The sequence below is a fragment of the Cryptomeria japonica genome, chromosome 7 (assembly GCF_030272615.1).
Source record: "Cryptomeria japonica chromosome 7, Sugi_1.0, whole genome shotgun sequence".
NCBI classification, from domain to species: Eukaryota; Viridiplantae; Streptophyta; class Pinopsida; order Cupressales; family Cupressaceae; genus Cryptomeria; species Cryptomeria japonica.
Window position 1 is genome coordinate 231,715,846 of NC_081411.1, and position 72,089 is coordinate 231,787,934.

The following is a 72,089-nucleotide window of genomic DNA, read 5'->3' on the forward strand; positions in this document are numbered from 1 at the left end:
ATGTTGTGTAAGTCAGTGAGACTTTTGTTCAGCAATGAGCTCTACACGGTGAGCCTGATTTCATGGTGTTGGTTCTCTATGTGTTGTTTGGTTTATGCACTTTAATTTTATTTTTTGTTAATGGGTTCATAAGCAATAAGCTCAAAAATTCATTTACCAGTGATTCACCCCCCCTCTCAGTGGTCTTGGATTCCAACAATTGTTATACGAGCCTATTTCCTTAGAAGAAGTCTAACAACTTGAGGAAGATCCAGAACTTGGAATCAATGGAAACTAATTTGCAACAACAACTTCAACTAGCTCTTGAGGATCTTCATAATGAGCAAGTGGAAAACAATAAACTGAAGAATTAACTAATGCAAGCCAAAGAACACATCATTTCATTGCAAGGAAAGCTATTAGATGTTCAAGCCAAGAGGAAGGAACTCTGTGATCAACTGCAAAATCATAGTAATGAGGAAGATGCCTTAAAATATTTGTTTCAGAATATCACTTAGGGGAATACTACCTTGAAGAATGAGATGCAAGCCCTAACTATGAGAATGTAAAAGGATATTTAATATAGAAAGAAGAATGAAGAAAACCTAGCTCAAGCATTGAAGGACAGATCTGAGGAATGCAATACATTGACCCGTGAGAATGACATGTTGAAACTTGATTTGATTTAGTCTTAGAATAATGACCAGGAACTTGAGAGACAGATCATAATCATGAGAGATGAATTAGCCACCGCAAATGAGTACAAAGACAAGTTCAAAGCTAGCTCAGCAAGACTTGATGAACTGCTAAAGAGACAAAGAGATGCTAATAACAGGAGAGGTCTTGGATATGAAGTAGGAGAAAGCTTCAATGTTGCACAACAAGATCAGTCATCTGGTCAGAAGAAGAACCATGCCAACAATCAGAACAAGAAATCACTGGTAAGATAGCCTAATGCTCACAAATTAAATGGTACATGTTTTGTTTTCAATAAATATAGTCATATAGCAAGTCAATAAAGAAATAGGAATAATCAGAAAAATGTATCATTCACTAGTCTTGGAAATGTCAGATGTCATGCATGTAGTAGATTTGGACATATGGCTAACCAATGCAGATCAAAAGGAAATCAAAGAAATCAGGGGTACAACAAAGCAATTCAGAAGAATAATATTGTCTATTATGCATGCAAAAAGATTGGACATATTGCAGAAGAAAGAATCCACCAGTAGCTGATGGAATGTAGATGAGAAGGTAAAGGAAAAGGTTGAAGATATCAGAAAGAAGCATGAGAGAAGATAGGTTAGGAAGTCAAATACTCCATCGATAGATCAATTGGTAGAGCCATCAGGTCTTGTACCCGAAGAAAGAACTTCATTCGGTAACTAAAGCACTATGCCTTAGGGGTAGGCAAATCATTGAAGATCATGCAAACACCTTGGATTAGATTTGAAGTCAAGGAATTCTAATTGCGAATGGATACTTAGGCAATTTCAAGTGTTTAGCAGAACCTATATGTAAATTATGTGATCCGGCCAAATTCTTTGGTAGCATTTATGACAGTGGAAAACTAGGGCTAATGGTGATAAAAGGGAGAAAGATAAGTCATTTCTTTACATAGAGATTGATCATTTTGAAGAATGATTTTGAGAGCATTTCAAGAGTCCATAGGCAATTTGTGCGAGCATCTAAATTCGAAGAGCATTTCACCATCCGGCAAGAGCTTGAGGTGTTTACCATTTGCTAAAACCCTAGATATATATCATGGCTTCATCATCGAATGTTGATACTCATTTGGTGGTGGAAATTAAGAACTGCTATCATCCAGAATTCAAGAAGCATCTTTTTAAGTCTCTTTTGGATGAGTCATTGGGAACATTTTTGAGTGTTTGCCATGGTGTTCTTCATACCAAAGATATTGGGGCATATATCCACTGTGATATTGATGAAATTGGGAGCCACAAAATGTCATGTTTTTTCACTAAAAATCTGATCACCGACAATCAGCTAAAGCCAGAATATGCACATTTAAAGAGGAAGGGATTTACCCAGTTTATGGATTTTTTGAGGTTTGACGAAGATGAATGGGTCAGATATATTCTTAGTTGCATTCATGGGGAGTTCATATGGTTGGACTGGCCATACAAAAACAACGATGAAGTCATCAAGAACATTACATGCCTTCATAAGGTCAAAGGTTTACCAAGCCCTAGGTCAAAACATTCTAACACTTAACTGTGCAAACTCACCAGTGCCACCTTCGATGGTAGATCAATGAGAGTAGATGATATTAGAGATATTGATGTAAAATTTGTAGCAATGGTAATCGGTTACAAAGTCTATCAGTCAAACCGGCTGAACTCCGTCGTCAGTAACAACATTCTTAGTGCACATCAAATGGTGAAGGAGGATGCACACTATGACTTGTGCAGTGTGATGTTGAAGGAATTAATGACTAATCTTCAGAAGATAAAGCAAGATAAGAAGACAACATTCCAGTATTGTTCTTTTGTCATATGCTTGGAATTTTACTTTTTGAATATGATTCTCGGTTATGGTAAAATATAATGGCCTTTTGATATACCGGTAGCCACCCAAATATTAGATATAATATTGTCAAGGTGATAAATAACATAAGGCCAATCTATGGGTATTTTTCAAAACATTCCAAGAAGAAATGAAGAACAGGGCTACAATTCCTAAAGAAATTGTAGAAAAATAAAAAGATACTATTTGTTTTATAATCAACAAAGATGAATGCATGATGGAGGTAGTCAATCCTAGAATAGAATGGATCATAACTATGGGTTATGAAGTGGATTAGGCCACACTGGACGCTTATACACAACATTTATTGAAAGCTCTAGTTGATGAAAAAGAAGAAAAATTTAGCACAACTCAAGAGAAAGGTTCATCAAGAACAAGTTGCACCCACCATAACAAAGAAAATGACAAGGGTTGTAGTTGACACATTAATTAGTGAGGGTAATGACAGGGCTGAAATTGAAGGAAAAGTTAAAATCCTTGAACCTTGGAGAAAAGATGAGATGAAACAGAAGAGGGAGGAGGAGAGAGAACCGAAGAAGGTATCTTAGGACACTCCTAATGTGGTCTTAGTTTCTACTGAGTCATCAAAACAACTAGAAGCACCATGTGGAGAGCCTACTAGCCCCAAGCTGAAGGAATTAGTGAAGAAGAAGAAAGCGGCTAGGTAATACATGGTTGTATCTTTAGAGGAGACTAAATCTAATGAAGAGATTAAATAAGATCCAAATAAGAAAGGTGTTTTTGTAAGGATTGTGAGGGAAAAGAAAGAAGAACAAAAGAAACAACCTAAGAACAAGCCTCCCCGAAAGACTCCCAAAATCACAATTGTACATAAGTGGAAGCCTAAGGTAGATGAGCCATCTAAACTAGAAATAAAGAGGAGAATCGGTAAGCTGAAGAAATTAAGTGCTCAAGAAATTATTGATCAAAATATTAATGATGATAATTTGAACAATATTTCTATGTATTCTTTGATGATTTTGATTATAAAGACAAGAAGTAGTTAGAATAAGTAATTGTTTTACATCTTGACTTTTTTAGTAGAACTTTGATTGAGTTAGAGAAACTTTTTCCCAAGGAGTTGTATGATAAGTTAGAGGTCGGGAAATTACATGTGCAAACTTTTGCTCGGAAAATAAAGGAAACAAAATTAGTTAATCTTTGTCCATCAATAACTCCACCGAAGATTGCATATTTAATCAATAAGATAGGTTCTACATAATTCAATCCTAAACACTAAATTAATAACTTAATGTTAGAAAATTTGAAGAGATCCAGAAGGAGACTATAGATATATGGGTGAGAATTCTTTTAAGTCATGGATATGAGCTGATTCCTAGTTTTGTACAGTCACAAAATATTCAATTACTAGGGGACAAGGAACCGATTAAATCTGATGAGAAGAATGTAAATACCGATCCACCAGTTACTACTCAACCGACTAGTGAGTCTAATTTTTAAATTGGGAATACTCAGAATCCTTCGGTAGAAAATGTACAGGATTTAGAGGCATATATTGTAAAGGATAAAGATTCAGAGGATAAGATTTTAGACGATACACCAAAAGTGAGTGAGACACCAAGTGACAAAGCCACCGATGCACATGAGGTAAAGGCTATAGAGGGTAAGTCGCTGACTAGCATAGGAAACACATGAATTGACTCAAGAGGAGTCTAATAGAGAATTGATTCAAAGCACTTGAGGTTTTGAACCAGTCAGTACCATAATTGTAGGCAAAGGAAAGTTTAACCTCATCAGGTAAATTGCAAGAGATTATTGATTTTATTCCTAAGCATTATGATTCTTTGGCTAATATTTTAATAACTAAGGCTAAGAATAAATTTTTTGAGGCCCGAAAGCAGATATTTTTGTAGATGATTGAATTTGAGAAGGCTAATTTTCAAACTTATTTACAATCTATAGATGCAACATTAGATGAAGGTGGAAAGGTTTACAAGAGTTGTCTAGATTTTTCAAAGCTCACAACTTCTATAGACAAACAAATTTTGAATTGTAAAGATAACTTGATTCATATTTCTAATTCTTATAATTCGGTAGCTAATTTGACAAGTTCTTTTGATGGTCCAATTTTGGCGATTATGGATCAAATTTTGAGATTAAAGATAGAAAGGGACAACATAATAAATAGAGCTATAGAGATCAGAAATTTTATTGGTCCCTGACTTAATAACTTACTATTCCACAAGATAAAGTGTATATCTAACATGCAAAAGTAGGATCCCATAGAATATAAGGTAATTAAATATTATGCCAGTCTCTTGAATGGATTCACCTCCATTCTTGATTCTCCTAAGTAGTGTTGGGACACATATTTTTCATTTGGTACACATATGCTGACATTTTAAATGTGTATAGGAGCCAGTATGCATATGTTTGTACAACATTTTTATTGGAGCTGAGAAAATACAACACCACAAGAGACCAAATGAACTCTGCAAGCTGAAAAACCTATTACAAGGAGAAGCAAGGAAGCATATCATAGAAGAAAGAAATACACAGAAAATATACTCAAAAAGAGAGAGCTCAATATTCACAAAATGTGTAATGTAATAATCCTTCTTCTTACGATGAAAATAATGAACTTAACCTTTAATAGGTCAAGAAACTCTAAAAAGGAAAACCTAGGTTTGCACATAATAATTAATAAAAGAAATTATTATTATGCACCTAAAGTTAGCTTAAGTGTAAAAGAGATAAAGGGAACTTAAATAATTGAACAAATATTGTTTAATTAATCAAGTAAATACCTGAATACTCTAACACCCCCCCCTTAAGCTAGACTTAGGGAGAAGCTAAAACCTAGAACAACTACTGAAAGTAGGAAAGATGGGTCCTGACAACAAGGCCTGATCAGGTATCCAAATACAATGAAATCTCTATGAACTGGAGAAATAGAGAAAATCATGTGGGAAAAAACTCTACTCCAAAAAGAGATGGAAAAGAACACCACTGAAGCATAAAGAACCTACAAACTCTATCAAAGAATAATTGCTGATTTGAAGAACCTCCAGTGAAATAGAACATGACCAGGTAGAGAAGACTTTAATCTGTATGAGTGCCCTCGAATGACACTACTCAAATTAGAAGGCAAACAAGGAAAACAACTAAAATCAAAGATACAGATAGCATGAAAACACCAAAGCTTGAAGAGCTGATCAGTTGAACCACAAAAGCATTAGAAGCAATAGGAAAAACCTCCCCATAATGCTGAAGAGGGAGAGGGATAGGTACACTGAAAAGAACAGCCAACAAGAACTGCACGATGAAGAACCAGGAACATCAAGGGTGCAGAGAAAGTACATAGTGTCGTAAAAGGAACACTCACTTAACACTCATCATGAGGAAAATTTCATGGAAGGAACACTCACTGGACAATAGTAGATGGAAAACAAGGCAAACATCAACCCCCTCATGGCACTTTATAAGTAGTGCATGTACAATAAGCCACAAGATATTCAAGATCCCAAGTAAACAATGCATGACGGCACTTTATCTCAGTGCATTTGCATAAATACAATGCTACAATGATAAGAAGACTGGAAATAAAAAGGAGAACCAAAGTAGAGACACCCTACTCAGAGAAGAGATCCCAGGACTTGAAACAACCAAGATATCCACTAGAGTGCTAAAAAGAAAAAAATTGAATAAAATATTCATGTAGCAGAATCTAGAAATAAAACTCATATGGCTGGAAATTACACAGCACACGCTTTCCAAAAATATAAACTTTTTGAAAAATAGAGTTTAGATGCTCATTCTACTGCTCCCAGAATGCAAAAAAGAGACCTCACTTTGACTAAAAAAAACATAGTCAAACAGAAAAATTGGAAAGAAATACCATCATGAAAAGGTTCATCTCAAAACCAGCTTTACAACGCCTATTTGTTTTCGAAAAAATGACTTTGTATGCCCAAGATATGGCCAAAAAACCAAACCCCACTTCAAAACAAGAGGAAGGGGTAGTCTGGTCGCTGGAGGGGGAAATGTTGGCTAGTGAGAGGTTCAGGGGTGGCACTCCGGTGGCCACTGGGTGGAGATCCAGTTGTCGGGTGGCTATGTCCAGGTGGAGGTGGGCCCGACGGCGTTTTCCAGCGGGAGGCACGACCGGCGAAGCCAGGGTGGCTGATGGGCTGCAGGTAGTGGGAGCAGTGGTGGCTGGCGGGAGCAGTAGCAGTGGGGGCCAAACTCAGTGGGGGCCAATGTGGCAGGGAGCTGGTGCATGGTGGGGCTGAGGAGTCGCAGGGAGGCGGAGGCCGGGGGGTCGGGAAGTCGAGTCGCTGGAAGGCAGGGGCTGGAGGACGCCCTATGGGGCCCACTCTGTTAGCAGCGGTAGGCCTGCATGGTCGTACGGGGCCCCACGATACCCTACATACCATGGGAAACCCCCCCAAAAAAGAAAACTTTTTGCCAAAAAAAAATTATTTTTTTGAAAACCTTGCTTTTTTCTGCCTTTTTTTTTGCTTTTGATTTTTTTTTGAAGATTTTTTGATAAAAAATCAAAATCTGGCCTGCATGCCGTAAAAAGGTAAAAATATTTTTCTTTTGAAATTTTTTTTTTCTCGATTTGTTTGCTAAGGCCGTACGACCTAGATCTGGAGAAAAAACACTCCCAGAGGCTCAGGAACCAAAACAAGGCAAATTTTATATGACTATAGGGGTTTTTGGGCCTTCTGAGCATGATGGTGAGCTAGATTTAGGCCCAAAGTTCTTAGAAAAAAAGTCTATCCCTACGTGCATAAAAAACTTTCTAAAACCCCAGATCTGCTTCCAATGCAAAAATTCTCAACACAAGAACAGATAGCTGCATATTTGAAACTCTGATACCATATTGGAGTTGAGAAAATACAACACCACAGGAGCCCAAATGATCTCTGCAAGCTGAAAAACCTGTTACAAGGAGAAGCAAGGAAGCAAATCACGGAAGAAAGAAATACACAAAAAAATGCTCAAAAAGAGAGAGCTCAATATTCACAAAATGTGTAATGTAATAATCCTTCTTCTTACAATGAAAAGAATGAACTTAACCTTTAATAGTTCAAGAAACCCTAAAAAGGAAAACCTAGGTTTGCACATAATAATTAATAAAAGAATTAATTATTATTCACCTAAATTTAGCTTAAGTGTAAAAGAGATAAAAGAAACTTAAATAATTAAAGAAATATTGTTTAATTAATCAAGTAAATACCCAAATACTAACAATTTTTGGTGGACACTCTCTTTGTTATTAATGTCAAAGGGGGAGGTGTACAGTGAAAAATAGATGTAATCACAGGGGGAGTACAATAGATGTATATAACTGCATGGATGTACAGGTAAGGGAGAGCAGATTTCGAGATGATATCATTGTTTACATGAGTGTTGCCATCAATGCCAAGGGGGGATATTTTTGGTGATTGACACTTATCCAGTTAGGTGAATTGCATTTAGGGTTGTCATTGATGGCAACTCATCTTCAGGTTTTGATATTTCTCATTCATTTTCATTGTCTTATCATTTTGCATAGATTCGGCCAACTGGTATACACTATACACAACCAGTATACACACACTTTTCTTTATTCTTGTTAACCAGTTAGCCTTGATATTGGTAATGTGTATTTGGGACCTAGTTAAGTGTAGGACCCAGTTAAGGTATTTTGGGACCTCGGTAAAATCACTTGTAAAATTTATGGTAACGTTTGAAGGCTTGTATTAATTATGATCATCAGGATAATGCATATCATGCTTTGTGATCCGACAGCCGACAAGTTTATTTTCTTCATTAAGGCCATGGTGAAAAGATAAAGGGTATTTAAGAGAGAACACTTATCGATGGATTTTATGTTAATGGCTATGCAACTTTGGATGTGAATCAATTAGAGATTGATGGTATGCGATTTGGTCAATGAGTGGAAGCTTTGTGCGCAGATTCACGTGCACAGTCTCAACCGGTAGCAAAAGAGAGCAAAATAGAGCAAATTAGAGTATCAGTAAACCGGTTAAGAGGAGGTTGACAAAACTTAAACTGGAACTTATCCAGCATAGTCAGATGCACTTTATAAATTTTATTTTATATGAAATCATTATGTAGTGTTGTGTAAGTTAGTAAGACTTTTGTTGAGCAGTGAACTCTAGGCGGTGAGCCTGATTGCATGTGCAATCCCCTCTATGTAATATTTGTATACCTTGATCAATTATAGAGATATTGTTGATATCAACCCCACCATGTTTTTTCCCTTTATAGGGTTTTCCACGTATAAATCTTGGTGTTATGGTGTTGCTTCTCTATGTGTTGTTTGGTTTATGCGCTTTAATTTTATTTTTTATTAACCGATTCATAAGCAATAAGTTCAGAAATTCATTTATCGATAGAACACTGATTCACCATCCCCCCTCTCAATGTTCTTCGATTCAAAAATATACATGGTATTAGTTTAAAAAATCCCCAAAGGAATAATTATAGACATTTAAAAGCATCTCACAAATCCTTATTTTCACTAAGAAAAACTTTCATCAAATACAAAAACTAGGTCCATATCTTGGGGAAAAATAATTACCTCAACAAAGATAATTTGATAGGTATACATAACATGAAAGCTCAAAACATAGCCTTAGATGTTAAATTAACAAGGAAACTGAATTCTAGTTTCAAGCATTTATATATGATCCAAACGAGAAGATAATTTATTTATAATAGACAATCCACCTAGAGGACAATATATGAGTGGCTACAAACCCCTCATTTTGGATCATTCTCTAGAAAAAAATTAGGCACTACCCAATCAAACATGAGGTTTAAGAGTTAAATAGGTCTCCAATCTTAAATTCCTTCTCTCAATTAAAAATTAAATATAAATAAATGGATTGCCTTACCATTTTTTAAAATACAAAAGCCTAGATTACCAAAATAACCTAATAAGTGACAGATTCTATTTTCAAAAAAATAAGAAGAAGATGAACTAAAATCAATTGCTTTCTCATGATAGATAGAGAACCTTACATTTAAAAACCTCTTAAAATCCTTGGCCTCCATATCTTTATTTGAGTTCTACTATTATTTCAAATGTGGTATTCCTTCCTTGGATAGTCCTCAACAATTACATTTTAACAAGGTCTAGATTCAATAAACTAGGATACCTCCTATTTTTTCTCGTGCCTTATGCAATTTTGTGTATGAATACACAAACCATATCTTACTACCTTGCACTTTATCTACTAAGAATTAGAATCATCTAGAGTCTTAATTAATTTGATCATTTTAGTTGCTCAACTCCTTTCTTTCACACATATAAAGTTGTCCCTATCCTCGTAAGGATTCCACCTATGGTGAACTAACTAGTAGAAGTATTCCCCTCAATCCTAAAATTAAAAATATGGCTAGATATAAACAACTTTATATACAACAAATTAATTTATAGATTCTTAGAAAGTTAACAACATACAAATCATTACTTATGAAAATATCATATCTTATATTAACAAATCTACTTTTAAAAAAATAAAAATATACCTCTTGCAATCACTTCATTAAAAATAATTGCCTATTATTAAGTCCTCCTACTTGCTTCTACTCAATACTTAAAATGAAACTAAACAAGAAATTGATTCTATAGAGAGCTCCACTTGAAAACATAGTAAAGCTAAATTTTGGTGATGTATTGATGGGGAACCCTATAAGATTAGGTTTAAATGGAGCTACTTAAATAGACCATTAAATTCAAATCATAGTTGTTACATCAAAATAATCCTCAATGGTTCAAATAACTTTGTATAAGGAAATTACCCTCTATTAGGCTAAGACTGGTTATTAGCAAAAACATTCGAAACCTCCAAATTGAAGCTAGTTTAAAAATGATAATTTACCTTTACCCAATCAAAGTATACCAAATGGGATTTGCATATCTTTTAATTCAATTCAAGATTCTTCAATTTTAAAATAATATGAATTTTCTCATTGCTACATGGAACCAAATATGGTCATAGGTAAATTACAGATTTTTGCAATAAATAGTGTCTACTAGTATTTGGGAATAGATAGGTTTGTGATAATAGATTCGATATGCGCTTCGGTTGGAATATGAATATTAGAAAATTTTCAAAAAATAATTGAGGACAAAATTATCTTGGTTTGAATGTTTCCATCCAAATAGCCATTTCATAATCATTCATAAAGCCTTTCTCTTAGAAAACAATTCTTCTAAGATTGGCCTTGTATCCTTTACAAATTCAATTGATATTTTGATTCTTTTTATGGTTGAGATTCTCTTCGCCATGGGGAAAGAATAAATTACTATAATATTTCTAATTTCTCTATTAATCAACATATTTCACTTCTTTATAAATAGATTATTTTTACTATTGGTTTATTACTTTACTTAATATCTAAGTGAAAGCTAATAATTTGCATTGGTAGTGTCTCATCTATAAGTGTTTCTCCATGAATGGGGTATTCCCCCTTGTGTTCATGCCAAATGTTGCCAATCTCTCTCCTCCTCTTAGGGCTTCTTTCCTTCTTGTGAGTGTAATGAGGATACATTATTTATACTCATGGAATTCGGGATCCTCATCCATAATCTTCTCCTCTAAAAGCCAAAGGGAATCATGGACGATGGGGTTGATTGTAGTCTACTCATCAATGTTTTATTTAGTTACCTCCCATGTGGGGAATTTTTCATGGCCTTCAAGTGGAGCTTTACCTAGTTCAACTCCAACTGATTTCCTCAGTTTGCCCTTGCTATTTCACTAGTTCATGCGAGTAAAGAAGATAGAGGTAAAGATGAAGTTGAGAAGGGATTGAATCCTCTGATGGATACTTAATACCCTATTAATAAATGGGGCAAAAAAATGTGACTAAGCCCAACCTCCTCTCCTTTTTTCTATTGTTGTTACAACATAGTACCTTTTTTTTAATATGTTTTCTAATTTGGAGGTTAGCCCTACTTTAACTTTAGGAGTGTGATTTTTTATCCACCTACAAATTTTTTTTCTAAATATCCATTATATTGTTTTACAAATGATAAATCACACTAATTGATTAAAAATGACAACCTAAAATAATATAAAATATGTGGATTTCTATTCTAGAAAATTATTTATATTTTTTTATTATATTTTCTCATACCTTAAAATAAAAATATTATAAATATATTTAATAAATTACTATAAGATTTCCAGCAATGATGTATTTATTGGCACTAACTATGAAGCCTAGATTGTTATAGGGATATTTGATTTTTGATAAATACATTTTTTCTTTTAGTAGGTAGCAAGTTAAATGAAAAATTTGAGAATTTTTGCTCCTATGTCTCTAGAGTAAAGTTAATATCAAAATAGATGACCTCAATGAAGTCTTAATCAATCACTCTTATCAACATCATCTAGATATCATAAGTGTTTGGTGGACTATTCATGTTAATGAGAAATAGTTAATCATTAACCATGATTGAATTGGAATAGTACTTAGATGGGTGACTTCCTAAAAAATCGCAAACCTTGACTTCTATTTACACGATACATATACAATCATGACTAAATACACCATTCACAATCATGAAAAAAGTGTTATATAAACAAACAATTCATAAAATATAAATTAATAAATTTGACAAAAAGCATACAATCAAATCTTAATATAATATAATAAAAAAAACTAAAAAATCCTTAATTCTAGTAATTACACGTAGATTTACTTTTTCCCAATTGATAAGAAAATTTATTATCATTTGTCTGTGAGTGAGAGCAGTGTGGATATATTCATTTAATGCATGATGACGAGAAAAAAGTGTAGCAATAGTAAGCCAAGATTTCATTGCTGCAGTACGAAATAGGAAACCGTGGAATAAACTGATTTTTGGGGCCGTCTAAACATGGAAAAAGCGAATTTTTCGGAAGCCAAGATTTCATTGCTACAGTACGAAATAGTTGACTTGCGAAAGTTTAGCAAATGCAAAAACCCTTGATTAAGTGGACAATACATTTTTAAGTATAATCCACCTACACAGAGAGTGGAGAATCTAATGCCATATGCTGAATCTAATGCCATTTGCTGAATCTAATGCTCATTATGTTACAAAAAAATCTCTTATGTTATTTTTACTTACCATGTGATAATATGTTACAGTAACATTGCCCCTTTACTATATTGTTCTTTTTACTTATCATTAAAACTTCAAATTTCATCTTGCTAAGAGACTTTCTCTTAAAAGGGTAACATAACATAAACAAAAGATGGTCATTACACAAAATAAATATACATTTTTTTAGAAGAATTTTCTGTGAAGAAATAAAGCTTGAATTAGGTGGAACTCCATCAAGTTTTCATGTATCCCTCAAAAGGGTGTGTCTACAAGATGAATTCTTGACTACCATCTCCTCAAGGTCTTGAATCAAAGATCCCTCAAGTTATTGTAGAACAATCCATGTTGAACTACACTCATCTAGATCCATCAAGATTTCTCGTGATGTTTGAAAAGGTTTAATTATTGATCATAAACTCATGAAATAGCTAGACAACAGTCCATATTGAGTTCAACAAGTCCATTATCTATCATTAAAAATAAATCTTTGCATTATATAAATTCTTCAAAACCATCAACATAAAAGGAGAAAGAAAAAAACAAAGTTGAAACATATGCCTCTCACGCAAAACACCATCTCATGAAGGAAGCTAACTTGAGATGATGGAAAGTTCTCCAACCTCTAGTTCCACTAGTCTCCAATAACATGACAACAACTGGAATCAACAATTTACCTTGGCAAAAGGTTTAATCTCATCTACAAGATACTAAAAAATTGCATTAATATTTTTCGATGCACATTTTGAGCCACTAGTAAGAAGATAGATTGTTTGATTAGCACATCAAAAGGAAGATATATCAATTACTTGATATCTTGCAATACTCATAAAACTAATCTGAGTTATAGCTTCTCTTGTAGATTAAATTTCTTCCAAGTTACCACTAATAGAATATGCATGTAAATAAATATGTAGCCATTGATGAGTCCTCATATGTTGCAAATGAATGATTGTCCTAATCTTGATTGTATCATCTAGTAGATCCTCATCCTTTTAATTTTCATGTTTTAAAAAGAGATGGTACTAAACAATATTGGTCTCAAGACAACATTCTTTGATGATTGGCACACTCAATGAATTTTCAGTGTGAGTTGATATTTGAGTACTTATTGTAACAACCACATTGGGTTACCAAAAATAATGTAATGTCACACACTTTTAAAACTTTGTCCTAGAGTGATAGAGTAAGGTTCCTTAACATGCCTATTGGCATTCAATGATTCTTCTTGTAGGTTATGACTGGAAAAAGATAGTGATGTATAAGTTATCTAAAATATTTTGTATTTATATAGTGTGGGTAGAGAATTAAACAAGTTACAACATTATGTACTCAATCTAGGCATTATTCAATACTACAATTTTCTTGGTTATTACTTTAAGAAATATATTTGGCTATAAAAATTTGTATTATCAGCCATTTGATATAGATTTTGAAGTTCTCAATCGCTTGCTCCAAGAAGCAATGGATTCCTAAATTTTTATAGGTTGGAACAAATGGCCTCCATGCTCACTATACCATATATAGACCTTGTTGCTTCATCATGATTGAATGTATATCTCACATCTTAGAATAAGAAAAGGTCTTGGTTTCAAAATGTCATCAAATTTTAGAGGAAATAAAATGGGAAAACATACTCTCTCACATGCGTTCTAATGACATCATCATTTTCATTTATCTAGAGCCTTGTCATTTCAAGATTTCCATTTACTAGGAGGCATCATCATATAGCCCTACAATCAGTTTGAGGCATTTGAAGTCTTGGAGGGGAGAGTGTCAATGGAAGGGATCCGAAATCCCATAACACATTTCTTAGGATCATGAAGGCACTTTGACACTAACATGAGGAGAAAGGTGAATATATCATGTTTTATTTGAATATTAGAATATGATTTATACATAGATTGTTACCTCTCAACTTCAGAAAACTACAAGCTTCTTCTTCATTTCTACATTCTCTACTCTATTAACACTACCTATGAAGCGAATCTTTAAATAATACCTCTACATGTGGGAGCCTCTTTGTAAAAGTTGCTAATAGATAGCTCTTTAAAACATACAAAAATAAAGTCTTTGAATAAGATCATTGCCAATGAACTCTCTAACTCTTCTAACCCTTCAAAATGACCAAACACACAACCTAAGGATGATATCTATTGTCCATGAAGATGATCCTTCCATCTACAAATGTTGCAGCTAATCAATCAAGTAGAATAGTAAGTATTTTTGAAGAAGAACTAATACTAAGGTTAAGAGTCGATTAATGAAAACTTTTAATCATTACCATAAAACATTACCATACACAAAAAAAAAAAGAAAGACCAACAAAGATAAACCCTGCCGCATGCAATAATAATAGTCCACTTAATACTAGGAATGGATACTTAAATATATAATTCCTAAAGTTGAAATCCAATATCTTCCTGTAACTAAACATAGTATTTATTTTAAGAAAATAAAATACAATAAGACAAAGTCGCCCTATATTAGTTGTTTTTAAGCAATTCAAATTAAACCTCTTGAAAACAACTTATACACTCATTAAAAAATGGACATTTAACACCATAATTTAATACTTTACAGACAATTCAATAGACATTTTGCATTAATACAACTACATGTATAATTTTCATGAACTAAATCTAGAAACAAAACTGAAAATGAAAACTAAATATTTTTTAGAAACGTGGGATTGCTTCTAAAGCCCAGACGCTCTTTCATCATTTGAGCATATCATTTACAAAAGATAAAGATTCTTAATATTAGATTGTAATTGAACATACCTACGTAGTTGTAGATAAAAGTTACCCCCCGAGATTAATCTGTGTTTACAGATTTATTTTTTATGACCATACACATATGCTGTATCAACAACTATCAAATTAATAAATCATAACACAACCATTTTCTATAATACAGTACCATTCCACTAACAATTCTATTACTTATCAATTTCTTATATATACAGGACAGGCATATTAATTTCCATTCAGAACAGTATTATCTATTCAATATTGTGCGCTTGTCCTTCCCACTGCAGTATGACCTAATCTGCTAGCCAAACAGCCTCCACCAACCGACAAATATCTACTTACCCACAGGAATTCATAAGACTTGCTTGAAAAAGATAGGAAAGTAGTGGGTCCTAGTGTTAATTTTTTTTTTTTGTGTTAGAGGAATGCAGTGTTCAGATAAATCAATGAATTCATCAAGTCGATTTATGGAAGAGGATCCAATAGTCATGCACCTTAACTTTGCACTTCTCAAAATCTTAGGTGAAAATTTTAAATTTCCCAATTTTTTAGAGTAGCTTACTTGGCAAGTCCCCTTCTTATAACTAAAGTTTTAGGGCCACATCATCAAGTATGGTGCCACATCAGCATGCTTTTTGCCAAGGTGTCCAAAACAACCCAAAAACAAAAGTGAGATCAATATACATGCAAAAGAGGCCCCAATACTTGTGCACCTGATGTGGCATCACATGGTTGGCTACTTTTCAAACTATTGGTACATTTCCTAACAATAACAACTTTAAAGTCACAACTATTGGTGCATAAACACACAAAAATTGATATTTTATGTTTCAAACAATAGTTTTTATTTGTACTATTATTAGAACAAAAGTATCAACAACGCTTTTCCAACACCAAAATCTAATCCCAAATCTTTCTTAGACATTCATTTATGTCTCACATTAATCTAAAGGTAGCGTATGAGTTGTGTAGAGCCCTAGGGCTCACTGTTAAAGCTACCAAGCACAGGGAAGGTAGAGAGGCAAGGAGAGAAAAGTTTCAAATAACTTATAAAGTATATTTTGTTTAAATGATACTTGTTAGTTTATTATATAGTTTGGCCAGCGATCATTTTCTATTTTATATTGAGCATATTTGGTTTGTTGGGCATAGGCCATTTTCTATTCTATATTGAACATATTTGGTTTGTTGGGCATAGGCCATAGGCCATAACAAAACAAAACAAATTCTATCGATTTTTCTTAGTATAAATATGTGTGCATTCAAAGGAATTCATCATGGTAATATATGAATAGGATGATGTTTTTATTGTGACAAATTTTGAGGAAGAAATGTGTATGCATGTTTAGTTTGGTGTAGAACAAAGTTTGTGTTTCATCATCCAATGACAAGGAGGCAGGGCCCACTGCTTGAGTTATCTGGTGACTTTTTCCAATTAGTATAGTTTGGTGTGTGATTTAATTTCTTACAATATTTTTTTTTCATAAATATAGGTTTGATTGTAATTTGGTTTAAAGTTGATTTTCTTCAGTTACATGTTTATTAGTTTATTCAAAATATAAGATGGGAATTGAAACTCTGATTTAATAAAAAAGGAAATATATTACTTTAGTAAATAACTCAAGGCATTTTCTATAACAAAGATTTCTTTATTTTTGTCACTACACTTCCTATTACAATTTATGTCACAACACTTCTTATCATACTTCCTGGCATAGTTCTTGTCACAGAACAAAAACAAGAATATTAAACTAGATTTATGATTAGGCAATCATTGTGTGTATTAGCTAAATTGCATTCCCACTTAACTTGTTATCTTTAACCCTTAGGCAAACAACCCCAATACCTTTCTAAAGCTTACAAACTCTTGGATTGACAGAAGAAACAAACTTGAGTAAGCCATCAAGACTAGTTATTATAGCCATCAAGACTAGTTATTATCTCCAAATCTTATATCCTAGCTTGTGTCCCATCATTTTGGTGTTGTTATATAGGGGAAAGGTGTTAAAGGCCTAAAATTGTAGTGAGTTGAGTTAGGACCAGTGCACCAAGGCGAAAGTCCATGCAACTATTGACATTGCCTAGGTGATTAACCTTGGTTTGCTCTGTTTTAGATTTTGTAGATGCAGGAATCATAATAGAGATAGTAAAGGAAGATCCATTAAGAAATATGTAGCAAGTAGTTCCAAACAAGAGAAACCAAAACTAGAAAAAAGGCAATTGGTATAGAAAATGGTAGTTGAGCCTGATCTGGAAAAGCATGTTGTAGAGCCTTCTATTATTTCTTGACCTAGCATATCACACATAATTTCTGAGTTACCTTGAGAGCCACTAATTACTCTAGAGTTGTTAGAAAATTTGCTAATTCCTTTGAGCTACATAGTGGAAAGTATGTTGAAAAACCATATTCAAACATTTAAACTCCTTGGGCATTTGAAGCCAATATGGGTGACAACATTAATAATAACAACAACAACAATAGGAGGATACTTGCACCTAACAATCTTGTAACTTTTGAGTTTCCTATTGTCCACCCTACTAAAGATGCTCCCATGAAAATATCCTTCACTCTGCCTTACAAATATTTAGGGGACTGGCCATGAAAGATCCTGATAAGTTTTTATTTTTATTTGAAGTTTTCTGTAACAGTTATGACTATCTGAATGATGCACAAAAAGTTAAATTGTTTCCAACTGCCTTCAAGGACGTAGCCCTCGTATGGTTTATGAGTTTAGGATCGTAGTCAATTCATACTTAGAAGAATATGAAGGAGAAGTTCCATGCTAAGTACCATGAATATTTCAAAACAAAGGAGGTATGGGATGGAATCTTTTGTATATGGAATTCAGAAAGATTGCATGGAAATATTGAATATTATGGGCGGGGGGTGATATTTGTAAAGTACATTTTGAAGATATTTGTAAAGCAGGTAGGAATTATTCACGATCCACATAGACAATGCAAGGATATGTGGGAAGGAGCAACTTGGCAGGAGGAGGTACATCAAGTGTCACTAAAAGAGAACTAGGTATGTTACTTGAAAACCTTAAAATATATTTATCAAGTCATAGGGGTAAACAAATTGACACATTATATACACATAAGAAACAAGAAGAGGCTGAAAAAGGCTTAGCTATGTTTTGTCAAATTTGCCAAAAAAAACACAATAGCAAGGAATGTCACTACAACAAAACCAAGATTTAATCTTTCGAGGATGCCAGTAGGAACACCACCTTGAATCTCTTCCTATAGATATGACTAATATAGAGTATATCGAAGAACCTATTTATTTCATGGCCCTGCGAATGTGCTGGCCACCATGAGCAATATATCCAGGTATGACAAGTGATTATCTTGTACCTAGAGCTAGTCAACCTAATCCCTTTTCAAATAAATTTGGATATTATGGAGGATGAAAACAATCTCCACCCTATTTCTAGCAATGGCCAAACCAATATGCTTCATATCCCTGGTAATAGGCATGGAGGCCACAAAAACCACAATATTCGTAATAATATCCATTTTATCCACCACCACCAATAATTAATCTATATCACCCACCACAACAAATCCTTCCACCTATATCACAAGCATCAAATAATCAATTTCCAAACACACCACAACAACCAAAGGCAACTCCTATGCCTGCACAACCATCACCAAATCCAAATAATAAGGTGACACAATTAGTATATAATAATGAGGTTGTTGGATAACTCACTTATCCCGTTAATATAGTGGAAATAGATGGAGTCCAATTAAGATCATGAAAAGCCCTTCAAGGACTAACTATTACTAAAATTGATGTTTCACCTAATAAATTTGAAGAGACCCAAGTCAAAACACCTCCATTCCCTAATCAATTCCATTCTAAGCAAGCTCCAAAGGAGATTTCTCCACACAAATTTGATTTATTAATGAATTAAGGAATGTTAACATTAAGATTCCTCTTTTGTACGCTATAAAAGACATTCTTATCTATACAAAAAAAGTTCAAGAATTATGTACTCGAAGGAAAAAGAAGAAAGATGATCCTAAAATTGTCGAAGTTATTGGGCAACTTGCTGACCTCATGTTGGGAAGCTCGATGATCTTGAGGTACGTATTGGTAATATTGTGATTCATAATACACTTTTTGATCTAGGAGCTACTATAAATGTAATGACAAATGAAACTAAGGAAAAATCGGCTCTCCAAGTACTTAGGCCCACACCAATAGTCCTTTAAATGTCTAATCATTTCTTGGTCAAGCCTAAACGTATGATAGAGGATATAGTTATTTTTATTTATTCTTGGGAGTATCCTATAGACTTTGTAATCTCACAAACTACAATTAATATAGGGGGACACCCCTTGATTTTTTGAAGATTGTGATTGGCTACTATTGATGCCTTTATTAATTGCAAGTCTAGAAACATGGTCATCTCCAATGGCAAAGAGATGAAACAACTAATGCCATATCCACTAGCACAACCTTTAAAGAGATTGAAGATCCTCTGTGGGTTGATAGTAAATTGGATGAGTGGCTACCAATTTTCATAATCGATTAAAGTCGAGATATCGCAAGGCAATCGGAAGAAACATTCTGATGAACTTTCTTGAAAATAATTATTCATTTAATAGTATTTTATAAAAATTGGTCACTTTATTTAATAATGATGGTCCATTTGAAAATTTTCCTTTAGTAAATGATAGATGCTCACTTCATCATTGCTTCACATTGCGTCAGTTGTTGCCACATGATTGTCTATATAGCTATGTTCTTGATTTCTAAAAATTTCAATCCTTCCCTGGTTGCTACACAAATGTTTGCCATAAGTTCACATGTACAATCACAAGCCATGGAAGTATTATATGTTAATACACTCAACATAAATCCAAGGCTAACTGCCTCACAATTAGATGACCTCATTTCTATGTTATGCTCCCATAATGATGCTTTTGCATGGTTATATCAAGATATGAGAGGCATACATCCTGCTACTTTTACACATCATATATATATTTAGGAAGGTACTCAACCAATAAGACAATCAAAATGGAGATTAAATCCAATCTTGAAAGAAATTGTTAAAGAAGAGATTTAGAAGCTACTTAATGTAGCATTTATCTTCCCCATCTCTGATAGTCAATGGGTTTCACCTCTTGTGGGATTTCCCAAAAATAATGGGAAGTGGTGAATCTATGTTTACTATAGCGCCCTTAATAAGGCCACAAAAAAAGACCATTTTCCCACACCATTGATTGATCAAGTTCTATATACTCTTGTTGGGAAGAGATTTCTCTATTTCCTTGATAGACTTAGCAGATATAATCAAATCCATATAGCCCTAGAAGACCAAGATAAAACAACATTTAACTTTCCTTGAGGGAAATTTTCTTATAATGTTTTCCCTTTTGGGTTATGCAATTCTCCCACTACATTTCAAAGAGCAGCTTTGAATACTTTCAACTAACCTAATTCATGATTGTGTAGAAGTTTACATGGATGTTTTCACTATTTATGGTAACACGTATGAGGAAGCCAAAGAGAATCTTGATAAGGTTCTTTAGCAATTCATTGAAACCAATATGTCTTTGAGTCATGAAAACTATGACATTCTTATGACAAAAGGTATATTACCTGGTCAATATATTTTCCCAAATGTCACTCAAGTGGATCCCATGAAGGTACAAATAATTTAGGCTTTACCTACTCTAGCCAATCAAAATGATGTTCGTAGCATTTTAGGACATGCTAGATATTATTTTCTATTTATTCAAAATTTTAGTAAAATTGCTTGACCTCTTTTTGTCTTGTTAGGTAAAGATGTTGCTTTTTCATGGACAAATTAGTGTCAGCAAGCCTTCAAGTAAATCAAAAGAAATCTCACTTCAGCAACAGTGTTACATGGACCAAATTGGGAGTTACCATTTCATATCCACATGGATGCCTCAGACAATTCAATGGGGGCAGTTTTTCGACAAAAGGAGGATTCACTCGTTTACTCAATTTATTATATGAGTAAGAATTACATTGGTAATGAGGTAAACTATACTGTGACTAATAAATAATTTTTTTTTGTAGTATATGCAGTGAATAAATTTTCATTACATTATTGGTTAATATAAGATTTTTATTCATATTGATCACTCTCAAATAAGATTCTTAATGGATAAACTAGGAGTAATAGGAAAAGTGATTAGATGGTTATTATTGTTGCAAGAGTTTGATATAACTATACTTAAGAAGAGTAGTTGAGAAAATGTGGTTGCGGACTTTTATTTAGGTTGTATCAATGAGATGAACCTGTACTAGTTGATGAAGCTTTCCCAGATGAACATCTCTTTTCTATTTCAACTTAAAGAGTCTGTGGTTTGCAGACATTGCAAACTATTTATTCGCATGCTAATTTCCTCCACACTTTTCACCAAGGGAACGTCGCAAGCTCATTGGCCTCAGTGACCAATACATGTTGATCAATGGGATTCTCTTTTGTACCAACATTTATAGTGTCATGCGACAATGTGTAGCTAAGGATGATGTCTTTGATATACTTTGTGCATGCCACTCTGAATCTTGCGGGGGTCATTTTGCAACCCAGAGGAGTGCCCACAAAATCTTTACTACAGGATATTATTGACCTACAATCTACAAAGATTGCAAGAGATGTTCAGCATTGCGACAAGTGTCAATGCATTGGCTGTCCCACGCGTTTAGATGAAATGCCTCTACATCCTGAGTTATCCATTGAGCCCTTTGAAAAATGGGATCTCAATTTTGTGGGACCAATTAATACCCTCTCTAGGAACAAAAAATATATCTTGATTCATACATATTATGTAACCAAATGGGTAGAAGTTGTTGAACTAAAACATGCTTGAGATACTAAAGTTGCTGACTTTCTGTATTTTGAGATTTTCACTAGGTTTGGTGTTCTACGAGATATTGTTACAGATCAGAGACCATAATTCACATTAGAACTCATCTCTACTTTAGTGCATGAATATGAGATCCGACAATGTATTTTTTAGTGGCAAATTTTCATCAATTGACGAATAACCGACCAACCATAAATAGGAAACTAGTAGGTCTAACTACAGAAAATTTTAAAACGTACATCTTCTACAGGTCCACCAAGGCCTACATGTCAAAACAGGTAAACCTTCCCGTCAATCACCTATCTATCAGAGGCCATCGGTTGGAAATCTTTTTGGAACGTTTATTACTCTTTTCACCTAAATCATATTAACAGTAGTTGAATGGTTTTGACAATGAAGTTAGGTAAGTTTGAATGGTTTAGTATTGTCTGCAGTAACATGTTCGTTGAATCTAGGCAAAATAGAGGATAGAAGAATGAGTAGTGCAACACTAGGCAGATAAAGACGAAGACAGATGTTAGTGTATAGCATCGGATAGTTTTACAAGTTTGAGATTGGCTACAACTAAAGATAGCTGTAGATGATTAGTTTGTAATCCTTTTGTAATGTGAGTTTGAATTTTTTTCATAAATATCTTTTTATGATTAATTCAAAATATTTTATTTTGTCTCAACGATCTCTGTGTTTTGTTTTGTGCGCATTGCCAGTTACTTAGCAAATAGAACATCAGTCTTGGTCATTTGTGCTTTCTTAGAATTTAATCTCATCATATCCGTAGGAACTTGTCTTGTAGTTTTCTTATTCAAGAGTACTTGGCTTGAGTTTGGTCATTGCTCAAATGAGATTACAAATGCTACCAAATCTTTTTGATCACAAGGTCAAGAATCAACTGAGCAAAAGACCAAAAATAATAATTGCATTACAATAGCCTTATAGCCTTATAGACTTTGAACAAAATAAGAATGACTAAAAATTAGAAAAACGCATATGCATATTCATGCACAAATACAGTTAACTGCTTCGTACAGATTCTTCCAACAAGTGGAAGAAATTGTCATACCAACAAGAATGGAGCTCATTTTCTTACTGAAATATGATTTGCTTATATTAAGAAAAACAATTAAAATAAACAAAATAAATTCAACAGTAGCAGGGAAAAGCAAAATATACCTTTATACAAGTACATACTCATTCTAAGAAGAGTTTATTTATTTAGTTAATCCGAGAAATATTACAATGTATCGATATATCCCAACCATCGATCTAGAATTTATCAGGGAAAAATCTATGGTAGCACAATCTATTGACATCTGCTATACAAAGGATGCAAGTTTTGTTTCTGGTGGGTTTGAATTGCAGATGTCCAGAAATTCGTCAATGCTTGTAAACTTATATTCTGGATAAAGTTTAGTAACCTCCAGATCTTCGGTTGTCAACTCGTAGTTGGTTTGATCACCTTTAACAAAAATACTGTGCAAAATTGAAACGGGGATGTTATCTGGATCAGGCAAAGCTGCATTGATACACATTAGAGTTAGAATCTTTAATTTGGATTATAGATATGTACAAATAATGAAAAGTATGTACCAAATAATTTCATCTTACTTTCAGAGAGCTTCACCATCTCAGCTTCAGGCAAATAGACCTTTTTAAGAATCCGTCCCGTTTTCTTCTCCCACAGTAAAACAATCTCGCTCTGGCTAATCACATTGATTGGAGGCTTGTAAATCACTAGCTTGTTTAGTGTTCTGGGATCATTGACTACCATTATGTTTAGAGTGGCGATGTCATCTTCTAAATTCATGACAGCTGAACAACAACGTGAAGAAACATTCAATATTCTTTAAGTAAAACTAAATATCGCATAAATGATCTAAAATCACAATAGAATTCGATAATAGGTGTTGTTCAACCCTCATTCTCTAACTAAAGTTTGAAGTACTGCGTATACCTTTAGTAAAACCATCTCCATATATAACAACTTCCTGTGGTGATTTCTGTCGTGGATGAAGAAAATAGTCGACGAAATAAGCAGCATAAGAATTGGCAGAAACAAAAGTGTATGGAATCCCTGCCTCTTCAGTTGCCCTACGAATGGTCTTCCTAATATCATTTATTCTCTGAAAGGGAGCCAACGTTTTGATTCTGTCCACTTCATTGCCAAATTCTGATGGCAAGAACCTCTGTTTGAACAAAAAGAATACATAAAATGTTATGAATGCCATAATAAATTATAAGTTTATTGAACATCATAAGTGTAATTTTTTTTGGATCCTCCGCTTACACTATAGGTCACCTTTTCGGTTATTAGATGATTCACTATACTGACTGTAAGAAAATTAACAAATGTAGAAAATTGTTGAGAAGAACAATAGCACATAACATAAAAATATACTAGTAAAAATTACCGGCAAATATCTTTCGTATTGACAACTGATTTGCAGAGTTCTAATTGAAGACAACTTACTAAATATAATAAGTTTGCTGGCATGTATTTCGAAATTACTATTTATAGTAAGTCTCCTAACAAAACTTGCTATTTATAATAAGTCTCAAAAACTTTTGCCACAATTCATGATGACTCAACCACATCAAGATGAGAATCCAGAATGACTCTACCACATCTAGATGAAAATCCAATTTGAAATAGAGGATGCCTTATTACTCACAATTTGGTTATGTGAGACAGAAATTCAGAAGCCATTTATTATCTTTATATTTCCTGCTTCCTTGATAGCCTTTATAATATTGAGCTGATCCACTTGCTGGGGAATGGCAACTGTAGATATTACTATATCCACTTGCTTGATTGCATTGACAAGGCTGTTATGGTCATCTAAAGATCCCTGCTCCCATCAACAAAAGTGCTAAATGGATTCTTCTGGTTAAAGGCATAAGATCAAAACCAATATGAATATCATTGTGAGATTCGAATCACTGACCTGAAGAATGACAATACCATCATCTCTGAATTGTTGGAGTAATTGTGATTTGGAGGAATGAGGAGCTGCAGTGGAAGGACGCACAAAAGCAAATGTTGGGTAGCCAAGTGAGACACTGGCTTTCGCCATATATTTACCAATGTACCCAGTTGCTCCAATTATCAATATTCTATTCATCTTGGCAACCTCCCCTTCAATAAAATTAATTCACTGCAAAATCATAACTGACTGTGTAAGAAACGTATCAGACAACTTAAAATGAAAACTCAAGACAGTCTAAATAAACACAGCGAGTTATCTATATCTCTTGATGAAACAAAAGTATAACCAGTTTGTTCAGTGTACGCCTTGATGAGCTGTTGATTTTAACTTTTCGTTATATGGAGGATATATTTATAGGAGGAGATTGAGAATAAATATCATGATCAACGTTATTATTTGTTTGATGAATGGGTAATGGCTTCCGAATGTTTTACAATATCTCTAATTTTTCGGAGTTCACTACAAGTTTCTTTGTTTACAGCTGGACTGCTTGTTTACTCTGAGCGTTTTGGGCCCTACAAGTCTTTGCACCAGTAATCGAACGACAGGGAATTAAATAATCTGTCTGTCAAACGTGAAGTCAACAATTTCATTTTTTCAATAACACATTCTAAAAAGCTTTCCGGATAATTAGGTGAAGTGATTACTTTTAATGATAATTGAAGAAATCTTACTTTCGAATCAGCTTTAGAAAACGTTTATCAATTGCCGCCCAATACTCACAGTTCAAAACGTACGAATAAAAGGTCGATGAGGGCCCAATTGCCGTCCTTGTATCATGTCCTGCACGTCTAATCTTACAATTTTTTTCTTAATATTTATTTAAAGATTTGGTACATTTTTATTTAAGACTCTGGCCGTCCAAGCTGCATTTGGTATGCCCTACAGTCATGGGACGTGTTCCATAAAAATGACGCCTTTACCCATGGTTGCATTGAAATACGCAAACCCTAGAATAGATAAAATATTAACGCGAGTAAAATTACGGAGTAAAATTAGCCATTCATAATTAGAAAATTGTTTCAAGAAAGGACAAATTCACTACAGATGATGTATTTGCACGGCTGCAGCTAAATTGGTTTCAAGAAGTCTCCCACTACATTGCTACATGGCGAATAATCTTCCTGTTATACACAGGGAAAGCCGCAACAGTGTTTTGTCAAATCTACAGTCATTTCGAGTCTATTCTGCAATTTTTCTGTGGAGGTTTTGCATCGTTTAGAACCAGTTTAGCTGCCTTCAATTTGCATTGGATTGATGCTGGAAAACACATAACAACTTTTTATATTAGAATTAAAACTAAATTTTATTTTGGTTAGATTAACTTTTGTGGTAGTCAGCATTGAATAACATATATTTTTAATTTGGGATAGGCATATAAGTTAAGATTATTATTTTTATTTTTACTTTAATTTTATATATGCTATGGTTTTTAATATTTAAAATTAATGTTTAGTTTAATTATGTTAATAAATATTTATATAAAAAAATAATAAAATTAAATATATTAGAAATAAATATTTATTATCATTCATATGAAATAATAATGCAAGATTTAAGTGATTTAAAAAAAAGCATATATTTAAATTTTATCTTTTGTATTCATCTTCAAAAATCTAATTGGCAAGATTTTAAGATATTTTTAAATAGAATTTATTTGTATATTTATGTGTTTTTTTTTACTTATCTTGAAAAAAAAATTATACAAGTTTTTCATATATTATAAAAAATTATCAATTTCATATTTTCTTTGTTTAATATAAATTGTTTTTACTATTTTCTTTACTAATAATGTAAAGTAGATTTTATACAAATAATGTCTAAGTAGAGTAGTAAATGCTTATTTATTTTAAAATAAAATGTTCTATCTATGGAATTTAAAACTTGCTTAAAACAAAAATGTTTAAAAAAAAAAATACACATTCACTTAAACTTATAAATATTTAATGTTTTAAAGTGATAAATATTAAAGTTATAAAAGAAATTATATAGAATATAAAATAATATATATTTAAATATTTTAATTATATATTAAATTATAATTGTATATTGATTCTATCTAATTTATTTAGTTTTTAAATTAAATAATATAAGATTATATACATAAAATTTAATATAACAAAATATATTATTAATAGAGAATATTAGAAATATAATATAATTTACTGTGGGTTAAAATAAAATAGTAATATAATATAATTTAATTTACTTAATAGTTTGAGCACAATGTAATATAAAAATTATAATAAAAAATATAATATTATTTCATATTAATATCATTATGCTAATATGTTTTTAATTAGGAAAAGGAAAAGTCACTCAATTATATGTTTTATAATATTAATATTTGAATTGTCCTATTATTTAATTTTTCATGAATAATAATTTAGATTATTACCTTCCTAATCTAAACTTCACAAAATTAAGTTTAAAATGTAAATATTTAAAAAAATACCCTTAAAAAATAAATATTAATAATAGTTGTACTTCTTGAAGAAAATATTGTTGAATGTTAGAACACATATAGCTCAATATAAGCACATACATTAACTAATTGCTACGAGATTTTCACCTATAGGCTCAATCAGGTAGAGCCACTAAAGTTTCCAAGCTAATGGTGCATTTTTGTTTAACCTTCTAGGTTACTTTCAGTCATTCAAATGAAAATAGCTTACTAACAAATTACAAAAGCATAACAACATTCCATTCATGTAGGTGAATGAAATATAAAGATTGTTTAAACCTTTTCCAAAAAATGTAATCTTTATTGAGTGATATAAATACATGTGTCTCACACAAAAAGTTGTGAGACTAACTTTGCTCATATGATACAAATAGAGGCTAAATTATGCACAAATGAGTAAATGTGAACAAAGAGCATGTAATGAGAGCCAACCAGTCATTGCTTGAATGACAGGTACTGTTGGTTTGATTTTGTTCCCGGTTTCTTTGCCTTTTTTCGGTAGCTTCTTGATCCTTAGGTGTTCTCTAGTTTCCTACACGAAGTAAGGACAATGAATTAGAACAACCATTCAGAGCAATGAATGATTACATCCCACACATGTACATTTACACATGCATACATATGCTAGCTCCTAGATGCATCAGTATAAAAAACAAACTCAAGATCATCATAGCTGAAAGGGCAGTGGGAATTTTATTGCTAACATATTTGTGTCATGTGCCGATGCAGGTGATCATGATCAGTATAAGCATGTGGGGTAAATGCAGCTCCCACAAGGGTTGATCCCAGCATGCAAGTAAAACGTATAGTTATTGCATCTTCCCCTAAGGTCATTTAAGCCCAGAGTTCTGTTGAATGAATAATCAGAAAAAATATGCTGGTGTTGATCTTTGTATCTATCACCAAAAGATTCATACGATAGAAACTCTGGACTTAAAGAGTCTCAGAGTATTCATGCTAATTAGTGAAAAATATTAAGCTATTAAAGGGACATGATATTATTTGTCATGAAACCTTAAGCTCATTCACCTCATACTAAGGGAAGAGCAACTAATGAGTGGCATCGCATAGGTAAGATGCAATAATCAATAGTGTAAGGTCATTTACAGCTAATGCTAGTTGAGGAACCCAGAAAAGATTTTCTTGCAGCAGTAGGTCTAAGATAAGATATTGGTAGGCAATGGACAATCCATAGCGAATGATGAGCATAATGACAGTAGATGCACAATAAACGATGACATATAAAAGAGTAAAGATTTGTCAATACAAAGATACTCCTCATAAGGCCAAAAAGGCCAACACAACAATGAGAAGTTTTGGGTCTAGTTTCATAATAGGGAAAGCATGAAAATAGAGTTTTTGACAGTCATACACCAATCCAAAATGCAAGAACAATTTACATACCAGTATGTAGAAATAGTGATGCCAAAATTACTCATATAGAAAGATTGTCAATGCTAGCCTAGAAGCAAGGTAACATAGAAAGGTACAGTCATCCACATGAGTAGCCCAAAATAAAGAAGGTCTTGGCAACAAGTAACAGTCCTAACCAATGTCATGAAGTGAAAGGGTCTTTCAATGATCCAACATAAACCATTAAATGCAAATTAGAGGTTATGTTCTTAGCAACTATAACAGAGCAAATACACTGAATAAGCAGTTTAAAAGAATCCACTCATAGGCATTAAAATGCAGTTACAAAACCACTAATATGAAAGATAGTAGTCACAGATGAAAGCATAGGTTCAGAGTCAAAAAACCAACAAGAAAGTCACTCATCAACCACAGAAAGATGCATTTTGAAGTCAAAAGTATGGAGTCTCGGGTAAGATCCCTGTCATAACGCCAACAGTGATATGTAACATTCAAGCAAGAGAGATCAATGTACTGCTACAAGAGGACCCAAGAAGAAAGATTAGTTGCAGCCTTTAGAACCTAATGATCAAAGAAGAACAAACGAGGAATGAACTAGTAGTGAGAAGGGTATTATTGCAATATCAAGCACAACTAGTAAATAGCCATAGATGCTCAATAATAACAATTATTCAATAACATTCATCGAGCTTACAGTTAGCCCATACAATAAATAGTGAGTCTATATCAGATCTCTAACTTGATCATTCTCACAAAGGAATAGTCTTCCAAATGCATTCAATCAAAGCATCATATACCATGAATTGACCTAGGGATAGTCATATGAGAAGTCAAAGAACACAGGGTTGTAGCGTTTGGAGCATCTACAACCATATTTCTATCACAGAGCCTCTGAAAGACAACTAGAATATTCATAGAATGACAGATTTGGAGTAGAAAAGGGCTTACCTCATCTTTTTGTTTAGTGTTTTTCATCAAGAAGAGAAATCTCTCTGCAAAATCATCATAATAGAGCTATAGGAGATCCCCATCCAGAAGCCTTCATGGTGGCGACCCGTAATAGAGAAGACAGTTGCAAGATGGATAGTGTTTCCTCATGGCGGTCGTGTGCACAGAGATAGCTAGGGTTCCAAACCCTTTGTGGCCTGTAGCTTCCTCAAGAAGCTTCAACATGAAAATGAAAATAAAATCTTCATCGCTTCTTTGTTTAGGGTTTCCTTTACCCTAAGTTAACTGTGGGGTATTTTATGGCATTGTTCTATTAAAAAAAAATTGAACTAATCAAAATCTGTGGTCTTATTTCTCCTGAATATGCTAAGTGTTGCCACTTGTATGTGGTTGACAAAGGGAGTTCATGCATATGTGTTTTTTATTTCCTTGTGATTGACATAAAAGCTTTCAAACATGAGTCATGTGCCATATCACCTCATTTTAAGGAATCATTCTTGGACGATTAAGGCCACTTTGCACGCATATGGAGCAAATGAAGGAGGATTTATGAGACTTTATGAAATATGCCCTGACTTTGTCTAAGTCTCATGTCGACTTATGAAGGCTTTATTTTTTCTATTTTACATTTAGTTGGTATGTGAGATAAGTGGGATTAAGGTATAATTGTAAACCTTATCCCATTTTGTTATATTTTTAATGCAAAATAGTGACTTAGTCAATCTAGGAGAGGTTTTAGGATTGTTTGTGAGTTGTCATCATTTGGAGACAGTTTTTAGCACATGTCGACTTAGTTGGAGCACATTTCTTGGAAATTATGTTTGGATAGGCTCAAGATGGACTTCTTCACTCATTTGGAAGCTTTATGAAGAGAATATGGGCCCTAGATTTAAGGTTTTTTAGATACATCTGACCCCATTTTGTTGGAGGTTCCTATTCTTAGGGATTTTTGGAGGGAGTGAAAAGGGATATATTCCTAATTGTAACTCAATTTGGAGTTAGTTCTGGATATTGGATGCAAACTTGAGAGACTTAGTGACTATTTTGCATTCCTTAGCTCAGTTTGATATACTTTTGTTTTGTAACTCATATTATGGTATACATAGATTGCCTTGGAGATCTTTTATGACAGCATTATTATATTCTTGTTATTTGTAGGGTTGTGTAATTGTGTGATTGATCAAATTTGTTAGTGAAATCCCTTTGTTTTCCTCTGAGATTTTGTCTCATCATTTTTCATACCTTCCCTATGATAAGTGTAATGTCTAGGTTGCAGGTAGTGTCAAGTGGATATTGTAAGCTCCTAATTGTGAAAATTTCCCGTTCCTGTATTGGAGCAAGCAAGTATTTGGACCTTCCTTTGAAATATTGATGCATGTGCATGATTAAAACAAGTTGTGTGAATTTAATGATCTATCTTTTGGTGTCCAAGTGTTATTATTTTTTGAGTATCATGTTATTTTCAATAGGTGTATCACCCAGTTAGTGTTAATGTTAGAGATTAGTTGTAAAATTTTTATGTTTCGGTTTACCTCTTTCCCTTTTCCTTGAAAAATTAGTAGTTTTAGAATGATAACCAGCTAGGTGTTGGCCTCATCCGAAGGTTTATTCCAGTTATAGATCACCCACAACCTTGGAGTAATCCCATGTTTCTCAAGTTTGTCTAAATTTGTTATAACTTAGAGTGGGTGCAAAATTTAGAAATAATAGTTTTTGGCATGCACGGTGGGACTGTCGATACAAGACAGTAAAGATATTTTTTAAGTTTTTTTGGTTTCGATGTGCAAGCAGCATATTTTAAGCCTTCAAGAGGTGATTAAAGCACATTTGGCAACTCTAATTTTTGTGAGCAGATTTAGTGCATTTTATAGCTTATCAGAAGAGTGAAAATAAGAAGCAGCTCTTCATCATTTGATTATCTGCAACTTTCACCTCCTCAAAGAATAGGAAGGACTACAAAAATAACTCCTGAGTAGTCCAAAATAGTGCAGTCAACACCACCCAGCTTCAAGCTAATGCATCCTTTTGTCTTATCAGTTGTCTTACCTATTTTTCCAGCTTAGGTTAACCCACCTCCAATTGTTCTTATGGCTAGACAATTTCCTTTTGTGGCATTTAATGGAGGCAACCCTTTGAATCTTACACAACACGATGATATTCTCATGGCTGCACTAAAGAGTCTACCATTCTTTACAGGGTAGGATCAGACCACTCCCATAGTGCATATCAGAGATATTGCCTCTCATTGTGGAGTACATCATGTCACTCAGGAAAATGTAGCCCTGAGATTACTTGCAACTTATTTTAAGGGTAAGGCTTTGCAATGGTTTAGGGGCCTGGTAGTTGGCTCAGTTGCAACATGGGATGATTTAGGGAAGAAGCTAAACAATCGGTTTAAGGACAAGTCTGAGCATTTGTCCCTTGTTGAGAAACTTACAACTATTAAGAGGGCTCCTCAAGAATAGATGTTTGACTTTAATTTTTCATTTCCAAATTACTTGGGATAGAGTTCCTGCCACTATTAAGCCATCTGCTGAATACACTTCTCTCTACTACTTAAGAGCCCTTAACAGTGATATAGCGGTGATGATTTAATCAATGGGAGGAGTTTTGCTGCCTGATGCATATGAGACAACCATTAAGGCAGAGAATAGCTTAATTCAGATCGGTAAGATTGCTCCTAGAACTCCCATGCCCATATTTTTGGACATTCAACCCAACATGCCTTTGCAAATTTTATCAGTTGTGCATTTGCCAGTGATGCCAACATTACCAGTAGCTTCTCAGACTATTGTTGTTGGCTTGATGATGATTGTGATGAATTCATCATATATTGTCATTGATGAAACACATACACACACACATATATTCATATTGTCTACTAGTGTAACTCCAAAGTTGTTTATACTACAACCAGTATAATAGAGGTTTATTTCTAACCGGTACTTGGTGACAACTGGTATATGCATAGGAGACAACCAGTGCATCAACATAACTCAATAGCATATGGAGATCCAATAGAGATTATCACATGAGCATCAAGGATAACAGTTTATATATTTAACTCCAACCGGTATTAATTGTTCCAACTGGTATTTGTTGATTATGTGATGAGTTATCACAAGCCGTGATGAGTTGTCCTCACCGACAAGATTTGGCAGTATTTTTTGTGATGAGTTGTGATCACTTGACCAGATACACTACACCTAGGTAGTTGTGTTATGATTTCTAGAGGCTAACATGAAATATAAAATGTCTATATATTGGCATCATGGTGAATTATTGTTGTAGGAGAGAAAGTGATATCCTATGTGTAAAGGCAAAAGTGTTAAGTCGCAGAGTATGTTGGTAAAGAGGAGTTAAGTGCACAGAAGAGGATCTATACAAGCAATTTGTGCTATCACTAGATCACATCACCTGTTGTTTTCCAATCACTATAACAGTCAAATCCCCTAGCCGAGTAAGCTCTAACAAGCTTCATTGTTCAAATCCTCTAACCGGGTGATCCATTAGTTTGGATTTAGAAATCCTACATCGAGGTTAATCCATTAGTTTGGATTTAGAAATCCTACACCAAGGTTAATCCTTACAAATTATTACCTTTTACAGGGTATAGTTTTTAACTAAGCTTTGGGATCTTTAACAGGATTCGCTCCTAGCAGAGCATTTGTAGACCCTAACCGATCAGTTATCTATTACTACAAATAGTTAACTTGTGAGTCCCATCTCACCATGGTTTTTACTTATTTGGGTTTTCCACATATAAACACTTGTGTTATGGTGGATGTTTTACTTATTGTGGATGTTGTTATATCATTTTTGATTGCATGCATATTGTTTAACAAACTTGTTAAGTTTATCTATCAGTCAGTGTTCAAAGTTGTACTATTTTTGGTGTCACTGATTCACCCCCCCCCCCCCACTCTTAGTGCTTTACAAGTCCATCAATTGGTATCAAAGCCTAACTTCCTTAAAGCCTAATCACTTGGAAGAAAACCCTAAAGCTATCATGGGGGATAGGAGCTACTTTGAGATGGCTAGAGAGCTTGAGGCTAGTAGGAATGAGCTTGAAACCCTAAGGGTCAAACTGAAAGCTTCTCATGTCAAAAGAAGAGAGCTAACTGAACAAATGTTAAAAATATCCTATAATAGTTCTTTAGATGAGGCCAATATTGATGCTTTAGTTGAGGAAGTTGAAAAACTAAACAATGAAAAGCTAAATCTCAGGAGAGAGCTAGAAGGTCTTACTATCAGCCTGAGTCAGGAACTAGAAGCCAGGAGAACTGTTGAAGATCTTACAAAAGAGAGAGATCATGAGATCACCAAGATCAAGTGAGAGAATGCTACCTTGCATGAGCATTTGAATGCAAAAAGAGAAGAAAAAGAGAACCTACAGCTAGATCTTGAATTAGCATCATCTCTGAGAGAGAACCTGCCAAAACATAATGAAGATCTCACCAGACAGCTCATTGAAGCAAATGGGGAATTGGAGAAGTTCAACAGAAGCTCTATCTTGCTGGAAGAACAAATTCAATCACAAAGGATGAATGGTGATACCTCTGGACTTGGTTTTCACAGATCTGAAAAAGGTGAATCCTCTGGTACCAAGAGCAACACTCTTAACAATAAATCTACTCTTGAGGTCAAGAAGCCTACCGATAAGAGGGTCTTTAAACCTATTTTTTTTATTTTCCATAAACCTAGTCATGCTACAAATGTTTGTAGAGAAAAACCTAATAAAAATGCAAGCTACAATACTAATGCTAGGTATGTGTCCAAGAAATTTGAAGGTCATTGCTTCACATGTAGAATGTTTGGACATAGATCGGTTGAATGCAGATATGGAGAGAATAATTATGTACCACATATGCATTCAAGACCAAATGGAAACTAGATGAGAAATTTTGACAACTGGGTCAACATGAACTGGCAAAGACCCTACGGCAACCGATTTAGTCCATTTGAGATGGAAAAGGTAACAAATGTCATTTACACCATCTATAATAACTTTGGTCATGTGGCTATGAATTGCAGAAGAAGAACTGGGAGTGGTAGTGTAGGACCTTGGAAATCATCTGGTATGGCCTGCTATCAATGTCACAAACCGGTATACTTGGCAAAATTCTATAGATCCAAAAAGAGCAAACTGGTCAGCCCTTCTAAAGATCAGAAAGGAAAGCAAAAAGTTATTGTTGAAGAAAATAGAGAAGAAATGAATTGAATATGGAAGAAGAAGAGCGATGAATCACCTAGAGAAGAAATTGTTCCTTCACCAAATGTGGAAAATCCTACACTGGTGAATTAAGCCTTTTAATATGGCTAAGGTGAACTTAATGGTAAATCCACCTCCGGACCCCTGAAAATGAATGAGCAATAAAGAGAATTTGTATGCATGAAATTTTGATAAATTTTTTATTAGTTATCAATCGGTTTTACATCTATGTATCATTAAGCAGTGTAATTAGGGTTTATAACCCTAATGAGTCAGAATTTAATGCAGTAGGTAAAAAGGATAAAAGCGAGTTTTCACTTTTTTATTTTTACCCTAACGCATTCGAGAAAGAAAATTTGAGTGCTTGCAGAGCTAAGAAAAGATTGTTGGCTGATATTTGTCGAAGCTGCATTGTGATTTGAGTAATCAAGTAAATTTGAAGGTTGAAGAAGACTAAACTGGTGTGTACTTGAGCATTCAACCAGTTAAAGAGTCAGTGTGCTTGAAATAAGGTTTTTTTTTTTTAAATCCTTCTTTGAATCTAGTTTATCTGGAATGGCATCATCTTCTAAACCAATAGAGAGATTAATGATTACATCTGAACCTATGGAAGTTGTTGAAGTAGAACAAATTATGTCTTATAATGCTTTATCACAAGTTCCGAGTGGTGTTGTAGTGAAAGGAGATTTGTCTAGCTACATTGACTACAAGATTGAGGATTTAAGATCATTGTCGATATATTCTCAGTTAAAATCCCTTTGCAATGAGAATGGGAAGATTCAAACAAAATATATTAGGGTTTATGAAAAAGGTTTTCATAATGCAGCTTACTTTCTTGAAGATTTTGAAGAAGAACATATCCGAATTATTTTGAGTTGATTTCATGGAGATAACATGTATTTAGAAAGGACTCATACTATAACCAAAGAAGCTATTTCAAGTTGTAACTAGTTTTTACGCAACTGGTGAAGTACCTGTGCTGAGGCGTATTTCAAAAGAGACAATATACACTCTAACTGGATCAACATCTGATAAGCGTTCTTTTTCTGTCAATAACATCAGGGATCCAGCGGTAAAGTTGGCAGCTATGGTTATAGGCTACCCGATATTTTATTCTAGTAGATTAAATAGTGTTCCATCAACAACGATGCATACTGCTTACAAGATGATAACTGAAAATGTTGATTATGACCTATGTGAGGCCATAAGGAGCCAATTAATGTTAAATCTTCAGTCTATCAAGAAGGACAGTAGTCTAAATTTTAAATTTGGATAGTTATTCATTGGTCTATTCTTTTATTTCAAGAATTTCCTACCAGTAATAGGTGATCTTGAATGGTCTAAGGGTCTACTGGTATCTTCCTAGATTAAGAACAGTATCAAGGCTATTAAGAACACCTTTTCTACTGCAATGAACAAATACTTCAATGAGTTTCAAAAGAAAATGAGCATGAGATTAAGACTGCCTGAGGATGTGGTAAAATATTTTGCTAAGGACATTGTTTTTATAGTTACCACTAATTTCTATTTAATGGAGGCAATTGAGTCTAGAGAAGAAGAAATGGAAGATATGAGTTATGAGGTCAACTATGACTTATTGATTGGTTATGCTAATAACTTGTTAGCATCTCCAAGGATAAAAAGAAGGCACGATTGAATGTTATTGAAGATTAGACTGTACAAGCCAGAACCAGTATTGTTCCTACCATGAGTGGTAAAGGTAAGAAAAAGAAGGTTGTGTAAGCATCTCCGGTGATGAAAAATACAAGAGTGACATGAAGTGTCCAAACCAAAAAGGAACCGGCACCTAATGTTTATGCAAAGAAGGAGAATGCATCTAAGAAAAGAGGTCGGAAACTAATCCTCCAAGAAGAATCTAAAGGCACTGACACTGAGGAAGAACCCAAGAAGATGAAAGCTACTGGTAGAGTAGCAAATCAAATGAAGGAAGTGCCGAAGGAAACTGTGCCTTTTGATATTTCAACTTACAAGCCTGAAACTACCTTTGAGAGGACATTAAAAACATTAGGGAGAAATAGATTTGACAATGTCAGAGAATATTTTGATTCTTTCACTAAACAATAAAAGGAGTAAACCATTCAATAAGTAATCAATCATTTGTGTCATTACAGTAGATTACCACATGATCTTGAAAAAGACATCTCTAATTCCTTGTATACTATTATTTTAAATAAATGGGAGGAAGCAATAAAGAAAGAAAAAGGAATCATAGATGATGTTTTTGTACAATATTTTCCTAAATTGTCAAAGGATGAGTTGAATGAGTTGGTTGATAAGTATAAAGTTCATTTTCCTTACAAATCAAGAAGATTGAAGTTGATCAATGGAAAAGTGCAAACTATTGAGATTGAGACTCATCAGATTGCTTGTAGTATCAAACATTCAGAAGATCTTATACATTCTTCTAAGGATGAACAAGATACTATTGATAGACCTGAAATGGATGAAGAAGAAATTGTGAAATCTGATGTGGTCTATCCTATCAAGAAGAAGGATGACACTATCATCCAAGTTGTTGATGATATTCAGGATATAATTGACCTATCTGGAGACATCATTGTACTAGATATGCAGCCACCTGAAATCACTATTTTACAAGTTACTTCAGTTGAGAAACCAACAACTCAACCAAGAGTGGATGTTCCACCTGCAAAGGAACAACTTGAGAAACCCCAATCCTCATCGGTTTCACAAAATATTCAGAAGGAATCTAATAAAAATGTTGACACATAGACTTCTAAACAAGAAATGGAGAAAGGACAAGAGAAAGAAATTGTTAAGGTAACATCTTCTGAACTGGTAAAAGCATTAGTCATTCAATAGACTAATGAAGATGATGATGACTCATTAGGCATATTAGGGGCTATAATTGTTGATAATATGAGTGCATCCAAAATGATGAAGATTGCAATTGTCATGCAATCTAGAGCTCACAAGAAGAGACTCAAAGAGAAAAGAATGGAAGATGAAACAATTCAGAATGCAGTAGATATTTTATCAAGTCTACTACCGAAAACTTCTACAGGACATCTGTCAGCCCCTATTAGAAAACTTGGTCAATTGGTTGGCTTTATGATGATTGTAATGAATTCATCATATGTTGTCATTGATGAAACACATGCATACACACACACATATATTCATATTTTCTACAGGTGTAACTCCAAACTTGTTTATACTACAACCAGTATACTAGAGGTTTATTTCTAACCAGTACTTGGTGACAACTAGTATATGCATATGAGACAACTAGTGGATCAACATAACTCGGCAGCACATGGAGATCCAACGGAGATTATCATAGGAGCATCAAGGATAATGGTTTATGTAGCATCGGAATTAGGAATCATCAAAGCAATATATAAAAGGACATATTATTCATTATTAGCTCAATCACAAACACACATTGCAATGATCTAATCCTAAGCACACTCAATAGAGATATGAAAACAAAGCATTCAAAATGAAAGATTATGCAAACCAAATGCAGAATTGAATGCTCCTTCCATGCGGCTCCATTGTTCTTCTTTCCTCTTCAATGGATTTGTGGATCTCATCTACAAGTGCACATACAATTGAAAGCAAGATTGATGAAAAGCTCAAGAGTACTAGAAGCGTAAGTTCGATAGTTTGATTAAGAATTCGGGATTAGCTTTGATTGAAAATCATCCAATTTATAGAGAAATTGGAGAAATGAACAAATTAGCATGATAGTGATTTGAATGGAAATTCAAATCAAGAATAGCAAAATTATGACATATCTATGACAAATTGCTATGCAAGGCTTATGACAATTCTATGACAAATTTCTATGTCAAGAATTTATGACAATTTATGACAAATTCTATGACAAATTTCTATAAATTTAGGAGAGAAATAGGAAGAAATTGAATCTAACAATTAAGAAATTAGAAAAATAGGGAAAAGAGGAATTAAGAAATTAGAAATTAAGTAAATTAATTAATAATCTTTCATTTATTAATTAATTCACAAAAGAGGAATAATTAGCCAATTAAATGAATATTTAATTGTGATGAGAATATTTAGGATAAATAAGTAATTTATTAATCCTAAAGGAAGAAAATGATAAGCAAGGTTAAATGACTAAAGCATGAAACCCTAGAAGGCGAATTAGGTCTTGATGAAAGATAATTGACTTGATCATGATTTGATTTTGGATTGATAAATGACCAATGTGATAAATGATTTGACTGATAAATGCGCCAATTGATGAGGAACAATGACAAATTGATCCAAATTGACAAAATTGAGACAGATAACAATCGATTACAAATCGGTCACAAAATGACAAGATTGACAAAAGAAAAGACAAGAATCGATGACAAATAGATCGCAAGACAACAGGATTGAAAATGACCACGATCGATGATAAATCGATCGCAAATGAAAAGATCGAACATGACAACGATCGATGATAAATCGATCGTAAAATGACAAGATTGATAAACCGATCGCTAGATGATAAGATTGAAAAGAGGACAAAACCCTAATTAGGATTGACGATGTCCAAAATGATAAGATTGATGATAAGATTGATAAGAGAGAAATGATTGATGACAAATTGATCGCAAGATTGACAGGAGGACAAAACCCTAATTAGGATTGACGATGTCCAAAATGATGACAAATTAGCACGCACATTGATGCAATAGGATAAAATTGATCAAAATCATGACTAGATAGTGTTGTCGACAAGACCAAATTTGAGGACGAGATGACTGAAGAATGTAGAAGAATGACTCGATGCTCGCAAATGATAAAGATCAAGTACGAATCATAGGAGAAATGTTAATGCGACGCAAAAACCCTAAAATGAGGCAATACGCAAATGTTAAAGTATGACCTCGCAAGCGTTGACCATTTTTAGGTGTCTACAGTTTATATTAATTGTTCCAACTAGTATTTGTTGATTATGTGATGAGTTATCACAAGTGGTGATGACTTATCCTCACCGACAAGATTTGGCGGTATTTTTTGTGATGAGTTATGATCACTTGACTAGATACACCGCACCTAGCTAATTGTGTTATGATTTCTAGAGGCCGACATGAAATCTAAAATGTCTATATATTGACATCACAATGAATTATTGTTGTATGAATGAAAGTGATATGCTATGTGTAAAGGCAGAAGTGTTAAGTCACAGAGTATGTTGGTAAAGAGGAGTTAAGTGCGCAGAAGAGGATCTATACAAGCAATTTGTGCTATCACTAGATCACATCACCTATGGTTTTCTAATCATTGCAATAGTCAAATCCCCTAAGCGTGTAAGCTCTAACAAGCTTTATTGTTCAAATCCTCTATCCAGGTGATCCATTAGTTTGGATTTAGAAATCCTTTACCGAGGTTACTCCTTACAGGGTACTACCATTTACAAGGTATAGCTTTTAACTAAGCTTTGGGATCTTTAATAGGATTCGCTCCTAGCAGAGCAATTGTAGACCCTAATCGGTTGGTTATCTATTACTGCAGATAGTTAACTTATGAGTCCCATCTCACCGTGGTTTTTATCTATTTGGGTTTTCCACGTATAAACACTTGTGTTATGGTGGATGTTTTACTTATTGTGGATGTTGTTATATCATTTTTGATTGCATGCAGATTGTTTAACAAACTTGTTAAGTATATCTACCGGTCAATGTTTAAAGTTGTACTATTTTTGGTGTCACCGATTCACCCCCCCCCCCCCCTCCCTCTCAGTGCTTTACAAGTCCATAAACTACAACTCAGGAAGTTGTTGTTCTAGGCTCATCCCAAGAGTTACAAGAGATCAAAAGCCTACTTCAGACTTTTGGTATCAAGTTGGTGAACTTAGAAAAGAAGCAGTCTCATAATAGACCTCGTTACCAACAGCAAAATCATGCTTCAAATCAGCCTTTTCAAGGTCTACAACAACAGTACCAGGGCAATAGGCCTTTCTTTCAAGGAAATTATCAATGTCCAAGGTAGAATGTGAATCAAAGGCCTTTTCAAACATATAATCTAGCACCTATCAGTGCAGTAAAAGACCTTGTACCTATTCAAAATAATCTTGTTATTGATTATGAATGGTTTTTTCCTTGTGGTTAGCCTCATGACCAAGTCACATGTTCAAATGGTGTCATCAATTAGGCTTTAATGGTGCAGAATGCTACAAATATTTTAAGTGCTGCAAGTTCAAAGTGTAACCTGCCTAATGTGGAGCTTCATATCAGCAAGAGCAACCTACACATAACGCCACTCTGCTAAATTAGAAGGGAGAGGAGTTATGCAGAATGAATGTAGATGATACTCCAATTGCTACTAACACTAGATTAAAAAAAAAAGAGCTTTTGAACTTGAACAAGCATCTGATAAAGCAAAAGAAGAAGCTACAGGACCATCTTGATAAACTTATAAGGCACTAAGAGGGGGGGTAAATCAGTGCAAGCAAAAACAACAACACAAATCTAATCACCACTTTTATCAATTTGAAACTTAACAAGCATGCAAGGAAAATAACCACATAAGCCAACACACAATAAAGCATGCAACTCATAACATAATGTTTCTCACGTGGAAACCCAAATGGGAAAAAACATAGTTTTTGAATTAGTACACACAAGATCAACTATCTACAGAATAGGGATATGACTGGTTAAGGTCTTATAATTTCTCTATTAGGAGTGTCTCAGCTTGATTAGGAGCTATTACAATAAGGCTTGTTAGGACCAGCCTTGTTAGGAGCTACCCAGCAATGGGATTTAAACAACACAAGTTAATGTGTGACCCTATTAAGGGATTTAACCTTTATACCAGTGAGAATCCTACTGCACCCTATTAGGAGTGACCTTGTTAGAGGATTTTATCTTGCTGCAACTATTAGGGAACAAGAAGTGACTGATCTATTGTTACAACCTCTGTGCCTAATTAGATCCACTTCAGATCTACTTTTAACACTAACTAAACATCAATACAAATCTTCACCTTTCACCTCATAATCAAATTCACACTATAGATCTCATATCTCATTAATCATCACACAATATACTCCTTTTTATAAACAACTCTGGTAAGTTGGCTAAGAACCCTTGGAACAATTTCCTAGGTTTAATGCATCTACTCAATCTTACACATTACACTTTACTCATGTCAGCCACATAATTCATAACTCAAAAATAAATTATTAAGTCTACCAATTTACTATTTAACTGCTTCCTCTACTAGTTAGGCTTTATCAATTGGACTAAATGACTTAGATGACTGACAAAACATGGTAGCCTTCAATAACAACACAATACAAGTCATCAATCAACCTCTTACAATAAAATCATCATCAAGCCAACAATATCCCCCTTTGGCATTGATGGCAACACTTCAGAAAATTTTTGTCTTAGTGTCACATTATAGAAATTATGACTAACTCAAATACATACAAAACTCTCCCTTAGCAATTACATGCTATTACAAAATTTTAACTGACCAATACCAATACTACCCCCCCTTTGACAACAATGACAAAGGTAAGCAAATACATTTAAAACAAAATGAATACAATAGACCAAAATTTGTATTACCGGTGCAAAGAGTATAAGAGTCAATAGGTTACATATTACACTTTTAAAAAAAATGTCATCAAAATTAATCTTCAAAGCCTGCAAGTCATTATCCCATGTTGCCGGAAGAGTGGATCTGATCTTAGTGTATGTCTAGATTTGGTATGTAAGTTCCTCCATGGCATCTAGAATTCTCATCTTTGGTGTCAGCAAGATTGCCTCTATTTCCTTGTAGCCTCTGCAAAATTTCTAACTTGGGAACTATATGTGTCTGTAACTCCTGTAGAGTTGTAGTCCTCTTAACCTTTTTTGCCTCATATGACTTAAATTTATGTTGTACACTTACAATAGAATGACCAAAAAATGTAGCTAAATCATTTAAAGGATCAAATGATTCACTCATAACCTTTATTTCATGTTCTACCTTGATCTTCTTCTCTATATCATCAAGAAATAATAAAAAATTACAAATTGTAGACAATATTTTACCTCTGGTCTTGAGTGCACCTTTTATCTGTTCCATATTATCACTAAGACCTACCCTATCTCTGTCAATTTCCTTGATCAAAATTGCAATCCTTCTCTTCTCATATTCCTTCTTAGCATTCTTGATTACAACTTCTTCCAGGCTCTTCATCTTCTCACCTGCTGATGTAGCCAAATGTTCTAGTTTGTCAATAGGTGTAGGAAGACTGTCAACATCAGTCTCTGGTAATATACTAGAAAGTATATCTATTGCACTTTGAATATTTTCTGCTTCTTTTCTCTGAGCCTTCATAATCTTCTTTTGTGCCTTAGATTTCATGGCAGATGTAATCTCCATCAGCTCAGTAGGACTGCACATATCCATGTTTACTGGTCCTTGTATGCTCACAGTGTCATCTTCCTCCTCCTCATCAATTATCTTCTTTGATGTAAGTGACTGAGGAGTCACTTTCTGTTCTTGCTCTTCCTTTTGTTTTCCTTCCTCCTTCTATTTCTCTGCATCCTTCTCATGCTCCTCTTCTTTCTCTTCATATTTCTCCTCTTCATTCTCCTTGTCCTTCACCAGTGGTGCAGTGGTTTGCACATCTTTTGTTTGTGTAACTGCCGGTGGCTCTTGTGCTTCTGTCTTGTTTGGTTGCTCAGTGGGTTGTACATTTTCTAGTTGCTCATTCACTGGTTGCTTTGTCATTTCTTCATCTGTCTTTTCTGCTTATGTTCTCTCTTCACCTATACTAGTTGAATTAGCTCTCAGTAATAAATTCTTGTCATCAGGAATAATGATTATTTCTTGTTCAATTTGTATATCAACTATTGTGTTAGAAAACAATCTCATCCGGTATGATTTCATCAATATTCACATTGTCAGGGAGATCTTCTCCCTTTAATCTCTCTGGTTCCTCTTCTTCAAGAATAAGTCCTAAAAAGTTCTTCAAGATCTCCTCAGTCTCATTTTGTACCGACTGGGATTCTCCAACAAGTAATCTTGTAAGCCTTTTCTTTGATCTAAAGAATGGTTTTGAATTCAAAAAGATATTTTTCAATTCCTCCTTTGAGGCTTTCGGTTGTAAACTTACAAGAACAAATTCAATAATTTTCCTGTCTTGTTTTATTGCAGCTTGTCGTCTTGCATCTAATTTACTATACAAAGAATTTGGTATTTTCCCTTGCAATTCAATTAGAGCTTTACTAAACTTATTCATTAACAAAACTACTACATCTTCAATTTTCCTTTTCTCTTCTTCACTAAATTTGTCATAAATTATATTCAAACCAGCTAATATACCATATTCCTTAATGTGTAACACTAATTTTTCAAAGGGAGTAAGTTTAGTTACTAGTTTCTTAGCTGATTTTATAGTAGATGCTCCAACAACATTTGATTTCTTATCACTATCTCTCATCTCTTTCTTCTCTCCTTTAGACTCTATTTCTTCTTCATCTGCAACTGTATTTTCGTGCTCTTTCTTCCTCTTACCGGTGACTACTAGTGCTTTAGGTGCAGGGGACTTGATTTCTTTCCCCTTTCTCTTAAATTGAATTTTAGAAAGTTTCTCCTTAGCAGTTGTGCTTCTTGTTTCTCTACCAGTACTGGTACCGGTTGGGGCACTAGAGGATTCAGCATCCTTCTTTGCTTCAAACTTATCTCTAGCCTAAACAATTGTCTCTTTAGTAAATCCCTATGAAACAACAAATTCTTCCACCTCTTTTCTGACTTTCTTTGCAATGACTGGTCTGACAAGCTCATAATGCACCTCAATATATTTCTCCTTATATATGTTCCAAACCTTGTTGCAATTGGATCTACCGATGTAGATAGCAAATGATCAACATAAGCAATCACAAGATAAACTTCTAGTTCATAACCCATCGGCATGACCCATGATGTCCTAGGGTTTGTTGCCTCCATCTAACAAGTGTCAGTATCAACCATGAAATAAATAGAATCTTCATACCTTTTAATAACCTATAATGGTATCCTTTCTCTTTCATGGATCCTCTTCTGAAAATCTTTGAAATATCCCCAAATTACCTTTGTAAACTCATCACCAATCATTCTGATGTTGTTCTTGATTTGTAACATTGCCGGTGTACCTTTTGACCATTGTATATCACTGGTACTAGGAAAGGAGTTCTGGAAATAGAAAAAAAAACCTATGATCAACTGTCCAAATTTAAGTTTTTGCCTTTTATCCTTCTTGATAGATTCCAGATTTAATATCAACTGGGTTCTCAAGGCTTCAACAAAATCATAGTTACATTTTCTTTAATCATCCGGTAGGCAGTATGAATCGCAGCTCTGGGAATACTGTTTGCTCTGCTTGAATGATAAACCCTATATCCAATGATCGTAGATGCAAATTTTACCTTAGGGTCTTCAATCTCATTTATTTTCATTGCTCAATCATCCCATTTAGACTTTGTTAATCGAGCGACTTCATCCTTCAGGATTGATCTCAGCACGGGAACTTCACTGGTTGCCCACAATCCGGTTACAACATGAATAGATTCCTTTGTAATCTTATGCAGTCAACCAAGCCACATAAACTGATCATGTATTCTGTTAAAGACATATTTGATATGGTCTTCTTCGAATTCATCAAGAAAGTTCAGTGCATGGTGAAAAAATTTATCGGTAATCCTTTGGAATTGATCTTTTATGACTCCTTTCTTATCACACAAATTTTGATACTGATTAAAGATAGCAAGGGTTCCCAAATCTTCTTGTTTGCAATGAATATAGGATCAAACATCTTCCATATGTAATACACCATAGAGTACACTGGATAGGACTCCAACTGGATCGGTTTCCTTCGACTTATGTGGATTCCTCCTGAATTCTAGTTGAGGCCTTTCAGGAACATCTACAAAGTGTGGTGTATCCATTGTAAGATATCAAACATAGAGTCAGATTCTAGAAAAATACCTTTTCAACTCCTTTGCTGCTAGGGTTTCTGCACTTTAGTGATTCACTTCTCAACAAATCTCTTCAATCCATTGTCAATATACACTAATGCAAATCACAGGCTCTATCTCTGCTTCATTTGTTCTCCAAATTCTCTCAAGAATGCAAAGGTAACAAATGAAACTTGTAAAACACTTTTTATTTACCTTTTACAAACTGCATTAAATGCTATACCCGGTTGAACAAACCCTAAACACCGTTCAACCCTTAAACATGCTATCAGTTCTCATAACACATCCAACTTACCAGTTTCAATTCAAAATCATTACTCATCATTAAATTACATTTGAATATGCAGATTTAACTTACCGCATAATCCTTCAGGGGGTCCAAAAATGGATTTGAGAATAAGCTCCCCCTAAGCTTTATAACTAGCTTAGTTTACCGATGAGGGCTTCTCGACGCTAGGTGAAGAATTAGAATCTTCTGATGGTTTCTCCTCACTTTTCTTTCTCCGGATCTTGTTCATCTCTTCTCTCATTTCCTCCACATCAACCTTCTTCTTACCTTTTTGGTCAGCAGACTGATTAACTAGTTGGTTCATTCTTGCTCTACAAAACTTTGCAAGGTGTCCTAGTTTGTGACAATGAAAACAAGCCATTCTAGATGTTCTCTGGGGTCAAGTATTGCCTCTACCAGTTCTTCTCCGACAGTTCATAGCAACATGTCCAAAGTTGTGACAAATTGAACAAGTCACATTCTATCTATAGTCCATCTCATAAGGACTAGACCGGTTCACATAGGGTCTTTGCCAAGTAAAAGATCTCTCCCATTCATGATTAGTTCTCTGATTCATGTAAGGTCTCTGAATGTTTTCTCCAGACCTACACTCAACAACTGTATGCCCATACTTGTTGCAAGTGTAACAATAGCCATCAAATGTTCTATGCTTATATCCTTCATAAGTATTAGACCTATAACCATCAAAACAACTAGATTTGCTTCTACAAACATTAGCAATATTGTTAGAGACAATGTACCACTAAGAGGGGGAGGGGGTGAATCATTGGTTCTCAAAAAGTTTCACTTCATCTCTCCTTTATGAGCACATCAGTTTGTGAATCAAACACAATGCAGGCTAACTCAAATACAAACACACACAAGGAGACATCACATAAAACACCAACATTTGTGAGGAAAACCCAAGATTGGAAAAACCTCGGTGAGAAATGTTGTTGGAGTATACTGCTCCAATCCAACCTCACAGTAAAACATAGTTACAAAGTTTAGGGCACCAACCCCTGACTGTAGGGAACTAACCCAAGGAGCTACAACTCCTGCACTGAGCTACAACTCAGTGTTCACAATGTAAACATCAAATACATAAGTGGTTATCTTGTTACAAGTGGATCTTGCAACCATTATATATCTCTTGTTCTATCGGTGAGATAACTTCTCTGCTTCACTGACTCACTTCTCTGCTGCTCTTCACCTACTGCTTCTCTGCTGGTAAGCGCTACCAGTTTATTTCTCTTCAGCCTCCTTCACTTCTACTCTACTAGTATGAGCACTACTAGTTATTCTCTCCAACCGGTTGAATGCTTCAACCCGATTCTCTCTCACTTCCACTCTCTTCAAAGATGCTCATTGAGCACTTGGCTGATTTGTTCTTGCTTGCAGAAGTCTTCAACTTCACAATCACACAATATTCTTCTATTCAACAGCACTAAATATTCTCTTCGGCCACACACTTATAGTCCGGTTTTCCCTCCAAAAACCAATTCAAAATATAGTCGGTCAGGGTTTCCTCACCATCCTTGAGGAAAACCTAATCCAATCAGATCTTGCACGATCTGATCTTTCTAACATCCGATTGCACAACTCTGCCATATTATAAATAGTAGTGTGTGTTTTTCATGGGAGTGTATTTCTTTTCTTAGTATTTATAACTCTCATAAGCTAGAGAAAGTACTTCAAATTTGACTATGTAAAGTTAAGGAATGAAAATCCTTAGGTTAGTATTACATTGTTGAACACACCTTAGGACTAAGAGAGGGTGATGAGTTATTTAAGACTTTAAAACATTTAACCTTAAACTTTATATTTCTAAAATAAAATCGGCTTATCCTTTAATTTAGTAGCAACAATGAAGAGTAAATAAAATAAACATAATGCACAAGAGAACACTAGATTTATGTGAAAACCTCAATGATGAAAAATCCATGATGAGAGTCAAATCACTATATATAAAATGATTAAAAATTCATTTTAGGCACACTGCCACCTAAAAGACTTGTAGGCTAAGGTGCAATATCCCAAGGAAACAATATATAAGGACTTGCATGTTGAAGCTCACTACTATAGGGCAAGATACAAAAGGGATTGTAGGTTGAAAATCACTTCTTCAAGGAAAGATACAATACCACAACAAGTCAACTAGGAGGATTTTTTTTTTCAAAAATGAAGTGGCACTTAAACCACTATCACAAGTAGCTAACTCCAACAATAATCACTACCACGCTATCACTATCTTCACATCACACAATTCTCCAAGTGATATGATCATGAAAGAACATTTGCACATACTCTAATTTACTCACTCACATCACAACACCCACTCATGACAACTCAAAAATGATCCTTTAGATATACCATCTTATTCAATATAAACATCAATTACGTTAACTAAAATAAAGGATAAACATAGGCCCTATTAAGTCATCTATCAAACATAATTATGGTGAATATAGTTCAATTTGTGAGATAGAGAGGATCTAAAATGTATCAATTACACTTCACTAAGTAGCTCTAAATAATACACACATTGGTACTCATCATCCAAGGATGACAACTAGGCAACATCTAGATAAATAATGTAACACATAACTAGTCAATCCAAAGACATAAAATCCAAATGAATGAGATTAATAAAAATTCCCACACGCAAAAGCTATGACTCAAATACACCATAACACCTTCTCCAAAGTCAAAAAAAATCATTAAGAACATAGCAGAAGCTAAGAACCAAAACTATGTTAGCCAAACCACACCAACCAAAAAATTCAAGACGATGCAAACCACATAAGGAAATTCCAAAAATACCTAACATCATTCCCAAATAATTCTTTCTCACTATCACATCTATAATTGCTGACACAACATAAATAAACACATAACACTTCATTGCAAGAATGAAAGGAACACAATTTTGCCTAGAACATCCATGAAACTTCTTGTACAATACTTCAACGCATATAAATAGAACTAAGACACAACACAAACAATACAAACATGTTCTCCAAGTCGCAATAGTTGAAACATTAGTGCAAATGAGTATATTTTGAACCAATTAAATCCACTTCTAATAGATAGGCATATTGTCAACAAACAACAATTACTATCCACATTAGTCACGACAAAAGGAACCTAAAAATCTAGTAGAGTAATGTCCATAGAGCATAAATATTATCTTCAAATCCACAAGACAAAATTCTCAAATGTTTCAAATACTCTTTCTTACACATCACATATCCTTATACTGAAATATGTTAAAAAATATATTACCTTGAACAAGAGTGTCAAAACCATGGAAAGTGTGTCTTCACGTCATTCATCATATTTGAAAGATATCAAGGCAATATATAGTGAGTTCATTCATATTATGTGTGATAATACTAGAGCGATAAATATTTCAAAGAATCTTGTGATACATTCAAGAACCAAAGCTCATTTCTATGTAACATCACTTCTTAAGGGAGAAAGTTATAGAGAACGAAGTTAAATTAGAGTATGGGTCTATAAAGGATCAAATTATAGGCATATTCACCAAGGCACTTCCAAAGAATACCTTTGAGTATCTCTGTCAAAAGCTAGGGGTTACTGGCCCTCCCTCTTCCAACTAAGATGTATATAGTGGTGCATCTATCCAGGGGGAGAATTTCAAGAAGAATGTAAAAAAAAAATGCCAAGAATATGAACATCTACAATCCAAAGCAACTGTAACCATCAACCATTTGTATTGTCTAGCATATTCCTCAATCATGACAACATCAACATCAAAAAACCTAGCAACACAATCACCACAACATCAAAGTATAATCTCCACAAAATCAATGGCTACAAAAATGTCAATACTCATCAAGAATGATACATATTGTCAGACATCAGGTTGACATCAATGACAACACATATTGCTAACAATTTACCCTTTTTCATTGATGACAACACCATATAATATTGCATGAACTCTCCTTATCAGTGGAAAATATTTTCCTCGGCATGTCTCTCTCCCCCTTTAACATAAAGGACAATGGGCACATAGATACATCTCATCATTATTTTAGATATACGTCCCCTTTCTAACTTTGTATATAAAATCATACTACCTCTATAACAACAACAATCAAACCACCTAGTCCCCCTAAGAAAACCACTCAACATCAATCCAAGACTAAGGATGTATCTTGAAATTCCCCCCTTGGATAGATGTACCACTATATGCATCTTATTTGGAAGAGGGAGGGGCAGTAACCCCTAGCTTCTGGCAGAGATACTCAAAGGTATCTTTGGAATTTCCTTGGTGAATATATTTATAATTTGATTCTTTGTAGGCCCATACTCTAATCTGACTTCCTTCTCTACAACTTTCTCTGTTAATAAATGTTAGATAGAAATGAGCTTTGGTTCTTGAACGTATCACAATATTATTTGAAATATTTATTGCACTAGTATTGTCACACATAATATGAATGGACGCACTATATATCACCTTGGTATCCTTCAAATTATGCTCCATCCACAACACCTAATTCTATCAAGATGTTGCTGCAATATATTTTTCTTCTGTAATGATTATGGAAACAAAATATTGCTTCTTGCTAAAGGAGACCAATCGACCTCCTAAGAAAAAAGTGCCACCATTGTTACTCCTTCTGTCATCAATATAATTAACCCAATCAACATTTGTGTAAGATTTTGCAAGGTGTGCACTCTTAGTCTCCTTGTGTTGTTCAGTGCAAGCGACGAGTTTGCAACATGGCTTAACCACCTCTTGTGGATTCTATGTGTCATGTGGTTGTATCAAGCATTAATAGGTCAATCTTTTGGTGCAATGATAACCGTGTTTCCAACAAGTGGTATCAAATCTTGGTCACAAGTTTAAACCCCCTGCTTGCACTAGGGGGATTGTTGCAAGGTGTGTGTCCTTCATCTCCTTGTGTTGTGCAGCTCAAGTGATGGGTTTGTGACATGTCTTAACTACCTCTCGTGGATTCTATGTGTCACACGGTTGTATCGAGTATTAACAAGTAGACATTTTGGTGCAATGACAACCATGTTTCCAACATAAGATATAAGAGATAAATCAGTATCATTTTTGTACCACATGCCATAATCTAGAGTCACTTTCAAATACATAAATATCCTTTTAAACGCAACATCATGAGATTTCTTAGAATTTGCTTGAAGCAACCATACATACTACATGCATCATATCTAGTCTAGAAGTAGTAATTTACAATAATTCACCTATTATAGATTTATAGTGAATCTAATCAAACTTGAGAGATCCATCATCCTTACTCAAATGACAATGAGTCATTATGGGAGTATCCACTAGTTTAGCATTCTCCATTCCAAACTTATTTAATATTAATAGTTTAACATCTGAGAGTTTATTATAACTACTAACTTGTAAATAAATCCCATATTACATTCACCATATTGTTTCTCTTTTATGACCACTAAAATTAAATAAAAATTCCATTATACTATCATAAGTGGAATGTGGTTAAGTATAACCAAGCTCAATGTGATTTGTTACTCAATAAAAAAATAATAATATTATTTAAATAAGGTATCTATATAGTGAGAAAAGAGGATAATATGTCTTAAGAGAAAGATGAAAATAACTAATGAAATAGAGATAAATTCGTAGAGACACTAGTCTAGCTAGGTGGAGGAACATAATAAATAATTTATTCAGATGAAACTAACCCACATTAAATGTGTACATGTGTGTTTATATAGAATTTAGGTTGTAAGTTGAAATATAAGAGAACATTATGTAGCTTCATAAAAAAATTATACACCCATAATTAATGTAGCTTCAAGTTTACAAGCACAAATTTCATAGCATCTAGTCAAATACTTTGAAACCAAAGTTAACCTACTGTGTCTAGTGTATTCTTTCCCAATGTGTACTTGTGGGTTCAAGGCTATTTATCTAGTCAAATATTTAGAAATCATCATTTCCCTTTTTGTGGGTGTCAATGTTTTTTAACTTTCTAGTACTATTCTAGAGATAAGAAACACTATCTAGTTAGATTCATGAATTTTTCAACCCTTCCAAGTAAAGCCTTTCTCTTAGAAAACAATTCTTCTAACATTGGCCTTGTATCCTTTACAGATTCAATTGATATTTTGATTTTTTTGATGGTTGAGATTCTTTTCGCCATGGGGAAAGAATAAATTACTATAATATTTCTAGTTTCTCTATTAATCAACATATTTCACTTCTTTATAAATAAATTACATTTACTATTGGTTTATTACTTTACTTAATATCTAAGTGAAAGCTAATAATTTGCATTGGTAATGTCTCATCTATAAGTGTTTCTCCATAATTGGGGTATTCCCCCTTGTGTTCACGCCAAATGTCACCAATCTCTCTCCTCCTCTTAGGGCTTCTTTCCTTCTTGTGAGTGTAATGAGGATACATTATTTATACTCATGGAATTCAAGATGCTCATCCATAATCTTCTCCTCTAAAAGCCAAAGGGAATCATGGACGGTGGGGTTGATTGTAGTCTACTCGTCAATGTTTTATTTATTTACCTCCCATGTGGGGAATTCTTCATGGCCTTCAAGTGGAGCTTTATCTAGTTCGACTCCAACTGATTTCCTCAATTTGCCCTTACTATTTCACTAGTTCATGCGAGTAAAGAAGATAGAGATAAAGATGAAGATGAGAAGGGATTGAATCCTTTGATGGATACTTAATACCCTATCAATAAATGGGGCAAAAAAATGTGACTAAGCCCAACCTCCTCTCCTTTTTTCTATTGTTGTTACCACATAGTAGCTTTGTTTTATTTGTTTTCTAATTTGGAGGTTAGCTCTATTTTAACTTTAGGAGTATGATTTTTTATCCACCTACATTTTTTTTTTCTAAATATCTATTATATTGTCTTACAAATGATAAATCACACCAATTCATTAAAAATGACAACCTAAAATAATATAAAATATGTGCATTTCTATTCTAGAAAATTATTTATATTTTTTTATTATGTTTTCTCGTACCTTAAAATAAAAATATTACAAATATATTTAATAAATTACTACAAGATTTCCAGCAATGATGTATTTATTGGCACTAACTCTGAAGCCTAGATTGTTATAGGGATATTTGATTTTTGATATAAACATTTTTTCTTTTAGTAGGTAGCAAGTTAAAAGAAAAATTTGAGAATTTTTGCTCTTATGTCTCTAGAGTAAAGTTCATATCAAAATAGATGACCTCAATGAAGTCTTAATCAATCACTCTTATCAACATCATCTAGATATCATAAGTGTTTGGTGGACTATTCATGTTAATGAGAAATAGTTAATCATTAACCATGATTGAATTGGAATAGTACTTAGATGGGTGACTTCCTAAAAAATCGCAAACCTTGACTTCTATTTACATGATACATATACAATCATGACTAAATACACCATTCACAATCATGAAAAAAATGTTATATAAATAAACAATTCATAAAATATAAATTAATAAATTTGACAAAAACCATACAATCAAATCTTAATATAATATAATAAAAAAAATTAAAAAATCCTTAATTCTAGTAATTACACGTAGATTTACTTTTTCCTAATTGATAAGAAAATTTATTATCATTTGTCAGTAAGTAAGAATGGAGAAAAATAGACAAATGAGAGCAGTGTGGATATAATCATTTCGAGAGAAATTTAATGCATGATGATGAGAAAAAAGTGTAGCAATAGTAAAAACCATCCGTAGAAAATTGATTTAATTCACTTATACCCATCAACTTCAGGAACACGAAACTGTATCATGTGATAAAAGAAAAGAGTTTAACCTGTTTAATATGTACTTTATTTCTGATGTCACTAGTATACCTATCTTTAGAGAAATATAGGTAAAGTACGCCGACAGATATCTTAAATTGAAACCTAATTTTTACATATTGTCACTTCAAAAATAAAATGAAACTAAACTTCAAATAATTATGAAAAACTTTCCATTTAGAAGCATTCTTCAAATAATTTCTCCACAATAAAGCTCTGAACAAACATTATGATATATGGTTATCTTTCCTTGTCTAATTGGCATGATAACGATTGTATTAGAGAAATTCTTCCAACGCTTTTTTTAATTGCATTAAACATCTTAGAATGAAAAAGCATGAAGAAAATAAATTTATTTCATAACCATTAAATCCTAATTTCTTGCCAAAACTGAGCATAGTATACTAATACAATACAATAGCCAAGCATAATATGCAAGATGGGGCAGCCCCTCTTAAAGTAGTCCATTCCATCAATACAAACTTTATAAAAACCACATTGATCACAGAGAAATGGGAATGGATTGCTTTAAGAGGGACTTCCCTAAGCAACAATTTGACACAAAACCAATTTTCTAAACAATTTGAAATCTCTACCAAAATCGAATCTACTGATTAAAAGTATTATTTGATTTTATATTTGCATTAAAACAAACATCCTAAGATGGGTCTAGTAGAGAAACCCACAATGTTGGAATCTAATAAAATTTGGTAGATGATCCCAAACATTTTTTTTAATAGCCAAAAAATAAAATTGGGAAAAGGGAAAATTCATAGAGGGATCTGTTGGGACACAACTCTACTTGCTTGGTTGTCACAATTCTCAACAAATGCATACATTGCCTGTTCAACCAAAACATATATAACATGTGATTAGAAATCCATATATGCCAAGAGTTCGTAACCAAGCAAGGGCTTATTAATAAAATTTATTCTCAGCATAGACATTAAGAATATGACATGCCACTATCATTTAATGCCTTTCTAAAACAGGATCTATTGTAACTGAAGTGATGAAAACTTCTATCCTTAGGTGGCAATTTTCTATTCTTGAAAGGTGCCAACACAATCTTTCAGATAGGCATGATTAAGAAAGACGTTTCAAAAATAGGCAACGTTCGAATTGGGTGGTGGCTCCTATAATGATATCGTTCTGCTAGCCATGTGGAATTGAATATGTATCACTTGCAGGTAGTGGGTGGCGACCCCTAAAATTGTATGGTTATGCCAGCAATGAACATTTAACATATCATTTATCAAAAGTAGAAAAAAAGGAAAACACTGATTAATAACACAACATTTCAAACTTTTATATGCCAAATAGCCAGACATCACTATTATTATTGTTGATAGCAACATTATAAAACTATTAAGGACTATGATAGTATAAAAAGTTTAACATAAAATTTCAAAAATAGGGAACAAATTTGATAAATTTAACACAGAAGTTATTAGCTATTGTTTACGAACAGTTATAATATTATGCACAATTTCCAAACAGAAAAACAACACGATCTGTAATGGTTCAGACTGCAGAATCAGTCGTTGATCCATCCATCCCATTTACCAGAACGATTTGGGGTTCGGTCGTTGATCCATCCATCCCATTTACCAGAACGATTTGGGGTTCGTGATGTATCATAGCTTCAGGTGGAACAACATCAGGAAGCACCTTATACTGAGGTGGCTCAAGCCTCACAAGCGCCACAGTTGGATTCTTCAAAATATATTAAAAGGTTTCTCCATTTTCTTTCAAAGTGGACTTGAGGAATGCAACCAGAACACCTGCTGCAAACCTCCTCATCGACTCGAGTGGGATTTGGCACTGGCAAAGCAAGCAGAGCAACCAAAACAGTTCGTTGTTGAGAATATCATTTTTGCAGTAATCGTTGGCAATAAAATGGTATGCCGATGTCAGAGGAGTCAATATCTCCATTAGCTCAACCTCCCCCGACCCCGCCTTTGGACCTGTATTCCATTTGTACACAATCAATGTAGGCCTCCCTAACCTAGTTTCCACACCTCCAATAGCACGCTCCTACTATGTTTCCCCCCTCAATAAGTCATCAAATCTAGTTCTCCTCAATCTCCAATTGCTATGGGGAACGAAGGACGAAATACGATCAATCCTCCCACCTAAGTGGTTCTCTCTCCTCTTCACTCCCGCTGCTAACTCCTCTTCGGGTAGTTCCGAATGTTTGACACCTCCCAAAACAGGTACACTCTAACCAACATAAGAGTACGCATGGAACTACATCCTCCATTAAATGTCCTCGCTAGTCAGAGGGGGCTATCCTGCCCTCTCCGTCGGCCAAGCACTATCAGCGTCCTACCAAATAGATTTCACATCCCATGATTGATCGACAGAATCACTGTACGCCTCTTCAATATGGTAGCTCAACTCTGGCGCTCCGCCTAGGCCCATTGATTCAACCTCTAGTTCGTCTTCTTGAGCAGGAGAAGAAAGATCTTAGACCATCATACTCTCTATGGTTGCCGCTTCTTTTCTAAGTGCGTTTTTATAGACAGAAGGAACCGGCCCTACCTCTATATTGGGGGATCGAGAGAAAGATGCAGTCATTATGAACAACATCGGCCACGACTCTTTCCTTGGCGTCCACTCTTCTGACAAATTAATGTGCACTCTTCTATAACGGTTTTGACATATTTTATTCGCATCTTCCACCAGTCCCATTGTACTCTGCCAACTCACCTTAAGCCTTACTTACCTCATGCATTAATCACCTTGCATTTTTCATACTTCTATCAACCTCTTCTTTATTGGCAGTCAGATGTAGTCAATTTATTTTTGGTAGACAATTACTATTAGCTAATTATTGCACCTTCTTTGCTAGTAAATATGTCTACACGTACATCATACCTGATTCGACTTGTCAATGGGCAAAATTGAGGGTTTGTCATCATTATTCCGACAGGACTTCCAGTGATAACCGGGAGAAGTAGTGGCGACAGTGGAGCAGTAAGGTTGGCAGTTACAAACGATATTTAAAACTCCACCGCAAGAGAAGGAAGTGGAAGGGACGGTCAGAGCAGTTATGAAGCAGCAGTCACAGTGGCGGCTCCATTCCTGCCTTTTTCGCTTCCACTCATAGAAAATCAAAGAACTTCATGCCTTCTGATTCGCCTGACCAGCGGTTACAGTATAAGAAGAATCCAATGATACCGACATCAGCAATAAAGAGGACAGAAAATATTGATATTTAGGAGAGCGCAGGAGATGTTCTGAGTCGTGTGAGCAGAGGTACAATCGCTTCCCATTTATCTTTCCTTCTAGCTATATTTAGCTTCAACATGGTAAATGGATTATATTCTGCTAGGATTGTGTAACGTTTCTACCCACTCTTCCACCACCAGCATCACTATACTGCCAAGTCAGCATGTCAAATTTTTTTAAAAAGGCATTTTTGTTTACGGACAACTTGAATCCCATTGTAGATCGCCTCTCGGCGAAACTAGAAATAAAATTGATAAAAAGTTGGTTAAATTTACGCGTGTTTGTTCTTAAGTATGGATTAACAAATTATGAGATTATTATTATTATTATTTTAATTCAATAAATTTATGTAGGAATCATTTATGTAAGGCTGATCGTTTAGGTGGAAATAATTCTTTTAATTTCGAGAGCAATTTTTTTTTTTTTTAAATTTATTTATTTTTGTTTTTATTTTTTTTGGTATTGGGTATATATGGCTGATAGCTTATGTGGACATTAATTTTTCTGGAATATGTGTATATTTATTTTTTAACATTGAAATTTGAATGTTATATGGAAATCAAATTTTTTATTCTTGAATCATAAATGTTAGTAATAAAAGATATCATGTTAATAGTCTTAAATGTTGTTTAATATTTATTTAGAAAAGGTAAACAGATGATATGATATATTTTTAATGAAAATGGACCTTACCAAGATCTTATTTCATGGTCTTATAATAGTATTGAGACATACAATTGAAATTTAAAGAAGATTTTGAATGAACAATTATAGTTTTATTTTAATCCATACATTCAATTTATATGTGATTTTTTTGAAATAAGAGATCACTTAATATTTGAAGTACAGATTATTATAAAACATTTGCCGTACACATACTATATATTTTAAAATTTATTTTGTATATGAATTTTTTGAAATAATAGATTACTTAATTTTTGAACCACAAATTACTATAAAATATTTGTTGTAAACACATGAGTTATTTTCAAATTTTGGCTCTTTCCATATCTTGAAGAACAACGGCAACATCTATCCAGGACTCAAAATTTACCATTGACCATTTTAATAATTAGTTGAAAAAAAAAACTCCATTATATTTTAATTTTTAATTATGTAAAAAACACAATCAAATGACAAGTTTGGGTGCTGCATAGACAATGGTGACTAAACATACTTAAAATTATGAACCAAATTTTTATTTTTAACTTAAAAATATAGTAATAAAAGATATTTTTATAGCGAAGGTGTGACAGTGAAAACATGTGGCACGTTTTATTTGGAAGACAAATTTTGAGGAAACCGTGGAATAAACTGATTTTTGAGGCCGTCTAAACATGAAAAAAGCGAATTTTTCGGAAGCCAAGATTTCATTGCTACAGTACGAAATAGTTGATTTGCGAAAGTTTAGCAAATGCAAAAACCCTTGATTAAGTGGACAATACATTTTTAAGTATAATCCACCTACACAGAGAGTGGAGAATCTAATGCCATTTGCTGAATCTAATGCTCATTATGTTACAAAAAAATCTCTTATGTACTTTTTTTAATAATACTGTTATTTTTTTAGATTTTAAATATTAAAAAAGTATGTTGACACAATCAGCTAATCTGTTCATATAAAAATTATAAATGTTAAGATTAAATTGTGTTAAACCGGTAGAATAGGGACATATTCTTATTGTTTATGAAATGTGATTATGAAGTAAAAAACTAACATATAAGCTTAGTGTTTCAAGTTACAAAGAAAATTATTTAACATGTAAATAATACTTTACTTTTCTTCACATCACAAAATATTGGAGCTATTAGTTTCTAGTATCTTCTTATAATTATCCATAAGAAAAATCCATCCTCACAGCCATTCTACCAGTATTTGCATCATATGGAACCACATTAGATAAAAATCCAATGAAAATTAAATATTTAATAGTATGTAAAACCTTATTCAGATCTATTATCTCAATCATCCAATAACCAAAGGAAAACATCCATAAATTTAAATATGACATACCGGGCAGAAAATTAAATTCCAGACCTAAATAAATGTTAGTCAGACTTTTCAGACGATACTTATTTTTTGGAATTGGCATCAAATCTTTTTAATGCTTTTGTGATCAAAATGAAAGTCTTGAAAACTGCTCTCTAAGCCAGTTGTATAAAAATGATATTAAAAAAAGGTAAAATGTCAATCCCTAATTTATGCGGATATTAATTTTCCACAGATCCATCAATAATCTATGTCGAGTATTAATATGTTTTTCTATGTTGTGACGAATTTGAATAATTGAATTTATTAATAGTGTGTTGTTATTTCTTTGGTTTCTACTTTGGATTATCTTATGGATCAGTCTTATCTTGCTTCCTGAGGGTCTTCATCACCCTTCTCTGTTTTTCATCCGGATTGGCATATGTTTGCTCACCATTTTTGTATTGGCAGGATCACTTATTCTTGGGTCTCTGTTGGTTTTGAGTTTTGTTCTTTTCAGAGCCCTCGACTCATGTGTTTTGTAGACAAGATGGCTTTGAGTTGATGGCACTGGTTATGGTTGGACATCATTGGCTCCATTTTGAGATGTTCTCTTCTATACTGGATTTCACAGCTTCCTTTATTTCTAATATGGTTGGCTATGTATCTCGGGGGTTTATTTGGCATGCCTATGTGCTTTTGTAATGGGTAGATAGGCTTATGTTCTCTTGAGCAATACTGAAGGGTTTTCTTCTTGGTTCTTTCCGTTCAGTGCTCTTTGAACTAGAATCCATTATGTTTTATTTATAATTACAAAAGGATTTATGTAGAAAAGATGTAATTTATATAATTATATAATAGTTATACTATAATAATAGTGGTGGGAAACAATGTAACAATGCCTCTTTACTGTATTGTTCTTTTTACTTACCATTAAAACTTCAAATTTCATCTTGCTAAGAGACATCCTCTTAAAAGGGTAACATAAAATAAACAAAACATGGTAATTACAAAAAATAAATATACATTTTTTTAGAAGAATTTTCAGTGAAGAAATAAAGCTTGAATTAGGTGGAACTCCATCAAGTTTCCATGTATCCCTCAAAAGGGTGTGTCTACAAGATGAATTCTTGACTACCATCTCCTCAAGGTCTTGAATCAAAGATCCCTCAAGTTATTGTAGAACAATCCATGATGTTGAACTACACTCATCTAGATCCATCAAGATTTCTCGTGATGTTTGCAAAGTTTTAATTATTGATCATAGACTCATGAAATAGCTAGACAACAGTCCATATTGAGTTCAACAAATCCATTGTCTATCATAAAAAATAAATCTTTGCAATATATAAATTCTTCAAAACCATCAACGTAAAAGGAGAAAGAAAAAAACAAAGTAGAAACATATGCTTCTCATGCAAAACACCATCTCAAAGAAGGAAGCTAACTTGAGATGATGGAAATTTCTCCAACCTCTAGTTCCACTAGTCTCCAATAACATGACAACAACTAGAATCAACAATTTACCTTGGCAAAAGGTTTAATCTCATCTACAAGATACTAAAAAATTGCATTAATATTTTTGGATGCACATTTCGAACCACTAGTAAGAAGATAGATTGTTTGATTAGCACATCCTAGGGAAGATATATCAATTACTTGATATCTTACAATACTCATAAAACTAATTTGAGTTATAGATTCTCTTGTAGATTAAATTTCTTCCAAGTTACCACTAATAGAATATGCATGTAAATAAATATGTAGCCATTGATGAGTCCTCATATGTTGCAAATGAATGATTGTCCCAATCTTGATTGTATCATCTAGTAGATCCTCATCCTTTTAATTTTCATGTTTTAAAATGAGATGGTACTAAACAATATTGGTCTCAAGACAACATTCTTTGATGATTGACACACTCAATGAATTTTTAGTGTAAGTTGAAATTTGAGTACTTATTGTAACAACCACATTGGGTTACCAAAAATAATGTAATTTCACACACTTTTAAGACTTTTTCCTAGAGTGATAGAGCAAGGTTCCTTAACATGCTATCGCCATTCAATGATTCTTCTTGTAGGTTCTGACTGGAAAAAGATGGTGATATAGAAGTCATCTAAAGTATTTTGTATTTGTATAGTGTGGGTAGAGAATGAAACAAGTTATAACATTATGTACTCAATCTAGACATTATTCAATACTACAATTTTCCTGGTTATTACTTTAAGAAATATATTTGGCTATAAAAATTTGTATTATCAGCCATTTGATATAGATTTTGAAGTTCTCAATTGCTTGCTCCAAGAAGCAATGGATTCCTAAATTTTTATAGGTTGGAACAAATGGCCTCCATGCTCACTACACCATATATAGACCTTGTTGCTTCATCATGATTGAATGTATATCTCACATCTTAGAATATGAAAATGTCTTGGTTTCAAAATGTCATCAAATTTTAGAGGAATTAAAATGGGAAAACATACTCTCTCACATGCACTCTAATCAGATCATCGTTTTCATTTCTCTAGAACCTTGTCATTTCAAGATTTCCATTTACTAGGAGGCGACATCAATAGCTCTACAATCAGTTTGACGCATTTGAAGTCTTGGAGGGGAGAGTGTCAATGGAAGGGATCTAAAATCCCATAACACATTTCTTAGGATCATGAAGGCAATTTGACACTAACATGAGGAGAAAGGTGAATATATCATGTTTTATTTGAATATTAGAATAGGATTTATACATAGATTGTTACCTCTCAACTTCATAAAACTACAAGCTTCTTCTTCATTTCTACATTCTCTACTCTATTAACACTACCTATGAAGTGAATCTTTAAATAATACCTCTACATGTGGGAGCCTCTTTGTAAAATTTGCTAATAGATAGCTCTTTAAAACATACAAAAATAAAGTCTTTGAATAAGATCATTTCCAATGAACTCTCCAACTCTTCTGACCCCTCAAAATGACCAAACACGCAACCTAAGGATGATATCTATTGTCCATGAAGATGATCCTTTCATCTACAAATATTGCAGCTAATCAATAAAGTAGAATAGTAAGTGTTCTTGAAGAAGAAGTAATACTAAGGTTAAGAATCGATTAATGAAAACCTTTAATCATTACCAAGAAACATTACCATACAAAAAAAAAAAGAAAAAACAGACCAACAAAGATAAAACATGCCGCATGCAATAATAATAATCCACTTAATACTAGGAATGGATACTTAAATATATAATTCCTAAAGTTGAAATCCACTATCTTCCTATAACTAAACATAGTATTTATTTTAAGAGAATAAAATACAATAGGACAAAGTCGTCCTATATTAGTTGTTTTTAAGCCATTCAAATTGAACATCTTGAAAACAACTTATACACTCATTAAAAAATAGACATTTAACACCATAATTTAATACTTTACAGACAATTAAATAGACATTTTGCAATACAACTACATGTATAATTTTCATGTACTAAATCTAGAAACAAAACTGAAAATGAAAACTAAATATTTTTAGAAACGTGGGATTGCTTCTAAAGCCCAGACGTTCTTTCATCATTTGACCATATCATTTACAAAAGCTAAAGATTCTTAATATTAGATTGTAATTGAAAATATCTACGTAGTTGTAGATAAAAGTTACCCCTCAAGATTAATCTGTGTTTACTGATTTTATTTTTATGACCATTTTCTATAATACAGTACCATTCCACTAACAATTCTATTACTTATAAATTTCTTATATAGACCAGACAGGAATATTAATTTCCATTCAGAACAGTATTATCTATTCAACGCTGTGCGCCTGTCCTTGCCAAAGCTGCTAGCCAAACAGCCTCCACCAACCGACAAATATCTGCTTACCCACAGGAATTCATAAGACATGCTTGAAAAAGATAGAAGTAGTGGATCCTAGTGTTAATTTTGTTTTTTTGGTCAGGAATGCAGTGTTCAGATAAATCAATGAACTCATCAAGTCTATTTACGAGAGAAGATTCAGTAGTCATGCACTTTAACTTTGCATTTCTCAAAATCTTAGGTAGAAATTTTAAATCTCTCAATTTTTTAGAGTAGCTTACTTCGCAAGTCCCTTTCTTATAACTAAAGTTTTAGGGCCACATCATCAAGTATGGTGCCACATCAGCATGATTTTTACCAAGGTGTCCAAAACAACCCCAAAAACAAGTGAGATCAATAGACGTGCAAAAGAGTCCCCAATACTTGTGCAGCTGATGTGGCATCACATGATTGGCTACTTTTCACAACTTTAAAGTCACAACTATTGATGCATAAACACAAAAAAATTGATATTTTATGTTTCAAACAATAGTTTTTATTTGTACTATTATTAGAACAAAAAGTATCAATAATGCTCACAACAATTGATACATGCGCAACTACTAGTGTTCTTCCCTGATCTCTTTTTTCTCTAAACTGTCTGTTATTTTCCAGCACCAAAATCTAATCCCAAATCTTTCCTAGGCATTCATTTATGTCTCACATTTATGTAAAGGTAGTGTACGAGTTGTGTAGAGCCCTATTACATAGAGCTCGTTATTAAAGCTGCCAAGCACAGGGAAGGTAGCGAGGCAAGGAGAGCAAAGTTTAAAACAACTTATAAAGTATTTTTTGTTTAAATGATACTTGTTAGTTTATTATATAGTTTGGCCAGCACCATTTCTATTGGATATATTTGGTTTGTTGGGTATAGCCCATAGGCCATAACATAACAAAACAAACTCTATCGAGTTTTCTCAGTATAAATATGTGTGCATTCAGAGGAATTCATCATGGTAATATATCAATAGAATGACATTTTTATTGTGACAAATTTTGAGGAAGCAATGTGTATGTATGTTTAGTTTGGTGTAGAACAAAGTTTGTGTTTCATCATCCAATGATCAATGAGCCAGGCCCACTGCTTGAGTTATCTGGTGACTTTTTCCAATTAGTATAGTTTGGTGTGTGATTTACAGTATTTTCTTTTCATAAATATAGTTGGTTTGATTGCAATTTGGTTTAAAGTTGATTTTCTTTAGTTATATGTTTATTAGTTTATTCAAAATATAAGATGGGAATTGAAACTCTGATTTAACAAAAAAAGGAAATATATTACTTTAATACATAACTCAAGGAAATTTCAATAACAAAGATTTCTTTATTTTTGTCACTACACTTCCTATTACAATTTTTGTCACAACACTTCTTATCACACTTCCTGGCATAGTTCTTGTCATAGAATAGAAACAAGAATATTGAACTGGATTTATGATTAGGCAATCATTGTGTGTATTAGCTGCATTGCATTCCCACTTAACTTGTTATCTTTAACCCTTAGGCAGACAACCCCAATACCTTTCTAAAGCTTACAAACTCTTGGATTGACACAAGAAACAAACTTGAGTAAGCCATCAAGACTAGTTATTATCTCCAAATCTTATATCCTAGCTTTTGTCCCATTGTTTTTGTGTCGATATAGGGGAAAGGTGTTAAAGGCCTAAAATTGTAGTGAGTTGAGTTAGGACCAATGCACCAAGGCGAAAGTCCATGCAACTATTGACCTTGCCTAGGTGATTAACCTTGGTTTGCTCTATTTTAGATTATGTAGATGCATGAATCATAATAGAGATAGTTAAGGAAGATTCATTAAGAAAGATGTAGCAAGTAGTTCCAAACAAGGGAAACCAAAATTAGAAAATAGGCCATTGGTAGAGAAAGTGGTAGTTGAGCCTGATCTAGAAAAGCATGTTGTAGAGCCTTCTATTATTTCTTGACCTAGCATATCACACATAATTTCTAAGTTACATTGAGAGCCACTAATTATTCTAGAGTTGTTAGAAAATTTGCTAATTCCTTTGAACTACGTAGTGGAAAGTAAGTTGAAAAACCATTTTCAATCATTTAAACTCCTTGGGCATTTGAAGCCAATATGGGTGACAACAATAATAATAACAACAACAACACTAGGAGGATACTTGCACCAAATAATCTTGTAACTTTTGAGTTTCCTATTGTCCACCCTACTAAAGATGCTCCAATGAAAATATCCCTCACTCTGCCTTACCAATATTTAGGGGACTGGCCATGGAAGATCCTGATAAGTTTTTTTTTTATTTGAAGTTTTGTGTAACAGTTATGACTATCAGAATGATACACAAAAAGTCAAATTGTTTCCAACCGCCTTCAAGGATGTAGCCCTCATATGGTTTATGAGTTTAGGATCATAGTCAATTCATACTTATAAGAATATGAAGGAGAAGTTCCATGCTAAGTGCCATGAATATTTCAAAACAAAGGAGGTATGGGATGAAATCTTTTGTATAAGGAATTCAGAAAGATTGCATGGAATAATTAAATATTATGGGCGGGGGTGATATTTTTGAAGTACATTTCGAAGATATTTGTAAAGCACGTAGGAATTATTCACAATCCACATAGACAATGCAAGGATATGTGGGAAGGAGTAGCTTGGCAGGAGGAGGTACATCAAGTGTCACTAAAAGAGAACTACATATGTTACTTGAAAACCTTAAAATAGATTTATTAAGTCATAGGGGTAAAAAAATTGACACGTTATATACACGTAAGATACAAGAAGAGGCTGAAAAAGGCTTAGCTATGTTTTGTCAAATTTGCCAAAAAATACACAATAGCAAGGAATGTCCCTACAACAAAACCAAGATTTCATCTTTCGAGGATGCCAGTAGAAACACCGTCTTGAATCTCTTCCTATAGATATGACTAATATAGAGTATATCGAAGAACCTATATATTCCATGGCCCTGTGAATGTGTTGGCCACCATGAGCAATGTATGCAAGTATGACAAGTGATTATCTTGTACCTAGAGCTAGTCAACCTAATCCCTTTTCAAATAAATTTGGATGTTATGAAGGATGACAACAACCTCCACCCTATTTCTAGCAATGGCCAAACCAATATGCTTCATAGCACTAGTAATAAGCATGGAGGCCACAAAAACCACAATATCCGCAATAATATCCATTTTATCTAGCACCAACAATAATTAATTTGTATCAGCCACCACAACAAATCCTTCCACCTATATCAAAGGAATCAAATAATAAATTACCAAACACATCACAACAACCAAAGGCAACTCCTATGCCTGCACAACCATCACCAAATCTAGATAATAAGGTGACACAATTAGTATATAATAATGAGGTTGCTGGATAACTTGAGGTTGCTGGATAACTCACTTATCCTGATAATATAGTGGAAATAGATAGAGTCCAATTGAGATCATGAAAAGCCCTTCAAGGACTAACTATTAGTAAAATTGATGTTTCACCTAATAAATTTGAAGAAACCCAAGTCAAAACACCTCCATTCCCTAATCAATTCCATTCTAAGCAAGCTCCAAAGGAGATTTCTCCACCTAAATTTAATTTGTTAATGAATTGAGGAATGTTACATTAAGATTCCTCTTTTTGTAGACTATAAAGGGCATTCTTGTCTATACAAAAATAGTTCAAGAATTATGTACTCGAAGGCAAAAGAAGAAAGATGATCCTAAAATTGTCGAAGTTATTGGGAAAATTGCTGACCTCATGTTGGGAAGCTCGATGATCTTGAGGTGCGTATTGGTAATATTGTGATTCATAATACACTTTTTGATCTAGGAGCTACTGTAAATGTAATGACAAATGAAACTAAGGAAAAATCGGCTCTCCAAGTACTTAGGCCCACACCAATAGTCCTTTAAATGGCTGTTAATTTCTTGGTAAAGCCTAAAGGTATGATAGAGGATATAGTTATTTTTGCTGTTTCTAGGGAGTATCCTACAGACTTTGTAATCTTACAACCTAAAATTAATGTAGGGGGACAACCCTTGATTTTTTGAAGATCGTGGTTGGCTACTATTGATGGCTTTATTAATTGCAGGTCTAGAAACATGGTCATCTCCAATGGAAAAGAGATGAAACAACTAATGCCATATCCACCAGCACAACCTTTAAGGAGATGGAAGATCCTATGTGGGTTGATAGTAAATTGGATGAGTCGCTACCAATTTTCACAATAGATTAAAGTCGAGATATCGCAAGGCCATCGGAAGACACATTCTGATGAACTTTCTTGAAAATAATTATTCATTTAATAATGTTTTACAAAAATTGGTCACTTTATTTAATAATTATGGTCCATTTGAAAAATTTCCTTTAGTAAATGATAGATGCTCATTTCAGCATTGCTTCACATTACGTCAGTCGTTGCCACATGATTGTCTATATAGCTATGTTCTTGATTTCTGAAAATTTCAATCCTTCCTTGGTTGCTACACAAATGTTTGTCATAAGTTCACATGTACAATCACAATCCATGGAAGTATTAGATGTTAATGCACACAACATAAATCCAAGGCTAAGTGCCTCACAATTAGATGATCTCATTTCTATATTGCGCTCCCATAATGATGCTTTTGCATGGTTATATTAGGATATGAGAGGCATACATCCCACTACTTTTACACATCATATATATATTGAGGAAGGTACTCAACCAATAAGACAATCACAATGGAGATTAAATCCAATCTTGGAAGAAATTGTTAAAGAAGAGATTCAAAAGATACTTAATGCAGTGTTTATCTTCCCCATCTCTGATAGTCAATGGGTTTCACCTCTTGTGGGATTTCCCAAAAATAATAGGAAGTGGTGAATCTATGTTTATTATAGCACCCTTAATAAGGCCACAAAAAAAGACCATTTTCCCACATCATTCATTGATCAAGTTCTATATACTCTTGTTGGGAAGAAATTAATCTCTTTCCTTGATAGACTTAGCGGATATAATCAAATCCATATAGCCCTAGAAGACCAAGATAAAACAAGATTTAACTTTCCTTGGGGGACATTTTCTTATAATATTTTTCCTTTTGGGTTATGCAATTCTCCCACTACATTTCAAAGAGCGGCTTTGAGTACTTTCTGCTGACCTAATTCATGATTGTGTAGAAGTTTACATGGATGTTTTCACTATTTATGTTAACACATATGAGGAATCCAAAGAGAATCTTGAGAAGGTTCTTCAACAATTCATTGAAACCAATCTGTCTTTGAGTCATGAAAACTATCACATTCTTATGACAAAAGGTATATTACCTTGTCATTATATTTTTCCAAATGTCATTCAAGTGGATCCTATGAAGGTACAAATAATTTAGGCTTTACCTACTCTAGCCAATCAAAAAGATGTTTGTAGCTTTTTAGAAAATGCTAGATATTATTTTCTATTTATTCAAAATTTTAGTAAATTTGCTTGACCTCTTTTTGTCTTGTTAGGTACAGATGTTGCTTTTTCATGGACAAATTAGTGTCAGCAAGCCTTCAAGTAAATCAAAAGAAATGTCACTTCAACAACAGTGTTACATGGACCAAATTGGGAGTTACCATTTCATATCCACATGGACGCCTCAAACAATTCAATGGGGGCAATGTTTGGACAAAAGGAGGATTCACTCTTTTACTCAATTTATTATATGAGTAAGAATTACACTGATAATGAGGTAATGAGGTAAACTATACTGTGACTAAAACATAATTTTTGTTTGTAGTATATGCAGTGAATAAATTGTCATTACATTATTGGTTAATATAAGATTTTTACTCGTATTGATCACTCTCCAATAAGATTCTTAATGAATAAACTAGTAGTAATAGGAAGAGTGATTAGATAGTTATTATTGTTGCAAGAGTTTGATATAACTATACTTAATAAGACTAGTTGAGAAAATGTGGTTGCGGACTTTTATTTAGGTTGTATCAACGAGATGAACCTGTAGTACTAGTCGATGAAGCTTTTCCAAATGAACATCTCTTTGCTATTTCAACTTAAAGAGTCTATGGTTTGCAGACATTGCAAACTATTTATTCGCATGCCAATTTCCTCCACACTTTTCACCAAGGGAATGCCGAAAGCTCACTGGCCTTAGTGGCCAATACATGTTGATCAATGGGATTCTCTTTTGTACCAACATTTAAAGTGTCATGTGACGATGTGTAGGTAAGGATGATGTCTTTGATATACTTTGTGCATGCTACTTTGAACCTTGCGGGGGTCATTTTGCAACCCAGAGGAATGCCCACAAAATCCTTACTACAAGATATTATTGACCTACAATCCAAAAACATTGCAAGATATGTTCAGCATTGCGACAAGTGTCAATGCATGGGTTGTCCCACATGTTTAGATGAAATGCCTCTACATCCTGAGTTATCCATTGAGCCCTTTGAAAAATAGGATCTCGATTTTGTGGGACCAATTAATCCCCTCTCTAGGAATATAAAATATATCTTGGTTTGTACATAATATGTAACCAAATGGGTAGAAGTTGTTGAACTAAAACATGCTTGAGATACTAAAGTTGCTGACTTTCTGTATTTTGAGATTTTCACTAGTTTGGTGTTCTACGAGATATTGTTACAGATCAGAGACCATAATTCACATTAGAACTCATCTCTACTTTAATGCATGAATATGAGATCCGACAATGTATTTTTTAGTGGCAAATTTTCACCAATTGACGAATAACCGACCAACCATAAATAGAAAACTAGTAGGTCTAAGTAAAGAAAATTTTAAAACGTACATCTATTACAGGTCCACCAAGGCCTACATGACAAAATAGGTAAACCTTCCCGTCAATCACCTATCTATCAAAGGCCATCAGTTGGAAATCTTTTTGGAATGTTTATCACTCTTTTCACCTAAATCATATTAACAACAGTTGAATGGTTTTGACAATGAAGTTTGGTAAGTTTGAATGGTTTAGTATTGTCTACAGCAACATGTTCGTTGAATCTAGGCAAAATAGAGGATAGAAGAATGAGTAGTGCAACACTAGGTAGATCTAGACAAAGACAGATGTTAGTGTATAGCATCAGATAACTTTATAAGTTTGAGATTGGCTACAACTAAAGATAGTTGTAGATGATTAGTTTGTAATCCTTTTGTAATGTGAGTTTGAATTTTTTTCATAAATATCTTTTTATGATTAATAGAAAATGGTTTGTTTTGTCTCAAAGATCTCTGTGTTTTGTTGTGTGTGCATTGCCAGTTACTTAGCAAATAGAACATCAGTCTTGGTCGTTTGTGCTTTCTTAGAATTTACTCTCATCATATCCGTAGGAACTTGCCTTGTAGTTTTCTTCAAGGCGACAGGTATGTCTTATTCAAGAGTACTTGCCTTGAGTTTGGTCATTGCTCAAATTAGATTACAAATACTACCAAATTTTTTTTATCACAAGGTCAAGAATCAATTGAGCAAAAACCAAAAATAATAATTGCATTACAATAGCCTTATAGCCTTATTAGTTCCTCCCATGCCTAGAACTATTGCGAAGGGGCTGCAATTAACTGTGATTAAACCAGATTTTAACAACCAATGAAATCATTTTGTTTTCTTGTGCAAAATTTTATGGTAATCTTTTATACAAGAAACTGACCATATTTTAACTAATGTTTACGAAAAAATAATTTTGTCAACTTTTGATTGGAAATACAAAGGCCTTCACATTTCCCCATAAGAGAGAAGGCAAGATTATCTAAGACATTGCACTAACAAAACATGCGTGTTGGAGTTTACCATTTGTGCAGAATGTTGTAGGTGGTGGCTGGCATTTGGAAAGCTGCTCACATGCCTTGTTTCTGCTATAACATTTTGCATGCATGCAAGGGAGTTCAAGCATTTTGTTTCCAATGAACTCGACACATTTTAGTTTAGGCTGAAATCGTAAATGGCTTTAGTTCACGTTATAAACATTGTTCCAAGGACTTAATGGCGTAGACTAAAAAATCAGGCAATTTCAAATGTTCAAATCGTTCATCACAAGACATGAAGATGTCTGGGCTAGAAGATATTGACAATCTTCTTTCAGAAGCTAGATCTGTCATAACACCCACAAAATTTGTTTTTTTTAATTGAATGGTAGATCTGATATAAGTAGAAGTATTAAAACCAATTGTATTTATTAGTAATCAACTTGTCTCTGTAGGGGGGCGACCTCTTCTTCAAGATTGCTTGGCTTGAGTTTGGTTGGTCGTTCTTTATTAGAGGAAATCACAATTCAGGATTGAAGAATTTAAAAAATACATAAATTTTGTTTAATTGTAGGTAATTTTTTTTTTCATTCAAATGAGATTACAAATACTACCAAATCTTTTTGATCACAAGGTCAAGGATCAACTGATCAAAAGACCAAAAATAATAATTGCATTGCAATAGTCTTATAGCCTTATTATATAGAGACTTTCAACAAAATAAAAATGACCAAAAATTAAAAAAACACATACGCATATTCATGCACAAATACAGTTAACTGCTTCGTACAGATTCTTCCAACAAGTGGAAGAAATTATCATACCAACAAGAATGGAGCTCATTTTCTTACTGAAATATGATTTGCTTATATTAAGAAAAAAAAATTAAAATAAACAAAGTAAATTCAACACTAGCAGGGAAAAGCAAAATATACCTTTATACAAGTACATACTCATTCTAAGAACAGCTTATTTATTTAGTTAATCCGAGAAATATTACAATGTATCGATATATCCCAACCATCGATCTAGAATTTATCGGGGAAAAATCTATGGTAGCACAATCCATTGACATCTGCTA

At 33.7% G+C, this 72,089-nt stretch overlaps 1 protein-coding gene and 1 pseudogene across 1 annotated transcript in view; both read right to left on the bottom strand.

Moving 5' to 3' along the window:
- Positions 1–23,496: 23,496 nt before the first annotated feature.
- LOC131028422 (isoeugenol synthase 1-like) lies at positions 23,497–43,600 on the bottom strand (annotated as a pseudogene).
- A 28,427-nt stretch (positions 43,601–72,027) lies between these two features.
- Positions 72,028–72,089, bottom strand: part of LOC131028440 (isoeugenol synthase 1) — a 2,016-nt gene continuing 1,954 nt past the window's right edge. The window contains exon 5 of the mRNA XM_057958697.2: positions 72,028–72,089. This exon is cut by the window's right edge and continues 197 nt beyond it. Within this exon, the coding sequence (XP_057814680.2) occupies positions 72,087–72,089 (3 nt within the window). The 3' untranslated portion in view covers positions 72,028–72,086.